This window comes from Zingiber officinale, unplaced genomic scaffold (assembly GCF_018446385.1).
Source record: "Zingiber officinale cultivar Zhangliang unplaced genomic scaffold, Zo_v1.1 ctg30, whole genome shotgun sequence".
In the NCBI taxonomy this organism is placed as follows: Eukaryota; Viridiplantae; Streptophyta; class Magnoliopsida; order Zingiberales; family Zingiberaceae; genus Zingiber; species Zingiber officinale.
Window position 1 is genome coordinate 425,474 of NW_024589931.1, and position 67,869 is coordinate 493,342.

At 38.8% G+C, this 67,869-nt stretch overlaps 10 protein-coding genes, 1 long non-coding RNA gene and 1 pseudogene across 19 annotated transcripts; 5 read left to right on the plus strand and 7 right to left on the minus strand.

Annotated features, from left to right (window-relative positions):
• Positions 1-4,370: 4,370 nt before the first annotated feature.
• On the plus strand, positions 4,371-7,373 carry LOC122037388. Of its 3 annotated transcripts, none has more exons than XR_006127642.1 (3): positions 4,371-4,945; positions 5,655-6,873; positions 6,966-7,373. It is a non-coding gene; the product is annotated as an uncharacterized LOC122037388 (long non-coding RNA). The 3 variants fall into 3 exon arrangements; XR_006127641.1 differs by having other exon boundaries at positions 5,655-5,815; positions 6,521-7,373; XR_006127640.1 differs by having other exon boundaries at positions 5,655-7,373.
• An 8,609-nt stretch (positions 7,374-15,982) lies between these two features.
• Positions 15,983-19,157, plus strand: LOC122037384 (UDP-arabinopyranose mutase 1-like). Its single transcript, XM_042596839.1, has 4 exons — positions 15,983-16,404; positions 18,005-18,255; positions 18,337-18,505; positions 18,663-19,157. Exons 1-4 carry the CDS (start codon positions 16,072-16,074, stop codon positions 18,969-18,971), a joined length of 1,062 nt encoding a protein of 353 aa, XP_042452773.1. The 5' UTR covers positions 15,983-16,071; the 3' UTR covers positions 18,972-19,157.
• A 9-nt stretch (positions 19,158-19,166) lies between these two features.
• On the minus strand, positions 19,167-19,911 carry LOC122037386. Its single transcript, XM_042596845.1, has one exon. The coding sequence runs from the start codon at positions 19,879-19,881 to the stop codon at positions 19,348-19,350; it is 534 nt and encodes a 177-aa protein (XP_042452779.1). The 5' UTR covers positions 19,882-19,911; the 3' UTR covers positions 19,167-19,347.
• A 527-nt stretch (positions 19,912-20,438) lies between these two features.
• LOC122037387 lies at positions 20,439-22,981 on the minus strand. Its single transcript, XM_042596846.1, has 4 exons — positions 22,772-22,981; positions 22,552-22,656; positions 20,953-21,050; positions 20,439-20,835 (listed from the first exon to the last, which is right to left on the minus strand). The coding sequence occupies exons 2-4, from the start codon at positions 22,601-22,603 to the stop codon at positions 20,668-20,670; spliced, it is 318 nt and encodes a 105-aa protein (XP_042452780.1). The 5' UTR covers positions 22,604-22,656; positions 22,772-22,981; the 3' UTR covers positions 20,439-20,667.
• Positions 22,982-23,880: 899 nt separating this feature from the next.
• On the plus strand, positions 23,881-27,484 carry LOC122037385 (7-methyl-GTP pyrophosphatase-like). 4 transcript variants are annotated; one of them, XM_042596840.1, is made up of 9 exons: positions 23,881-24,077; positions 24,151-24,222; positions 24,296-24,375; positions 24,454-24,537; positions 26,217-26,286; positions 26,367-26,458; positions 26,751-26,792; positions 26,894-26,974; positions 27,108-27,484. In XM_042596840.1, exons 1-9 carry the CDS (start codon positions 23,906-23,908, stop codon positions 27,189-27,191), a joined length of 777 nt encoding a protein of 258 aa, XP_042452774.1. In that variant the 5' UTR covers positions 23,881-23,905; the 3' UTR covers positions 27,192-27,484. The 4 variants fall into 4 exon arrangements, with proteins under 4 accessions (XP_042452774.1, XP_042452775.1, XP_042452776.1 ...); XM_042596841.1 differs by having other exon boundaries at positions 23,914-24,063; positions 24,301-24,375; XM_042596842.1 differs by having other exon boundaries at positions 23,958-24,077; positions 24,301-24,375.
• Positions 27,485-33,237: 5,753 nt separating this feature from the next.
• On the plus strand, positions 33,238-34,469 carry LOC122037376 (calcium uniporter protein 2, mitochondrial-like). The gene is made up of 2 exons (XM_042596827.1): positions 33,238-33,870; positions 33,949-34,469. Exons 1-2 carry the CDS (start codon positions 33,301-33,303, stop codon positions 34,396-34,398), a joined length of 1,020 nt encoding a protein of 339 aa, XP_042452761.1. The 5' UTR covers positions 33,238-33,300; the 3' UTR covers positions 34,399-34,469.
• On the minus strand, positions 34,385-37,045 carry LOC122037377 (universal stress protein PHOS34-like). Of its 2 annotated transcripts, none has more exons than XM_042596829.1 (4): positions 36,788-37,045; positions 36,594-36,688; positions 36,283-36,404; positions 34,385-34,519 (listed from the first exon to the last, which is right to left on the minus strand). In XM_042596829.1, the coding sequence occupies exons 1-4, from the start codon at positions 37,002-37,004 to the stop codon at positions 34,495-34,497; spliced, it is 459 nt and encodes a 152-aa protein (XP_042452763.1). In that variant the 5' UTR covers positions 37,005-37,045; the 3' UTR covers positions 34,385-34,494. The 2 variants fall into 2 exon arrangements, with proteins under 2 accessions (XP_042452763.1, XP_042452762.1); XM_042596828.1 differs by lacking the exon at positions 34,385-34,519 and adding an exon at positions 35,937-36,140.
• Positions 34,663-35,819, plus strand: LOC122037378 (late embryogenesis abundant protein Lea5-like). Its single transcript, XM_042596830.1, has 2 exons — positions 34,663-35,352; positions 35,453-35,819. The coding sequence occupies exons 1-2, from the start codon at positions 35,174-35,176 to the stop codon at positions 35,694-35,696; spliced, it is 423 nt and encodes a 140-aa protein (XP_042452764.1). The 5' UTR covers positions 34,663-35,173; the 3' UTR covers positions 35,697-35,819.
• Positions 37,046-37,290: 245 nt separating the features above from the next.
• On the minus strand, positions 37,291-39,461 carry LOC122037362 (annotated as a pseudogene).
• Positions 39,462-39,501: 40 nt separating this feature from the next.
• LOC122037363 lies at positions 39,502-41,612 on the minus strand. The gene is made up of 5 exons (XM_042596805.1): positions 41,295-41,612; positions 40,643-41,193; positions 39,726-39,796; positions 39,575-39,646; positions 39,502-39,523 (listed from the first exon to the last, which is right to left on the minus strand). Exons 2-5 carry the CDS (start codon positions 40,865-40,867, stop codon positions 39,502-39,504), a joined length of 390 nt encoding a protein of 129 aa, XP_042452739.1. The 5' UTR covers positions 40,868-41,193; positions 41,295-41,612.
• Positions 41,613-41,751: 139 nt separating this feature from the next.
• Positions 41,752-43,897, minus strand: LOC122037365. The gene is made up of 4 exons (XM_042596810.1): positions 43,641-43,897; positions 43,447-43,541; positions 43,135-43,256; positions 41,752-42,925 (listed from the first exon to the last, which is right to left on the minus strand). Exons 1-4 carry the CDS (start codon positions 43,852-43,854, stop codon positions 41,860-41,862), a joined length of 1,497 nt encoding a protein of 498 aa, XP_042452744.1. The 5' UTR covers positions 43,855-43,897; the 3' UTR covers positions 41,752-41,859.
• Positions 43,898-45,498: 1,601 nt separating this feature from the next.
• LOC122037364 (probable protein S-acyltransferase 19) lies at positions 45,499-49,277 on the minus strand. 3 transcript variants are annotated; one of them, XM_042596806.1, is made up of 10 exons: positions 48,798-49,273; positions 48,543-48,656; positions 48,345-48,459; positions 48,099-48,277; positions 47,728-47,796; positions 47,578-47,649; positions 47,364-47,492; positions 46,943-47,023; positions 46,681-46,869; positions 45,499-46,615 (listed from the first exon to the last, which is right to left on the minus strand). In XM_042596806.1, exons 1-10 carry the CDS (start codon positions 48,840-48,842, stop codon positions 45,785-45,787), a joined length of 1,824 nt encoding a protein of 607 aa, XP_042452740.1. In that variant the 5' UTR covers positions 48,843-49,273; the 3' UTR covers positions 45,499-45,784. The 3 variants fall into 3 exon arrangements, with proteins under 3 accessions (XP_042452740.1, XP_042452741.1, XP_042452743.1); XM_042596807.1 differs by having other exon boundaries at positions 48,099-48,259; positions 48,798-49,266; XM_042596809.1 differs by lacking the exon at positions 46,943-47,023 and having other exon boundaries at positions 48,798-49,277.
• Between the last annotated feature and the right edge of the window lie 18,592 nt (positions 49,278-67,869).

Consider the following 67,869-nt stretch of genomic DNA (forward strand, 5'->3'; position numbering starts at 1 on the left):
CTAGCTTCACTCACTAGGGTTTTCACCTGGTTTCACTCACCAGGACTTTCACCTAGCTTCACTCACTAGGACTTTCACCTAGCTTCACTCACTAGGGTTTTCCTTCTGCCTGGCTTCACTCACCAGGACTTCCTTGTCAAGTATCCGGTCAACTTTGACCTACTTGACTCTTCTTCAATCAATTTCTTATTGTCAAACATCTAAACTCAAACCAAGACTCAGCTTGGTCACCCAGGTCAACCTTGACCTGAAGGATGTTGCACCAACAATCTCCCCCTTTTTGATGTTTGACAATACCACAATAACACTTACAATACCACATGTAATTTAGGCTAATCCTATAGCCTCAATCTTCATGCCACTAGGTAATGAACATATAAATTAAGCTCTTCATTCTCCCCCAACGAGGGCACACTCCCTCTAGGTAATGAAAGCCTAACTTACACCCATTCATAGGTCCTTTCATTCTCCCCCTATTGGCACACATCAACCCATCTTTGGGCACACATCAACCCATGCCCCAATTTTGGGTACACATCAACAAATCCATTTGTTGACGACTCTCCCCCTGAAGAGTTACTCATCATTGTTCACAACATCACTCGTTGTGATCAACACGATAATGAAGGTCCCATACCCTTCATTTATCCTTAACTTTTCCCTCAATGTAGACAAATACCCAACCTTGAGCATTATCTAACCACTTGAGTTTCCACTTGAAATAATGAGGATATTCACTCCCCATTTCAAGTTCAAAAGCTCATATATGAGCATTTTCTTTAAAGAAGGTTAACCACCTTCCAAGGTTCATGAAAAGTAATTTTTCATGTCTTTAAAGAGTCCCTCCCCCTAAAGACATGGTGGTGACTTCTGTCATTGCACCAACAATGACTTGGAATCCCTAAACCTTTAGGAAACCCAAATTTAGAAGTTTTGAGGTTCAAATACTCAAAATTTGAAACAAACCTCAACCTAAACTTCAATGAAGCCTTCCTTAACCAATCCATCCTTGTTTTCACATGAAAAGACCCTTTGAATGTATACAAATGTATTTTAGGGGTTTGGAATGGTTACCTAGACTCAAAGAGGTTCAAAGATGCTGAAATCAAGCCTTCCCAGCCAAAATCAGCAACTTGGATCGATTGGAGTTGGGTTCCAATCGATTGAACCTTTCTGAATCGATCCACTGATCGATTCAGACTCCCTGGATCGATCGGCTGATCGATCCAGCGAGCTTCTGCTCGCGGGAATTGCCGTTTGAATCGATCCATGGATCGATTCAGGAACTCCAATCGATCCATGGATCGATCGGAGCTCTGATAGTTGCTGAAATTCCATTTCAGTCAACTTCAGAAACCCCTAGAAAATTCTACAAAAATTCAAAAATCATGAAATTTCGTGTAGACATTATTTAGGGCATATACTATCAAAGAAAAATAGTTTTCTATGAAAATACATCATATTTTCAAAGATTGACACAAATTTGAAAACTTGCAAAAACTTTAGTATTTTTCTTCAAGTTTGTGTTTAACTATTCAATGGTGATTACTATCAAAAGATAGCCTTCACCAAGGTTTTCCAAAAACATTTTAAAAACATTTTCAAAACCAATATCCCATCATGTTCGTTGGGTATAATGCACATGACTTGTACATTAGCTTTCCCAATGATGGGAAAACACATAACTATGTGTTTTGATGAACCTAAAACTCAAAAGAATGCACTAAATCAACATCTTGAGTTTTGTTCATCTTCCTAACATCTCACTTGTATCTAATGTACACTAAAACACGGACAAGTCACCTTATAGTCCTTGTGAGATGTGGGATTTTGATTTTTCCCTAATCTAGGGATTGTGCATATCTATCTAGGCATTCTAGAGATATTAGACATCCACCTAGGATGTCACTTGTCAATAAGTGTCGTTAAATGTCATTCGTCCTTAATTACAAGGAATTAAACTTAATGCATGATTATGTTATGGCATACATCAAAAGAAAATAATTTTCAAAAGAAAATATCCTATTACTACATGATGTATGAATGTCATGACATGGTATTTTTGGATTTTTCATAATAAAACATGAATGCAAAACTAGACATGATGTCATGGCATATGATGGGCAAACAATCATGGCAAGATTTAGCATAAATAAAATATACCTAGATTAACTATCTAAGTATCCTTAAAGTCTTAGCTAAACTTACACCTTAAACCTAGATTGCCCTAAAGTGCTACAAGAGAATGCCAAAGCCTAAATTGGCATTTCTAATTTCCTTGATTTAATGTATGCCAATTGAAAATAAACATGTCCTCAAATGTTGGCATATTCCATTTTTCCTCAAGAGTGATTACTTTTAAATTAAGGCCCGGATTGCCTTAAATTGCCTAAGAACATACCAAAATCCCAACTTGATAGTTCTTATGAATTTCCCAATATGTGTCATTTAAGATTAAAATCAATTTTTCACCATTAGACACATTTTACTCTTTCAAGGAGTAATCAATAATTCCATTTCATTTTCAAAGGTTAACTAAAACCTTGAAAATGCTCCTTGAGTGTCAATTTCCTCAAAGTTGGGTTAACTACCCTTCTAATCGGAGTTGACACTCTCTAACCCATCTATGGGGTAGAGAAGATGCTCCTAGGAACCCAACACCTATTGGTGCTCCTTGGATGCTCTAGGTACTCACTAGGGATAACTTCCCTAGATACCTTCCTAGTGACCTTGTTGGGCTTCTTAGAAGCCTTGGTCACAGTTTCTAGGTCAACTCTAGGGATAACCTCCCTTGTGACCTTGTTTGTGACTTTCTTAGACTTCTTAGAAGTCTTAGTCACATTTATTGCAAAAATACTCTTAGGGATGACTTCCCTAGTATTTTTGGCTTGACCACTAGACCTAGGGTTTGTTCCATAACTATATGGAACTCTATGGTAAGAGGGCACATCCTTCTTAGCCTTTGGTTTGTATCCCAAACCTCTATGGCCATTGGATGGCTTTTGTACCCCTAAACCTAGGTTATGCTCATTTTGCCCTAATAGGATATTTTCCATCTTTTTTAGGGTCTTTTCCATTTTATCAAGTCTTGACCTCAAGACTTGATTTTCTATCACTAAGTCCTTAGTTTTAGATTTTTCATTTGATTCATGAGCATATTTGTTTTTGGGCTTGTATCTAAAATCTGTAGAGTTATTGCCCAAGTGTCTATCTACCTTCCTAACCTTAGGTTGGGTAGTTTTGGCATGTAAGGCCACATGGTTTTCCTTAAAGCCCTCATGCTTTCTATTCTTATGGTAAATTGCATTAAAATGATAAAAGTTAGAACTATCATGCTTTTCACCATAATGTAAGGGGGTAGGCTCAATAAATGTTACCTTCTTCTTTACCTTGGAGGCTCCCCCTTGACGAATGCCTCCTTGAGCCTTGACCATCTTCTTCCCCTTGGGGCATTGACTTCGGTAATGCCCTTTTTGATTGCAAGAGAAGCACACAATGTGCTCCTTGCTCTTCTTTGTTCCGGGGATGGTCTCCTTGGGCTTCGCCTTGCCCCCCTTTTGTGCCACTTGGCCCTTCTTCTTGGCCAATTTAGGGCACTTGCTCTTGTAGTGCCCATGTTCCCTACACTCAAAGCATATAATATGATTTTTATTTTTAATTGAAATATTTATACCTTTGCTTGTAGGGGTGGCATCTTTCCCTTTGGATCCGGAGGTAGAAGCTTCCTCTTGATCCGATCTTGATTCTCCTCCATTTGATTTTTCTTGACTCGTGGAGGTAGAAGCTTCTTCAATCTCTTCATCTCTTGACCCGGATGTAGAAGCTTCTCCTTCTTCTTGATCCGGCGTCACCAAGGATTGCTCCCCCTCAATCCTAGAGGTGGAGGCTTCATCATCTTGAATATGAAACAAGGAGTATGCTCCCTCCTTGTTCCCTTCGTTGCATTCCCTTGAGGATGAAGCTTCTTGGATTTCTTCTTCTTCGGAGGTTGAGCATCTCTCAACCTTGGAGTCCTCCTCTTGATCTTCACTACAACAAATATGACTTTCCGCAGCACGTCATTAACGGCACACTTTTAGGGCACGCTGTTAATAATAATTTTTACGGCACACCCAATTAAGTACGCTGCAGATAGTATTATACTTATACAAATAACAGCGTGAAAAAAATGGTATGCTATTAAAATTAATATTAATAGCACACTTTTAACGCGCTGTTAAAAATATTATAAATTTTAAAAATTAAAATTTTAACGGCATATAAAATACACTGTTAAAAATATTATATAATTTTAAAAATTAAAATTTTAACGGCACACCGAAATACACTATTAAAAATCTTAGACATATTTTTTTATCTCACCCGCCCCGAATCATTCCCTGTAGCATCTCACCCGATCGAAAACCCTTCTCCATCGCCAAAACCCTCGCTGCCCCTCGTGAGCTCTCTCTCTTCCCTCTTTTTAGCTCATGGTTTCCACCTTCGTCATTGTCCTCCTCATTCTCTTCTCGTCCTCCGCCCTTGCTGTCATCTCCTCTGTTCCCTGTCAGGACGTCCTCACCCTCTCCAAGCAAGATAGGGTCGTCCTTGTCTGTATCGACGAGGAAGTGAGAATGCTCTACCTGGAGTGGAGGGCCAAGCATCGCCCTGTCGAAAATGACCAATATCTAGACGAATATCAACTCAAGGTCTTCAAGGAGAACCTCCGGATTGTCGAAGAGCACAATTCGATGGCTGACCACGGGGAGCACACCTACTGCCTCACGATGAACTAGTTCGCTGACCTCACCAACGAGGAGTACTTGTCAGGTTCCTCACGGACTTCAGATCCACCTCTCAGAACATCAGCAATTAGTACCGGCTGAGAGAAGGGGACGATCTGCCCGATTCCATCAATTAGAGGTAGAAGGCGCTGTCATTGCCATAAAGGATCATCTCAACTACGGTGACCTATTCCTTCCTTTATTGATTTCAGATTTGTGTGTGTGTGTGGTCAGTGATAGTAAAGTTAGATATCTTGCTTTTATTTGATGAACGTTTTTCCAGTAAGTGTAGCCTTCACCTCTCGTTTGACTTTGGACAAAAGAGGTGCTTTGGAGTAATTAGTATGGGGATTTGCTTCCACCATACATCTTATTTAGGCCCTAAGAATTTTGTTAGATCTATAAATTTATCTACCGCTAGCATCTAAATCTTGAAATCCTGATAGATCTATGTACTCACCAAATGGAGATTTTCACTTACTCGTGCTGTAATAGTAAGTCCTTAATTGCAGATGTATTTTACAGGCTATAGGTTAGAATCTTGATGAAGCTGTATAACTCTTCTATGTCAGCAATGAAAGTGGTGGGGTGGAGTCATCTTTCTTAACTTGAGGGATTAATGGAATTACTAGGTGGTCTTCGACTAAACCTATGAAAATTAGAGTGTATTTTTATTGGATATAGTTTGCGATGACTTTTTTTTCTTTGAAATTTCTATTTCTTCAATGAGGAAAATATTCTAAATTGCCTTAACATTTTCATAATTTCTGTACTTCTATTAACTTAATTTGCATAATTCTATCTATTGTTACGTACAAATACATTTCAAAGTTCAATTATTTGATGGTTCCTTTATTGCCAATGAATTTTATTTAATACAAAACACCACAGATCTCGACTCTTGACCAAGTTCAGATGTTCCCTTCGGCATATCAAGACATTTTGCTATTTGGGAATCAAGTGAGAGCACTGTGTCAACATTAAATTGTACCAATCTTGCTTCATTATATACTCCACCTTTTGCCTTGATATTCCAAGGGCACTTTGACCAGGTGCAATGATTATTCCAAGATATTTTGAATGGATTCATGAAAATGGTGTTACATTAATTTGAATGTCATTCACATTTTTTTAATATTTTTTACATTGTCTAATTATTGATGCCACATTAAATCTAATGAAGGTTTGTTTTTTTGTCTGTAAGAATATTTTCTTAATATTTTGTGTTAGAATGTCTTGGTAGTCGTTATATAATATTCAAGTTTGTACTTGACATAAAATATGTGGAGCATTTGATAGTTTCATCTTTCATTATCTTTTGTTGTGATATGTTTATCTGATGATGACTTTTCACATGAAGAGTTGAACCTATTTGATGCATCACAGGCAGATGCATCTTATGATGTGGTTCTTATTATAATGATTTGCTTCATGAAGTATTCTATCATATGCATATATTCTGTTTCTACTAATACTGATTGTAAAACATTTCATTTCTTTTGATGCATGGAACATAAAAACATAGATGCATGCTGGCATTAGAGATATTTGGAGTAATGGTGCACAGAGTCGGTCTCCTAATAGGAGAATAAAGTTTGTATTTGCAAAATCTTGATGCTTTATATAATCATAATTAAGGATTTATGTTTTCTATGTGGTCATCTTCAATTTGTATCCACTATTCGTTACCGACTAGTGTAAATCATGTTTCCTGCTACAAGATTTTGATGACATTTTGTTTGCATTATTATGTGCAGGTTGTCCTAGAAGTAAGCATAGTGATGCTTGTAATGGTTAATGAAGACAACGTTACTAGATGGATTGATTATGTTGTTTATGATAAAATATTCTTCGAAAGAATTGGGTATCCTTGGCTTTTGACTAAACCATGAATGGTATTAGCTATCTTGTTGAAAGCTTAATTTGCATTAAGAAATGCTCAAATTCTTAACGAATCAAATTTCTAATGTTGTATTAGCTTTGACATGATTTGGTTATAAAATTAGATTGCTAGTGGTGACATTTGTAGCAGTATTGGGAATGAATTTGGTAGCAATAGCGATATTAATATTGGTGCAAAAAAAGTGATGATTTTGGTCATATTTTTCAGGTGATTATCATAAAATTATGTATTTCTGAATCATAAAATTGTTACAAAAATATATATGATTGAATTAATAACTTTGTATTGTTTATTTACAGTCAAATTTGAGAAATGTGAGTCGTGGAGATATTTGTGCTAATACTAAATGTAAGCTGCTTCATTGGTCTGCTGATGAATTAGTTGTTGCAGAAGGTCGAATTGCATCCATAGATCCAAACACAAAAGTGCATCACGTTATTCTTGGTGGATCATGTTGGAAAGTTTGGGTTGATAAAGTTTTGGTGGAAAAGGTAGACCTAATTCGATCAAATGATGAAATGCAGTTTCTTGATGATGCAATAGGAAGCACGGTTGCATGGTTATCGAAATTTATAGTATTGTGTGATTGATACATAATATACTAATTTGTGTGGATTGTAAGTTTAATTGTTGTTATGTAATAACTAGTTTGATAGAGATTTTGTATCTTGTTTAAGATCTTTAAATTTTTTTGGTATAATGAAAAACTATGTCTTTTGTTAATTTTGTGGATTTATTTGCACTAAATTTGTTGTAAAATTTTGGTTTATTATTTTCATCAAATTAATATATTTTTTAATATAGTTAAGACTATTAACAGCATACATTTATAAGCTGCAGATTATTATCCTTAGCGCATAAAAATGCTTTTCGCGGTGCGCTTTGCGCGCTACGGATAATATTATCCGCAGCGCGCAAAGCATGTCGTGGAAACTATTATATATAGCATGCTTTGTGCGCTGCGGATAATGTTATCCGCAGCGCGCAAAGCATGCCACGGAAAGTATTATTCGCAGCGTGCTTTGCACGTCGCGGAAAGTATTACCCGCGACGCGCAAAGCACGTCGTGGATAATATTATCCGCAGCGCGCAAAGCACGCTGTCAATAATTTAGGACTTTTAATAGCTTTTAATTGTGCAGCACGCAATGCGCGCTGCGGAAAGCGAATTTGCGCGTTGCGAAAAGCTATTTTTGTTGTAGTGCTTGCTCCAAAGAGTCACCCTCTCCGAATTCTTCATGATCTTGTACAGTGGAGGGGATCTGTTCATGAAGCTTGGCCAATTTGCTCCATAGTTCCTTTGCATCTTCAAATTCTCCAATTTTGCAAAGGATGGTGCTTGGCAATAAGTTGACCAAAAGCTTGGTCACTTTGTCATTGACCTCGCACCTTTGGACTTGCTCTTGGCTCCACTTGCTCCTCTTGAGAACTTTGCCCTTTGAGTTTGTTGGAGTCTTGAAGCCTTCCATAAGAGCAAACCATTGCTCTATCTCCATCATAAGAAAATTTTCGATTCTTGATTTCCAAGAATCGAAGCTCGTGGAAGTGTATGGAGGAGCCACCCTCGTGTCGAATCCGAGCCCATCTCGGAATTCCATTGTAGAAGTTGAGCTTTTGAATTTCTTTGACTTTGACAACTTTGCTTCAACTTCTTCACCCTCTAGCTCTTCTTGTTATGCTTGACCCTTCCGGCGATGATTCCGGTGAAGAGCGGCCTCGCTCTGATACCACTTGTTAGGACCAAAAGTAGCTAGAGGGGGGGTGAATAGCTCGTCGCGTTCGCTCGGTGCTCGGCGTTGCTTGTTCCTTCAAAGATGTGCAGCGGAAATACAAAGAATAATCACACAACGCTAACACGGTTGGTTTACTTGGTATCCACCTCACAAGAGGTGACTAATCCAAGGATCCACACCAACACACACATCCTCCACTAAATAAAACTCTCCTTTATGGTAACTACCAAGGGCGGAGAAGCCCTACAAGACTCAATACAAGAAGAGAGGGAAAGGATACAAGAAATACAAGCTTACAAGCTTACAATGAGTATAAACCCTAACCCTAGCTTCTCTTCTTGGCTTTGATCCGCCTCTTGACTTGGAAAACTTCCAAGATCCTTCAAAACTGGCGATCTGAGCTTTGTGAGTGCTGTGGAGGAGCTGGCGAGAAATCTGGAGTGAATCGGAGAAGAGATGCCGAAGGAAATGAACGCCTGCGGCCTTTATCGACGCCAACGGTCGGATCCCGATCGATTCGAATATTCCCAATCGATCGGGGAGGCTTTGGATCGATCCACGGATCGATCCAGAGCGCCTCTGTGCTCTGGAAAAACGCCTGGATCGATCCACGGATCGATCCAGCGCTTATCACGCAAAGCAGCCGTGTCCCAATCGATCCACTGATCGATTGGAACATCTGGATCGATCCAGAGGCTCTCTGTTCGCTTAGGAGAAGCCTGGATCGATCCACTGATCGATCCAGCTCCTGGATCGATCCACTAATCGATCCAACACTTGGTTTTTGCCCAAAACCAAGTTCCAAGCCTCTCAAACCAACATCCGGTCAACCTTAACCTGTTGGTACATCATGTCTAGCATCTGGTCACTCCTTTGACCTGCTAGGACTTCCCACCAAGTGTCTGGTCAATCCCTTTGACCCACTTAGACTTTTATCCAGATATCCGGTCTCCCTTGACCTACTTGGACTTCCATCAGATGTCTGGTCAATCCCTTTGACCTATCTGTATTTCCTCGTGCCAAGTATCCAGTCAATCCTTTGACCTACTTGGACTTCCCAACACCAGATGTCCGATCATCCTTGATCCATCTGGATTTTCCCTTGCCTGGCTTCACTCACCAGGACTTTCACCTAGCTTCACTCACTAGGGTTTTCCATCTGCCTAGCTTCACTCACTAGGGCTTTCACCTGGCTTCACTCACCAGGACTTTCACCTAGCTTCACTCACTAGGGTTTTCCTTCTGCCTGGCTTCACTCACCAGGACTTTCACCTAGCTTCACTCACTAGGGTTTTCACCTGGTTTCACTCACCAGGACTTTCACCTAGCTTCACTCACTAGGACTTTCACCTAGCTTCACTCACTAGGGTTTTCCTTCTGCCTGGCTTCACTCACCAGGACTTCCTTGTCAAGTATCCGGTCAACCTTGACCTACTTGACTCTTCTTCAATCAATTTCTTATTGTCAAACATCTAAACTCAAACCAAGACTCAGCTTGGTCACCCAGGTCAACCTTGACCTGAGGGATGTTGCACCAACAAAAACTTTAGTGTTTTCTTCCAAGTTTGTGTCTAATTATTCAATAATGATTACTATCAAAAGATAGTCTTCACCAAGGTTTTCAAAAGCATTTTAAAAATATTTTAAAACTCAATATCCAACCATGTTTTTTGGGCTCAATGCACATGACTTGTACATTAGCTTTCCCAATGATTGAAAAACGCATAACTATGTGTTTTGATGAATCTAAAACTCAACAAGATGCACTAAATCAACATCTTGAGTTTTGTTCACCATCCTAACATCTCACTTGTATCTAATATATACTAAAACACATACAAGTCATCTTATGGTTCTTTGTGAGATGTATATTTGGTTTTTCCCTAAACTAAGAGATCATGCATAACTATCTAGGCATTATGAAACTTATGATCATCCACCTAGGATGTCACTTGGTGTCATCTCACTTGTTAAGATATTTATCATTCATGATAAATGTCTTTTGTCCTTAATTACAAGGAATTAAACATGATGCATGATATGTTATGGCATACATCAAAAAGAAATAATTTTCAAAAGAAAACTTCCTATAACTACATGATGTATGTATGACATGACATGGTATTTTTATATTTTTCATAATAATCATGAATGTAAAAATAAATATGATATCATAACATATGATAGGCAAACAAAGCATGACACATTAGCATAAATAAAATACCTAGATTACCTATCTAAGTGTCTTTAAACCTTATCTAATCTTAAAATTAAATCCTAGATTGCCCAATTTCATCAAAAAAGTGTCAAACCCCGACTTGGCATTTCTTTAATCTCTTGATTTATTTATGCCAATTAAAATTAAGCATATTCCTCAAATTTTGGCATATTTATCCTTCCAAAGGAGTAATCACCTTATATTTTAAGCCCGAATTTGCCCTTGACTCCCTAAGAACATATCAAAATCCCAACTTAATAGTTCATATGATTTTTCAAATTATGTCAATTTAATTCAACCATAATTCCTTAAGATTTGGCACATGTTGCTCTTTCCAAGAGTGACAATTTGGATTAAGGTTTACATTTCCCTTAATTCCATAAGAAAATGTCGAATTCCAAATTTGACATTACTTTTGCTTCTCTCAAGTGTGTCAATTTAAATTAGATTCAACTCCTCAAATTTTGACACATTTTACTCTTTCAAAGAGTAACACTAATAATCCTTTTTCATTTTCAAAGGTTAGTGAAACCTTGAAAATGCTCTCAAGTGTCAACTTTACCAAGGTTGGGTTAACTACATTTTCAATTGAAGTTGACACTCTCTAAACTCATCTAAGGTATAGAGAATATGCTCCTAGGAACCCAAAAAATATTTACATCAAGAAAATCATCCTTAAATGTCTAACCGCTAGTTACTAACTAACTACCAGAATATAGTAGTGTTCACTTGATGAGTCAAGTTAAGTAAGTGCATCTAGTTAGTGTTTGACTAAAAATGGATTACTTAACCTGATCACTGTAATATTTGGTATTTCACGCTCAGGCTTGTGTTGATGCACTGATATAAGCATCTTAAGTCCAGACAATCTGCTTATGCATCTCACACTGTTCTAGATTTTTTAATGCACAATCAAGGGAGACCTAGTGTGTTTGTGAGATACTCAAGTTCTAGATCTATAAGATAATACTTTCTATGGATTTGATCTAGTCTAAGGCTAAAATAATTTTGCAACACTAGAAATGAAAAATTTTAGAAAACACAAGTAAATAATTTTCCTATAAGTTATAAATTATTTTAAAAGACATTTTGATAGTAAGAATCCTAGTTTACTGTGTACATTCCCAGTTTTCTATGTAAATTACTGAACTCAGATTCTGATAGTGGTTTGGTGAAGATGTCAGCCAGATTTAACTTGGACTCAACATAGTTGAGTTTAATGTCTCCTCTAGTGGCGTGATCTCTAATGAAGCGATATTTGATCTCAATGTGCTTGGTTCTTGAATGATGTATTGGATTTTTAGTCAAGTTGATTGAACTGATGTTATCAATATGTATTTTTACATTTTTGTATTCTAAGTTAGGATCTTTTTTATTTTCAATTTGTTTACAAAAGTTGTTAAAGATTTCAAATATTTTATCTTTATTTTTTAAAAATTTTACCCAAGTGAATCTTAAGTAATCATCGATTATTACTAGACAGTATAAATTTTCATTAATAGATTTAACCCCGTGTGAGTCAAACAAATCTAAATGTAGTTTTTCAAGAATTAAATTAGTTTGAGTTTGATTGGTCGGTTTGTGGATTGACTTAGTTTTTTTTCTATGTTGACAAGCCTTACAAATTGTTGAGTTTAAGTTGGATAGTTTTGGTAGTCCTTTAACTAAGTCATTTAGTTTAGTGAGGTTTTTAAAGTTAGTGTGGGTGAGTCTTCTATGTCATAGCTAGATTTTCTCTTTTTGTGTCAAGTGATACTTGAGTGAGGAGCTGACTAGGTTGATTTGCATAAATGTTATTATTTCTTAGTCCTTTTAATTTTATTGTAGGATCTTTTATGTGCTTAATTATATATTTAGTGGATATAAACTTAACCTTATATTCAGAATCACACAGTTGACTAACACTGAGTAAATTGAATTTAAAATTTTCAATAAAGAGTATATTATGAATAATGAAGTTAGATTTTAATTCAATGTTACATATTCCAATTACCTTTTAAATTTAATTTAATTTAGTTTTAATTTAATTTTAAATTTTTAATTTAATTTGTTTTAATTTAATTTTAATTTAATTTAGTTTAATTTAGTTTTAATTTTTTATTTAATTTAATTTAGTTTAAAATAACTTGGCATACAAGAGACAATTTCCATGACTTTGTCGTCGGCTCCCTTGCGAGTTGCGTCGGATGGTGCTGCGGTGAAGTTTAGCTGGAGATCCTGCTGGCCGGCAAGAGCCGCTGGTCGGCAGGAGGTGGGCGGCGCAACGACATAACAGCAAAAAGGTGGTGGCAGAGGCGCATAGCGGTAGAAAATTGGCGGTTCACGGCTTCATAGTTCACACCTTTAGACTTTGCCGCTTTGGTCGACACTCGACAGAGAGAAAAAAAAAAAGCTAGGCTTTGCCGCTGGTCGACACTCGACAGAGAGAAAAAAAAGGACAAGATGTTTCGTGAGCGACAAAAAGCAAAAAAAAAGAGAAAAAAATAAATTTAATTTATATATGAAAATTTGGTTCAAAATTAAAAAAAAATGAATCCGTCTTCGACTCTTCGTTTTTTCCACTCGTTTATTTTCTCCAGCGGTTATGATTATCTGCGAAGTATTTCTTACAACTACAAAAAAAATTTTTGATTTCGTCAACAAGGGAGGCGACTGCTGAAGCCGCCCCCTAGTAGATCCGCCCCTTATAGAATATGAATATGAAATATCAAATAAAGATAATCTAAAGATCTTTAAGAAATAGAGAAATTATATAATATAATTGAGAAAGGATGTCGAAGAAAATCCATTCCAATAAAGGAAAAGAACAAAGAGCATCAAATCTTTCACACATGTGGCTTTGGGGTTGCGAGTAGGGCTGCAAACGAATTGAGCTGGCTCGAAAAATATTCGATTCGTATTTGAATTTTCGAATTCGAGTCGAACTCGAACATGTTCGAATTTTTTTCGAGCCGAACTCGAGCCCAAATTATATTGTTCGTGTCACTCGCAAGCCGCTCGTGAGCCTTAATATTTGTTAATATAAGTTAAATATATATTAAATAAATAAATTTCGAGCCTTTCGGATCTATTTTCGAACAATAATTCGAATAGTTCGCGAACATGTTCGAATATTTCGAGTGGAACTCGAACCCGATCCCTAATTCAAACCGAACTCGAATCAAATATTTTGAATTTTTCAAACTTCGAATCGAGCTCAAACTCAAATATACCTATTTCGAGCCGAATTCAAATCTTAATTTTTTTTATATATTCAATTTGATTTGATTCGATTGATTACTTTACCCCTTACTTGCGAGGAAGAACAAATAAGGCAGCGGTGCCGATTCCTCTCGTGGCGTGCGGCAGAAATGTTGCGTGGGTGAGAGGTAAAGCGCTACAAAATTTTTTGTTTAATTAAAGTTTAGGCTTGCAATTTTAATTTAATCAAATCTAATAAGAAAAAAATGTCGCTGGAATTTTAATAGGTAAGAAAATTAAAAGGAAATTAATATTACGGTGGAGCTAAATATCTTTTTTAGTTTTAATTTTTTTTTTTTTTTTGTTTAATGGAGGGAGCTGGAGCCCACCCTAGTCCAAGGGTGGCTCTGCCCCTGCATGTAGGCACCAACTCCATCAATCTATGAGGATCATGTTAATGTGATTCACTATTCCAAAGATTAGTAGCTATCCGTGATTTACCTTTCCTGTGTTGGCTCTGAGATGGGTTGACGGGGACGCTAGGATGAGCGTATTCGCATTTTGCCATCATGAAGGGAGTATGATATGATCTTGTTGCAAAGAGAGAAATATACGCTCACCTCCAACGCCCCCGTCAATCCGTACCAAGGTCAACACACATAAGGGAGACATTTATTTCGACTAAATATCTTTTCTAGTTTTAATTTTTTTTTTTTTAATGGATGGAGGTGGAGTCCACCCTAGTCCAAGGGTGGCTCTGCCCCTGCATGTAGGCACCAACTCCATTAATCTATGAGGATCATGTTAATATGATTCACTATTCGAAAGATTAGTAGCTGTCCGTGATTTACCTTCCCCGTGTTGGTCCTGAGATGGATTGGCGGGGACGCTAGGATGAGCGTATTCGCCTTTTGCCATCATGAAGGGAGTATGATATGATCTTGTTGCAAAGAGAGAAATATACGCTCACCTCCAACGCCCCTGTCAATTTGTACCAAGGTCAACACACATAAGGGAGACATTTACCTCGACTAAATATCTTTTTTAGTTTTAATTTTTTTTTAATGGATGGAGGTGGAGCCCACCCTAGTCCAAGGGTGGCTCGGCCCCTGTATGTAGGCACCAACTCCATCAATCTATGAGGATCATGTTAATGTGATTCACTATTCCAAAGATTAGTAGCTGCCCGTGATTTACCTTTCCCGTGTTGGCCCTGAGATGGGTTGGCGGGGACGCTAGGATGAGCGTATTCGCCTTTTGCCATCATGAAGGGAGTATGATATGATCTTGTTGCAAAGAGAGAAATATACGCTCACCTCCAACGCCCCCGTCAATCCGTACCAAGGTCAACACACATAAGGGAGACATTTACCTCGATTTTGCCAAGATTCGAACCTCAGATCTCATGATGGCAACACCTCATGCACTAGCCACTAGATTCATCCGAGGGGATATTTTTTATTGATTTCATCGAGATTCTACTCTTATTCTAAGTTATAAATCTGTCACATAATTACCAATTAGGCTACCACTCGCCCAAGCATGATGGGGTCTTGCGTCCCCTCGGATGGATCTAGTGGCTAGCGCATGACGTGTTGCCACAATGAGATCTGGAGTTCGAATCTCGGCAAAGCCGAGATAAATACTTCCCTTATATGTTAATCACTATTCCAAAGAGTAGTAGTCGCCCGTGATTTACCTCCTCCGTGTTAATCTTGGGACGGATTGGCGGGGGCACTGGAGGTAAGCATATTCGCTTTTTGTCACAATGATGGGGTCTTGCTTTCTCTCCTTAGGGTGGTATGGTGGTGAAGGCATAAGTGTTGTCACATGAAGTCTTGGGGTCAAAACTTAGAGTGTCCAAGCATGCCTCCCCCATGTCTTATCACTTATACTAATAACTAGTAATTACTCATGATTTATCTCCTTTGTATTGATCTATAGATAAATTAGTGGGAATGCTGGGATGAATAAATCGTCTTTTGCACTTGCTTTGCGAATCGCCTTATGCCAGGGTTTTGCTTTAGCGCTTGCTTGGTGAGGACACCAGTTCGAGCCCAAACGAGCTGCAAACCCAATTCTTGGCCAGCCCATCAACGAGGCCGACGTAGGCCCATTAACGATGCATGGAGGCACCACGGCGCTGCCGACGTCCACGTGCCAGTACGTAAGACTTACCTTCCCACCCTCCTTTTTCTCCAGTTCACCACTCGGATCTCGCGCCCTACACTCCGTCTGCGATCCAACACCGATCTCCGGTTTTCGGCATTCGCCCATGGCAGCCGGGTCCTCCTCGTCCGTGCCCAGCGATCCCCTGCTCAGGGACGAGCTCGACATCGTGATTCCGACGGCCCGGAACCTGGATTTCCTGGAGGCGTGGCGCCCCTTTTTCCAGCCCTACCACCTCATCATCGTTCAGGACGGCGACTCGAAGAATACGATCTCGGTGCCCGGCGGATTCGACTACGAGCTCTACGACCGAAATGACATCGACCGCATCCTCGGCCCTAGGGCAGCCCGGATCTCCTTCAAGGACTCTGCCTGTCGCTGCTTCGGCTACCTCGTTTCCAAGAAGAAGTACATCTTCACCGTCGATGACGACTGCTTTGTGTGTTCCCTTCTCTCTTTTTATTTATTTACCATGTTCTGGATGTCAGAATTCGATCATGCTCCGATGCTGGGGAACTTGGGGGAATCGTTTTTATGCCTTTGTTTCGCCTTGTTTTGATTGCTATTAAGTTTATAGATTTTAGTTTCTTTCGCCTTTTAACGTTGCCGGATTAGGATTGGATCTTTAAGGAAGATAAATCTTTCTTATCTTTTTTTGTGATTAGCTTGCCCAACTGTCAACTTTTTGTAAAATTGTTGCTCCTACAAATCTTCTTGTTTCCTACTGTTGTTCTTTTTGTCCCTCAATTTTAGAGAGGATGAAACTGTGGTTAGTTGTTGTTTAGACTCTACAATTATTAACAGATCCATCTTGTGGTGTTGACGGGAGGAGAATAAAGAGATGAAATGAGATTTGTAACTACATTCTTTCATTACTGAAACTTGGATCTGGCGCTTTAGATCCCTTGGCACCGTAACTCTCCAATTTTCCCTGAGATAATTTTATCCGTATATATGCATATCATTTAGATCTGGTTTTTTATCATGGAACATATCAAAGTAGATTTTCTTTTCTTATTGCGTTGTCTTGTCATGTTCTTTGAGAATTGTATAATGTTTCATTGGAAAGGATTTATGTGCAAATAGCATTTATGTGAATCCAAGTGTAAATAATCAAGAGGATATTAACTGATTTCTTCAGATAAAACATTCTATTCTAGCATAAATTGTCAAAAACCTCGTTGCATGGCTGATCCCCTCTAACATAAACACACCTTCCAACTCCTCTAATAGTTCAAGGCTAGCAAAAATACTTTTGATTCACTAGGTTTCTTGTTCAAAATTGAGTAACTAAAACATGGCTTGAATCCCCATTCTTATTGCAAATGATATGTGGACTTTAATTGTTTTCCTTTTCAAACTTTCGAAGAACCTTTGTTGAGTAATTGAAGGATTTCCATACACAAATATCAGAGGTATGTTTAATGCTACATTGTATAGTTCGTTGTGACCTATTCCAGGATCCTTGTTGTAAATGATGTTGGCCAGAACGTTAGTGCATAAAAAATTTTGTATTCTCATTTTTCACTTAATTGGAAGGTTCCATCTGCACTTCCATTTCCTTTTTCTCACTTGTATAGTTATTTTTGTATTGTATAATTACTTTGACGTAGTTCACTTATCATAATCTTCTTGCAGTTACTCATTCTTTTCCATGAATTCCATGACATGGCATGACCAATATTCTTTGTAAGTAAATTAGTCGCCAAAGCTGGATGTATAAATGTGGGGTAGTTGGATACCGTAACTTCACTTGGCTCAAGGACCGTCTGTAGTCAGGTTAAAGGGCATTAGAAATATTAGCATTTAACAATCCATTAAGCATAAGTCTGCAAGCTAGGTACGCTCTGTTTACATTATAGCATAATAGTGCCAAAATTGTATGATTGTTCAGAATATGGAGAGAACCTATTCTAACCTTTTGTCCTATGTTTTCTATGATGCTTCTCTTACTTACCAGTACTCTCTAGTAGAACTGAGCTCTTTTGAAAATGATTGTACTCCTTTTTTGCTGAAAAAGATTTCTTTTTGTTGAGTAGGTTGCCAAAGATCCCTCTGGCAAACAGATCAATGCGCTTGAGCAACACATCAGGAATCTCCTTACACCATCCACCCCATTTTTCTTCAACACCCTGTACGATCCTTACCGACTAGGTGCAGACTTTGTGCGGGGATACCCCTTCAGTCTACGGGAAGGTTCTCCAACTGCTGTATCTCATGGATTATGGCTCAACGTTCCAGACTATGATGCCCCCACCCAACTTGTCAAACCTAATGAAAGAAATACCAGGTGAAATATCCTTCTATGCAATGCTGGTGGATTTCAATGTTGAGAAGTATTTGAAATTATGAATTTTTGTATTGGACAAAGGTACGTTGATGCTGTACTAACAGTGCCAAAAGGTGCATTTTTCCCTATGTCTGGGATGAATCTGGCATTCAACCGGGAGCTCATTGGCCAGGCAATGTATTTTGGACTTACAGATGACAGCCAGCCAAATGTTCGATATGATGATATGTGGGCCGCATGGTGTGTCAAGGTGGGTATGCTACTTTTCTCATCCAATATCTTGCTCCTCAACATCTAGCGAAGCTCCCCTGAGATGCTTTCTTTATTTACCTTACTGACAAACAAGAAAACCAGTTCAAAACTTAAACTAGGAATTGATGTTGATAATGACCTGGATGTGTTTTTAGGTGATCTGCGATCACATGGGATTTGGCGTCAAGACTGGCTTGCCCTATATCTGGAATAGCAAGGCCAGAACCCCACTTGTGAACCTTAGAAAGGAGCATGAGGGCATCTACTGGCAAGAAGATATTGTTCGCTTCTTCCAATCTGTCACACTTTCAAAGACGTCCGTAACAGTTCAAGAATGCTACATTGAGCTCTCCCAGCAGGTCAGAGAGAAGCTCGGGAAGGTTGATGCTTACTTCATTAAGCTAGCTGATGCAATGATGACATGGATCGAGGCATGGAACGAACTGAATCCATCTGAAAACTAAAGACGCAGCCATTGCCTGAAAAACCATCTGTAAGGGCCCTCTTACTGCCTTTATTGTTAGCAGCGTTGTCCCAATTTTTTGTGACCTTGTCAAAGAACAACATTCAACTCGTCAGAGAGACCACATCATGTTTGAATAAATCATTATATCGCACAAATTATGAAATCATGCAATCTATTAATGAAACAACTCAAGTAGCCTGGCTTTGTATTTGTTCAAAGATAAATCATACATAATTCTGGTGTTCAAATTATAGTGGCATGAGATATTCAATGACAGTATTTCAATGAAGATGCGTAAGATCCACTACTACAGCAGTTTATTGTGCTTGTTGCAAGTGCCTAATGGTACACGTCCGTCCTGACTGTTTCCCAGTTTAAGGTCCCTGAGACAGGTTGGGTTTTGAGCTGTAAACCCCCATTGCATAGTTCCGGAGCTCAAACAAGTCGGAGCTGGAGTCACTTCCTCCATCATCCTCCTCTTCTGTTTTCCCATGCCACTCTCCTTTTGCTACCAAAGCTTCTCCCTTCTCATGGCAGCACTTGTTGGACTTAACCGATATCTCTCTCTGCGACAACAATGAAGTTGACTTCTGGTCCCTTTCTCTACTCTTCCTTTGCTTCTTTTTTCTCGAAATCACTAGGTTGAAGAATGATCGAATGAAGTTAGCCAACTTACCATGTTGCCTGTCTCCTCTGTTCTTGGGTTTGCTCTCTGACTTCGTGAGCCGATGGAAGATCGCCTCCATGGCTTCTCTGCTGGGCGGCGCATCCACGCTCCTCCTTTCTGCCACCCGCCGAGTTCTTTGAATACCAATCAGACTGGCCTCCTTGACCTCGCCGGAGAAGTATAATGCTGCCTCGAAGACGTCGAGCTCGCCTGAGCCATTTCGACGACAAGACTTGGACATCCCTGACGACGACGACGCATATGTAGGCGTTGGAACTGCTATGTTTATTTATATACACGCCATGCACATTAACGGCGAAAATCACAAGACTAACAACAATCGGAATGTGTTACGTGGAGTCTTGGGATAAAGCAGGCGGATCTCAATTCATGCGGCGTCAAGGGCTCAGTGCTCGACCGTGGCCTGGCGAGGAGCACAAAAGAAGTATTTGTCTAAGTGTTTGTGCAGGGATTCATCGCGACACCTGTCGTCTTATGCTCAGTTAAGAGTGCATTCGTTGGGTCTATAGATATTGGGATTGCTTATAAAGATGACTCTGTCTGCTCTTGATCTGTTAAAATATGCATATATAACTCTAAAATATGAAAGTTTCAAAACAAAAAACAAAATTGTGTTAGAAAGACTATTGTGTTAGGCGTCCAGACCGAAGACGGGACTAGATGGAGTTCCTATGCTGGAACTTCTGTGGTGGGGCAATTAGAATATGCAAAAATGCAAAGCGAAGCTTGCTCATCCATTTTTCCATAGAAATAGCACGTAAATATAGATATCAAGGATGAAAACCAAACAAAAGTTCTGCTTTTCAATTTAACAACCAAGATCCAGTGTCGACAATGACGATAAAAGCCCATGCAGCTAAACAGCAGGTGACCACTTAGGTGATGCAGTAGATGGTCTTAGAAAACCAGTCTAATAATAATAATAATAATGATGCTAATGCTTGTCAAACAGAGAATCATGGCAACGTGGATCTAACCAATTGGCACGTTGCCATTGTTGAAGTCTCTATCTTGTTTTCGTGCCGCGCCCTATTCCTGAATGCCACCTTTGGTCTGCTTCCCTCAGTTTATGTTTGGACCGCTGCTTATGGCCAGTTGCATTTGATTCTTGCTGTTTGGCTTGAGGAGGAGCACCATGAGGTCCCAAATAGATTTTCTCAGTTTCTTTGGTTGCCTGTTTAAACCATATTATTTGGCCTAATTTGAATTAGATAATAAATAGTATGATCTGCACCCTAAAGAAAACGCATAGAAGCTAGTAAAGTGATATAATAGGCATTTGTGCACTCACCGTCTCGTGAGGTATAGGTTCTGTTACTGCAGGCACATTTGTGTTTGCAAAATCTGAATCCTCGATAGTCAAGCTTGGGATAACAAATCCATCAGTATCTGTAACATAAATGCAACTAAAGTTGATTGAAATGTTGAAATGATGAATAAGAACTCAGCTCCTTCCTTTTTGACATCTAGTACTCTGTAAAACAAAGCAGAAAGAATATACAATACTACACTAATGTAATGTAGTAGTAGAAAAAGAGTGGAAAAAAGAAACATTGATACTTTTTTTTGGGTAGAAAATCAATAAGAGAGTTGTGTAGTAAAGTGATCACTAGATATAGAAGATGCTTAACTGAGCAAAATCTATGACGAAGACTTCCTCTGAGAACAACAGATATGGAGTCCAATACATGTTAAATATAACTGAAGAAAAAATAGATAAGTTCCAAATTGTCCAAGATTTCACTGTCATGAAATGTGAATCATAAATTACAAATAAGCATTCTTCCTAAAGGAGCCTTTACTGTAAAAGCCAACTGGCGAAAGCTTATAGATAATGATGAATTGAAAGTCAGTGCCACTTATCTAGATCCAAAAATACTAGGTTTTATCAAGAATGGAATGAAGCTTACATGATCAACTAGTGTCTACTACTAATTTGAAAATAGAAGAGAATACCCGTGTTGCCAATAAAGAATCCTGGAATGGATTCAGTTATTTATCGAAATGTTCAGGTGGTACATTTGTCGTCAGTCATCTTGATCATCAATTTGAATGCACTTATAATAATCTGTTTGTACTTCACAGAGACTATCTTCTTCATTACAACTTTTTGCCATCTTAACTGCCATAGACTCCGAAATATATCTGCAACCCCGCTGTTGCCTATTATTCTAAACAAGCAGCACTAATATTATGCTTGTGATATTTTGTTTGTTGCAGAATTGAACTACCAAGTAAAATCAACTCTTATCAAAAGATTATAAATGACAAAATCAAGCATCCTTAACCTTGCAGATTCTCATTTCAAAATGAAAAAAAAAATCCTTGTCACTTGAGACATTTTATTGGAGTGGTAGCATAGAGCTTAAGAATCCTTAACCTTATCCATCTTTATATTCCATCCACGGAATTTCAGTTGAAAGAAATGTCTAAGTTAATCAAATTCATCAACCATAGAGATGCAGGATGATATGAAAAATAAACCTTATTTTTTCGAATTTATCTTTAGAGTTCACTTCTTCCTGTCTGAGAATCCTTGGATACTCAGCATCATGCATATATCTATATTTTCAAAGTAAAACCAGTAACTATGCTACTTAAAATTTCACTAACGTAGCTCCAAATTCTGCATCTAATTTCCACTTAGAAACACAGCTGATCCACAAGATAAGTAAAATTGCATATAGATACAAGTATTATGGAAACGTCGCAATTTGTAGGAATTAAATCGGAAGCATCTACTCATACAAACAAAATAAAATAACAATCTTTTTAACATTTTACAAGGATAACAAATCTCAGGAGAATTCTAAAAACTTTACAGAGAAAGAGTAGTTAATCCACGGTAAAAAAACAAATCTTTAGCAAAGAAAACAGAGGTAAATCCTACCCCACTCATCTTCCTCGACCTCTGCTGCCGAACGATTCAAAGAGGGATCCATGGGTCGCAAACGAACATCGACTTCGGCGGCCGATAGGGCGCAAAAGCCCGCACCTTTTCAATTCAAGAACAAGAAACAAGAACAAGGGTCACTAAGCGAAAACACGAGATGCAATCCAAGAAGGAGGGGGAAAAAAATAGTAAAAGCGGCCCGAGAAAAATGCAAAACCTTCAGAGAGGACTGGAGGCGACGGTGCTCTCAAGGGTTTATGGCCACGCTCAGAAAAGGGAAAAACCCATCTGGTATTTTATTAGAAGGAAGAAATTTCTTTTCCCAAACTTGTCGGGTTATTGGGTTCGGATCCATCAATGCCCAATTAAAAAATAAAAATCACAGAGATGAACGCGTTTACTCCTCAGCGAATGCGGATCTAAATTGGACTTGAATCCGCTTCACCTCACCGAGCATAGCAATATGAAATATCGTTCTGGCTTCCGTCTCAAGAACGGAAACTAGCACTCGATTCTTTTCATGGTGCCAATTTTGATCTTGTTCTCTGAGAGAGAAGTAAACTCAGCAATCACGAGCGCAGATATTCTATCACAAAAACAAATATTCTTATTCTTGTTCTTTCATATATAAATATATATACACACGTCAAATTGATTAAGAAAAGTTAATAGCTTGATTATTAGAGCAATCACACAAGATGCTCAGATGCCAGGAATTGTTGTTAGGAATAATTAATCTTTAAATTAGTCGAGCTGCATCATCCATATTCGATTGCGCGAATCAATCAACAGCAAAGTTTGTACTTTTATTTAAATCTTGAGGAAGAAGAAGCCTCTCTGTCTAAATTGCTCAATAGCGCTCCGTGTTCTTCGCGGACGAAAAAACCTGAAAAATCTTGCAGATGTCGACATTTTGATCACCAAATGGAGGTGTTTTTTGTTAATAAGAGAAGGAAATGCTCTTCAATCTCCATACCTTGTCCTGCTTCTTGAGTTTGAGATAGTCTCCCATACCTCCAATTGTCTTCTTGAGACAAATCCTGTGCTGCTCCATGGAAGCGTTGGCGAACTGCTGCAAGTGGTCTTTGGTGTTGGCCAAGAAGCCGGTCTCCGTCTCCTTCCTCTTCTTCCAACAAGGCGAGTTCATCTCAGTCGGGCCCTTTCTCGATTCCATAACAAATGTCTAACTTTGATTGCTGATTTTCTTACGATTAGCAAAAAGCAGACGCTTTTACAGTTGTATTCGCCGAAAGCTTGAAGAGGAAGAAAGAACATATTCCTAGTCCTGGATTTCGTTTCCTCCGTTGGATCTCGTGGAGCGTATTCCAAATTCCTGATCTAAGTTTGGGCCATGCGAGATACGGGCCAAGATTCTGGAAGCTGTAAAGCCCAAGGCGCAATTTTCACAGCTTTTTCTCCCTCTCCAGCATTTTTGGGGCTTCCAACCGGCAGCAGTAGCTCCGCCTCGACTGGAGTCTGGAGATGTCTTCGACCAGTTCCTCCTTTAAGGTTATCTCTAACCGGTAGCAACTGATCTCTCTATTTTGTGTTGTTTACTTCCGGATTTATTGCCGATTGCTTTGTCTAATATGGCAGATAATCCTGGGTTCGTCCTCAAGGTCTCGCCGTCAGATACTGTCCGAGATGGGATACGATTTCACCATCATGGTATGCGATTCGCTTCCCATTCTCTCCCTTCGTCTACTTTGTTTCCCGCCACGTCACTATCTAGTGGCTTCAGGACAGAGTGCCGACATCGACGAGAAAGAGATCCGGATGGAGAAGCCGGAGGAGTTAGTGATGGCATTGGCTGAGGCTAAGGTTAGAAGACTATTTGATGCTTGGTAGTAAGTTAGATATTGAATTTTAAAAGGTGTGTTACTGTGGTTGGTTCTTCAGGCTGATGCCATTATATCAAAGCTGCGTAGCAATGGTTTTAATGAACAGGATGATGGGCCAACGCTCCTGATAACTGCTGACCAGGTTGAATCTTGTGCAAAGTCCCTTTTTTGACATAGGCAGTAGTGATTGATCGAGCTAAGACTAATGTTTGTTGTATGAATGGTGAATGTCTGCATCATTGTTTGTATTAGTTGTGATGTCAACTTGAGGTACGAAACCTTAACATAATAAAGTGCATCTTTTAGTATACAAGTCAAAGAAACAATATATAAGGGTTGAGGTTGATCTTCAGATTCAGATTTATGAACAGTGAGGTTAGAAAAATGTTATATTTAGCATGGATCCGTGTAAAAAAATTTACTGCATGGTGGGCCTAACCGAGAGCTAATGACCCACAAGAGCTAGGAGGGAGGGGACCGCACAAGGAGAGAGAGGGATGGTCAATGTTGGTGGTGCCTGAGCCAGGTGATGGTCACCAATTGCAAGACTATGGGGAGGGGTCCTTGCATGAGGTTATCAGTGGTGGACTAACCATTGTTGGTGTAAAAGGTTAGGGCTAAGAGAATCATCACTGTTTTTCATGTCATTGATGACAAATAGGAGGAGACGCCAGTTGCACAATCACAAAGTAGGGGAGCTACGGATGCATGAGGGAGTTTTAAAGAAATCCCTTTTTTAAAAAAAATGGTAATGCATTCCTTTTATTTAAAAGGGAAGGATGTGTGTCCCTACAGGCTATGGAGCCAGTGGGTGCTTCCACCTCCCATTCCCTTGAGAAGAACTGACAATAGGTATCATCGGTATAGGGATATAAATGCTTTGCTACTTTTTATTCACTTGTGGAATTTCAGTTTCTATCTTGATTATTTAAAATTGAGATGGTGTGAAGCTTTGTTTGGTTTCATTTCTTTATAGTTGGAGATTTGATATCTGTAGATATTTTTTTGCCAACTTTGTACACCGAACTGAGAAACAAGACATCTATTGTCAAATTGTTGTTACTTGAAAGTATATAACCAGAATACACATCAAGCAAGCTCTGAACAATTTCATTTTCATTTCAAGAAATCATGTCTATTTTCCAGCATGATGAGAAATTGAGGTGGTTGTTCTAAGAAAAACATGTGGCACCTCCTCGCATATCACTTCAAGTTGTCATCTTAACACATGGAACAAATTAGGATTCTCTTCATACAAACTAGGATACGGCATGATGAGAATTTGAGGTGATTGTTCTAAGAAGACCACATGGCACCAATACACATGTCATTTCTTCAAGTTGTCATTTAACACATGGAAAAGACATACAAACTAGGATACCAAATTTTTTTGTCACATATCTGAAGTTTTGACTTTATTTCATATTGCAGTCAAACTTTTGTATTGTTTTTGTTATTTGTCTCAGGTTGATAGATGCATCTAAAACCCAAGTCTGTTATCATAGGGTATTTTGTGACTTGCTCATGCTGTACTTTCCTTTGTTTTATGGTTGACTATCTCTTGACAACAAATGCATAACACTCACTAGTAGGAAATTCACCAATAATAATTGTACCATCTATCATGTTAATCATGAAGATAGTTCTCATGTTTGTACCAATGCAAAAGTGATTTCGGTTTAGCATGTATAAATGAAATTTTTTATCTTCCTCGTTTGCCACATAATGTTTTGCTAAAAGTATTTTATATATTTGATTTCTGAAGCAATGCTAGTTACTCTCAAACTAATGCTATCCGCCATTATTATTTCTTTTATTAAGGTTGTGGTTCATGGTGGAATGATAAGAGAAAAGCCAAGCAGCCCAGAGGAAGCACACGAGTTTATTAAAGGTTTTCTTGGACTGGCCTTCATGTTTCTTTTGAAGATTGATCCTTAGACTCCATGACATTATTTGTGAAAATTCTTTCAGGCTATTCCCAGGGTCATGCATCAACAGTGGGGTCAGTTCTTGTTACCAATTTAAAAACTGGGGTTAGAAAAGGAGGATGTGATAAAAGTGAGGTATTGCTTTGTTATAGTAGTAATATTCCAAATTCTGTAATTCATCCAACACAAGAGTTTAAGTAATATTATAAAACAATTAAAAGATGTTTATCTTTTATCATTCTGTTTCCATATTATGACCACTCAACATTTCATATGAATGCCCTTACAAATAAATGCCAAAAACTAATCAAGTTGCGTGAAAAAATGAAGACTAGACAATGCTAGCAAATAGTGTCATGTAATGCGATTTCAGTTGGACAAGTTTCCGATTGCTGATAGCTTGTGCATTTCTCTTCCTAATATGCAGATTTACTTTCACAAGATACCAGACAATGTGATAGCTAACTTGGTAATTGCATAGTTTTCTTCTTTGTTATACACAAGTTTCATTTATTTTACTTAATATGTAACTTTTATGATAACTACCTTTACTGATAATATTTTATTCAGATAGAGGAGGGAGATGTACTATATGTTGCTGGTGGCCTGATGGTCGAACATCCATTAACTTCACCATTTGTGGAGGCTATAGTGAGTATTTGTTAGGATTCTGTTGGACAATGTACTAAAAGCTAGCCAGCATGGAAATACATTGCTAGTCTTTATTGTTGCTTAGTTTTGGTGTCGCCATTTCAGTGTCACCTACAGCGGTATGGTTTTGCAGGTTGGAACGATTGATAGCGTCATGGGCCTTCCAAAAGCTCTCACGAAGAAGCTCATTGATGAGGCCATTGAGCAAGAATACTGAGAAGTGTCTCTTAGCTAGTCTAAATGATAATTCTCAACTCCCAATATGTAGTGGTCAGTACTAGTTGACTATGTAGACTAGAGCAACACTGAGACAGCTTTGTACGGCATAACAAGGAATGTGATTTCTGAATTGAAGCCTGATCCAACTTGTTATGACCATAACAATTCATGTTTTTTATTGATAACTGCTAGTATGAGTATATTAGCTGCTCCTTCATCAGTTGTATGATACAGTTGCCATGCCACAGCTTGTGCCACTTGATATCAAAATGGTTTAATATTTGACCTCAATTTAAATTGATAATGAAAAATCAGACTTCTTGTAAGCATGCAAATTAATGTGTGGGTCATGATCCCCCTATTAGTATTATAGGTTTGCAATTGCCTCTGTTGCACTCACTATGGAATTTGTCTGACTTAAGCATCAGAGTGCAATTTTGTCATCATCAACTTGTATTCAAGTGGTTAGGCACCAGAGAAAATATCGTGTCACAGAATCGTTCTCCCATATTGACAGGGAAAAGAGGCAATTTTGCTTGGACAACATTCATTGTTGCACAGTTGGAGCTACATGTATCCCTCTTCTTAAAGCAAGGACCCAAGTGATCACCAGAGCCTTCACCTTCATCAATACACGAAGAAAATAGTTCAATTTTTTATGAATTAGATAAAAAAAAAAGGACAACCCGGTGCACAAAGCTCCCGTCATGCGGGGTCCTAGGGAAGGATCTATTGTACGCAGCCTTATCCTGCTTTTTGCAAGAGGTTGTTTCTAGGATTCGAACTCGTGACCTTTTGATCACATTGCAACAACTTGCGTCAAGGCTCCTCTTCTTTTTATAAATTAGATATTATTAATTTTTTGCTTTTGGCTTTCTTGGTGTACAACAAACACCCTACAATAATTCTGAGTTATGCTACAATAAACATAACATCGGTAATGGATAAAATTTGATTAGGATGAAGAGATCTTAATGGTGGCATCTCTCTGTTGTTCCCTTTGCTTGCAGGGTGCTGGTAACACAACCTCTGAGTAGAAGTTTTAGGAATGGTGGCATTTAATATTGAATAATTACATGAACCAGAGTACAGAGTTGAAGGACGATCATCATGGTCATATTGTTCATATTCATGAAGTCAATAGTAGGTTCGGCTTAGCTAGAGTTGGGCCTAGCCGGCCAGAGAGTAGCATCTAAAATTGTAACTTAAGGTTTTACTGCTATTCTTTTATAATATTGTCACAGTTAGAATTCATAATGTCAGTGAACTTCTCATTTGTGGAGCATTCCCCAGCCTAGAAGATATTCGAAGTGCATCTGGAGGCTATGAAAAAATAAGTTAGTTTGTAGAGATCAGAATTTTCTTATTGGAGAAACCATTTTGGTATCAGAGGTGACTATTTCTATTTCTTTTCATCCGTGTGATGAGTAGGGAGGGAAGTGGGGAAGGATTGAGATGTCACTTCTAAAAGGTATGGCCAAAAATTTTTTATTATTTCTTTAATCTCATATTTTATAAATTTAGATATGTTTTTTCCATATACATAGATTTACACTGAGTTATATCAGTTACTCTTGTCTTTCTTTTTGTATTTATCTTATTCTACATTGTCACTCTAAAGACACTAGATTTTTTTTACAAATGCATGATGAGAAGCAGTACGATGTAGCAAACAATGTTAGTTTGTATCTGTCCTTATCCAACAATAGAAGTTATTTGTAATTCCAACAGTCAAGATGGTAGTTCTTTCAGCATTTGTTAGTGCATTTGTTGTTGCAGATAAGGGAGAATATATGCAGCTCCATGGCTTCAGTCTAGGCCATATAATATAACTTGAAAGGCTTGCATAATTAAATGATCGTATCTGATTCTAATTATGCTAGAAATGGTTCTCTTCTTTAGTGCCAGTAGTTTGAGTTGTAGCTGACATAGAAACAAGCTCCAAACTGTATGGAAATCTATATCTCACAAAATTTAGATAAGAGAGTAAACAATATACGTATCCAATATTAAACTTTGATGTGACAGAAGAAACCACAGAGAATTATATTCCTTGAAAGTGTTATGAAATATACCTCCTCTCTCCATCCAATTCCAAGAATTTATGTAGCCTTCATGGAAGAATTTTGGGACCAGGCCATTTATTCATATTCCACATCAACTGTTCATTAGAGTTACTAGAATTTGTAGGGGCCCCTCAACACCGAGGTGGTAGTCACTAGAATGTCTAATAAGAATGCACTTGCAGAAATCTATTCAGAATCCAAATTGCTGAAAAAATCTTTCCTCTTTATTCTTGTGATATTTTATTATTGTGATCCATAGTCCTGGTAACTCACCTGCATATTCGTATATAACACATCTGTTTTTTTTCTTTTTTTCATTTTGGAGAAAAATAGCAGGGAGAGAGGACACAAAAACCTGCAGCACAAATATTAAACCTCAAGCATAGAAGAAATTGAAGAAATGAACCAGTCTCAAGAGTCTGTATCAGTTAGCCACCCACTTTGCATGCATGCCCACCAATCAATATTCCGACGACACATGGAAGCCTTGAGAATTTGCATCAACATGCTAGAAACAAATCTTGCATAATTAATGTGATGCTGCTTTCCTTTCCTTTACTCAACAACAGTATTCTGCTTTATCTGAGTGCATATATAAAGCCTAACTGATATAGTCTACAGTAGCACAAGGAAGTATACAAAAATGATGTCACGAATCCAGTGGATTGGTGCTTGTCAGTGTTGTCTAGGATCTATACTTTTCCCTTGTTTAGGGTTTATGGAAGAGGCCTCATCATGGAACCCACTCGGATCAACTAGTGACTGGTGACATTAGATTTCTTTAATTTGTGACCTTGCATACTCAGAAACCATTTCTCTGCCCAAAACTTTATGCTCTTAATTTGCTTCCGACAGGCAAAAAGATTGAACAAGCTTAATTAGCTTGCTGAGAGAGGTTGGTTAAGCTTGGTGAACCTTAAGAAATATATTAAGAAATACAGTATCTAAAGTAAATCTATTTTGTGAGCATTGCACAATTCCATCTGCTCTGTGACATTGAACTTCACAAATGTCAGTAATTTAGCAGTGCAAAAGCAGAAGCATTAAGTTAAGCAGGAGATGGTCAGCAGGCACCCTCCATTAATGCTATGCAAGTGCTCGACAAAGGTTGGAGCTGACTGGAATCTGCTTTTGGTGAGAGGAGAACGAGATCCCTCAACACTTGGGGAATTTATGTAATCCAGTTGCGTCCTTGTAGATCTCTTGATTCAAGGTGGAATCGGCCATGGAATCCAACGTTAATTGGAATGGCAGTTGATTGATCACTTTCAGTGACTCCACACGGCTTACGACTTCACTTTCAGTAATCTTAATGTACTTTGAAAATTTTAAAATTCTAAAAAAAAAGGAAAAACAAAGGAATTTAAGTGGCAAAATGATTTTTTTTTCTTTTATTTTAAGTTGAAAGGGAGTGTTGGTGCAATGATAAAATTGTTATAATATGATTAAAATATCACGGGTTCGAATCTTGAAAATAATCTCTTATAAAAAATATGATAAAATTGTATACAATAGATGATAAATCCTTTATCAAGACCTCACATGCTGAGAACTTTGTACACTTAATTACTTTTTTTTTCTATTTTTTAAATTGATATTAGATAAATGTTTGGCTCGACTAATCTAGAGATGGCTGATCCGTTCCCAGAAAATTTTCATGAAAGTGCACAGCAGTTGCCAAAACGTGTGGCAAATCTTGTCTGAATTTGTTGATTTTTTAGCCATCGTAATCTAAGGACAAATTTTTCCAAAGAGTAATAAATGATGGTCAAATTTGGAAAAAGACATTGTCAAACGTGAAAAATGGGAATCTAATATATTCTTTTTATTGAATGAATCGCCATTAAATCGATTTATACAAACATTAAGGCAACAAATAAACAAACTCAATAGTAGTAAATTATTTATATTACGCAAAACACAGTTTGATACTCTAAAGTGCACACTATAATCATTTTTTTAAAATCCAAAATGTATCCTATTGTGAAATTTGCATGTGGAAACGAATTCCATTGGTTTGCTAAAATGAAATTTTCAGACATCTTTAGAATAACATAAAAAAGGCTTGTAAAAGTTGATATTATTAGTTTTATAAAATACAGGGTGAGATTTGATTAAAAAATTAATATAAGAATATATTTTTGATAAATCCAGAATGAGAGCTATTTTTCCCACCCCCCTTTTACCCCCCAATCTCCTCTCTCTCTCTCTCTCCCTGCCAAAAGACGCATGTAGCCTTCTCTTTATTTTTTTAAATTTTTTTTATTTCATTTAATTCTCATTTAATTTTAATTTTTTAATTAATTTTATTTAAAAATAACTCTCATATAATTTTATTTTTAATTTTATTTTTTTAATTAATTTAATTTTTTATTTTTTATCAATACTTTATTTTTCAATTTTATATAAATTTTATTTAGTTTTTTATTTTTTAATTAATTTAATTTATTATTTTTTTCATAATACTTATATTTTTCAATTGATTTTTTAAAATTTTAGTTTTTTATTAATTTTTTAATCAATTTTACATGTTTATAATCTTTTATTTATTTTTAGTTTATATTTAAAATTAAAAAAAATACTACCAATTAATAATGAATACATTCATAACTTAGAAATAAACATATTTTTTTTCAAATGAAGAGTAAATGTAATAATAAAAAAAACATAAAAACATATAAAAATAGAAAACTTAAAAATTGATTAAAGAAATAAGACTAAATAAATATTAAAAAAATAAATAAATAATAAATAAAATTAATTAAAAATAAAACTAAATAAAAATTAAAAAAATATAAGTATTAATGAAAAAATAATAAACAAAATTTATTAAAAAATAAAATTAAATAAAATTAAAAATATATATAAGTATTAATGACAAATAATAAATAAAATTGATTAAAAATTTAAACTAAATAAAAATTTTAAAATATATAAACTAAATAAAATTTTCAAAATATATAAGTATGAATGAAAAAAATTAAAAATAAAACTAAATAAAATAAAACTAAATAAAAATTAAAAAATATATAAGTATGAATAAAAAATTTTAAAATTAAAAATAATTAAAAAAAATTAAAAATTAAAAATTAAAAATTAAAAATATATAAGTATGAATTAAAAAAATTAAAAATAAAATTAAAAAACAAAAAAGATAGAGGGTAGAATGGTCTTTTGGCAGGGAGAGGGGGGGAGTCATTTGCATCCAGAATACGAGGGTGTTGTTTGCGTTGGGCCGAACAAATCTATCTTTTGCTGACCTATAAACAGGAGATAAAATCTCCTGAATTATATTTTGTGGTTCAGGAGATGTATCATTTATATTTACGATCGGATTATAGTCACGATCTGGTCGTAAATAATTATGATCATTTCTTGGGTTCACCATCATCATCAGATTATAATTTTTGTTCGGAGCGAGTGGTCGGAGGCCGCTCGGAGGACACCCTCGCTCAGCGCTCAGTAACCTAACCACTTGTCCACCACCGGAGATCTCCGGATGGTCTCCAATCATCTACTTCGAATAAAAATTATAACCTAATAGAAATGATGAACTTAAAAATGGATCATAATAATTTATGATCAAATCATGACCACTATCTAATCATAAATATGAGTTGCACATCCTTTGTATCATTAAAAAAAAAAAAAAAATTCAAGAGATCGCTCATAAAACCGATGGCCCACATGGTATGGAATATATATGTGGGGCCGTTCAGGGTGCTAAGATGACGATTTTACCCTCTTTTCAACAATGAAATGTCAAACCGACGACCCGGCAACGCCGTGGACGGCGCAGCTCTTACAGACGATCTCTCGAGGAAATGGGATTCATTCTCAGCCGCCAAAGTTAGAAAGAATCTAGTTAAGATACTAAACTTTTTTTGGTACGTCTGTCAGCACGAATCTTAAACTAGATCTGAGCAGTTCAATTATTAATTCCCTTTTCTTTCTTCGTTGCGAGTTGGAAGCTATAAATAAGAGGTTTCTCCATTGGAAGTTGAGAGCAGAGTAAAAGGCAAGAAGAAGAAGAGATTCGTAATGGCGCTGCGGAAGACCCTCGGTCGCCGCTTCTCCAACGTCGCCGCCAAGCTCTCCTCCCCGGACGCCCTTCCCCGTCCTCCTCGGTCCGCCCCCTCGCTCATCCAAAGGCTTCTCCCTGTCCCGCGCTCCCACGAGCCAGGCCTCCTCGGCCGGTTCTTCCATCGCACGCCATTCCTCCAATCCGCTTCCCCGCCGCCACCTCTTTCCCGGCTCGCGCTTCCGGTGGGGGACGGCCTCTTGGAGAGGATCCGGGAGATGAACACTTCCAGGATTCGGCTCGAAGGGCTCCTTCCCCCACCGCCCCTGTCGTCGACGACGACGACGAATACAGAGGAGGCGATGTTATCCGCAGCAGAGGCGAGGAAGGTGGTGCGGGCGGCGCGGGTGGAGGCGGCCCGCACTCGGCTGCGGGAAACCGGCCAGAGCTGCGTCTCCTACTCTGAATTCGCGCGGGTGTGCCGAGAGGCGGCCGGAGGGACGGAGGAGGGTGCGCGTCTGGGAGCGGCGCTGGACGAATCCGCCTCCGTCATCGTCTTGGGCGACGTCGTCCTCATCCGCCCCGAAATGGTGAGTACAACTCCGCCCCTGTTTCCTCTGCTTCTAAATTTGAAGGCACGCCCTGAAGTTGTTCGAATGAATGTGTAGGTGACGGCATTGATCCAGAGCATGATCCGGCCGCCAGCGTCGTCGCGGCAGGAGCGGGAGTTGAAGGAGATGGAGGCGGCGAGGTCGGAGATCGAGGCGTCTGCGGAGACGGAGGTGAGACGGGAGCTATGGGCCGGGCTGGCGTTGCTGGCGGCGCAGACGGCGGGGTTCATGCGGCTTACGTTCTGGGAGCTCTCGTGGGACGTGATGGAGCCCGTCTGCTTCTACGTGACCTCCCTCTACTTCATGCTGGGCTACGCCTTCTTCCTCCGCACCTCCAGAGACCCTTCCTTCGAGGGCTTCTTCCAGAGCCGCCTCGACGCCAAGCGGAACCGACTCATGAAGAAGCGCAACTTCGACGTTGGCCGATTCAATGAGCTCAAGAGGCAAATCGGAGGCACCTTCTCTGCTTCTTCTCAATCTCGGTCATCCTCCTTCTCATCGCTTTAATGCAACTGCCGTGACAGGAGCTGCATATTGTACCATATCGAAAGCAGAGTATTCTGTAGAACTGTTCCTCATCCTTCGTCCCGCAGCTGGTGATTATTAACTTGGACAAATTTCCGGACAGCTGAAAACAGAGAAATCAGATTAATGAAACTTACTAACCAAAAGAACCGTAAGCCGCTGAGAACTTTTCACGTATTATTCCAGAAACCAGCAACACATAAAACACTGACGGAATTACCAGTTTCACAGGGGAATTTTGTCCGAGCAAAGCATTGAGATACAGAGTATCTAGAGCCGCTGGAGTGTATACACTTCATGGATGCCGCCAACTGTAACAGGTTCTTGCCGGCTCCATATTAAAGATCGGTTCAGAGATGAATCGTAGAACTCGGGTGGGTATCTGAGAAGCTAGAACGGGTAGTGTAGATCCGAGAGAGTTAAGTCAACTAGGGTGAAGGAGTTAAGATCCTCTTTTTGTACATGATATCTCATGCATATCGAGTATAGATTAGGAGGCAATTTGATTGAAATATTTTTATTATTATTCATGTATTAACATGTATTTTTATTTAGTTTAACGCGCTGTCTTTATTTAATCCTCTTCTTTATGGAGAGAGTTTGCTCCATCATTCAACTCAAGTAGGTTGGGAGAAAGGAATATCTATGGTGGAGATGAATACGTGTGAGAGATCCTCGTATTGCAGCCACATAAATAAAGTCTGGAAGATCTGCCAAAGAAGAACAAGTAAACAGTGTCGGCAAAATAAAATTTTTAATGTTATCTTCTGCTATAAATTACACCACAAGTCTCTCCGTTATTCGCCACAGAACCAAAAGAAGAAAGGGAGGAGCTCACGAGCAGGAAGAAGAAGAACGAGAGCAGATGGCGGCTCGCTCTTTCGTCGGCGTCGCTGCGTCTCTCAAGAACAACATTACTACTCGCTTTGCTAGCAGGTTATGAATTCATTATGACTTACGTAATTTATACATAAGAGCGCGATGAGTCAGTCGCATAGGATTGCCTACGTATTGATGTGTTGCTTACTTCGTACAGGATGGGATATGCTGCGACGGCGACAGCGGCCACGGTAGAAATCTGTGGGGAGAAGACGGCGGCGGTGGGGCAGGTGGTGTTGAACTCCACCACAGCCGCCGCCGACGCCTCCTATCTCTCAGCATCGACCTCTTCTTGGATGCCAGATCCGGTGACGGGATACTACCGGCCGGGAAACCGCCGGAAGGAGGCGGAGACTGTGGAGCTGCGCGAGACGTGTCGCTCCCACGAGCAATCCAATTAAACTAGGCGTCATTATGTGAAGGGAGATAATCATAGGATCAACCTATAGAGGAGATTGTTTCTCCCGAAAATAAGATTGGAATCTAAATAAAACACAAGGATGACGTGATGATTGGTTAATTTATATGACCTCATCTTGTTTTCAATGCATTAGGAAAACATTGAGATAGTTCCAAAACAATGCGAAATTTTGATGAAAAAATAAATTAAAAGAATCCAAACATGCCTCAGGATCGAGGGGAAAAGGAAATCAGTGTTGATACTTGATTTATTACAGTTGTCCAAAGCATAATGTTGATCTGATAGCCAACAAATTAACGATTAATGAATGCACTTAGAAAAGAAAAACTAGTATTGTTAGTTCTTGTGCTTGGGCTTTTTCACTATCATCACATTGCAATCCGCATGGTGAGCACAGTAATCGCTGACACTACCTAGAACAGCCCTACAGAAACGGAGATTGCAACTATCAAATCTTGTTGTTCCTTGTTCTAAAAGACACTTCGATGTTTTTCTTCTGTTTTTTTTGTTTTGTTGTTTCTCTGAACAGGCAATTAATTAACTACGCTGGATGAAGAAGCTCGTACCTTTTGATTGCTCCATATCCATGGCTTCCCACCACCAATATTTCCGCATGATGCTTCTCCACTGCTTGGCATAGAACGATTCTGGGATCTCCCTCGTGCACTTCACACTCAACATCCCGGACCTGAAATTGTCAGAAATGACCGAAACCCTAATGAATCCAAGAACTCAAATTAAACGCTTGAGGAATCTTGGCCACGAAACCACATTGGTATCATCGATCAAGTAGTAGGGAAAATTTGGGAAAGTAACAGGGCGTCGATGCAACAAGAACTCGCAAAAACCGTGAGCTTCGACTAGGGATCGGTGTTACCGAATGGGCAAGGCACGTCTCCTTGGCTTTATCGATAACCTTCGACGAGATCTTGGTCAGATCGGCCTTCACGACTGACAGCATGTCCGGCGCTCCTGCGATCAATCGACGAGGCTAAGGCCCCAAATCAAAGCTGAGTTGAAAGAAACCCTAGCATTCGCCGACGAAGAGTGAGACGAGGGAGGGAATGTTACCGGTTGCGGAGGGGCTGATGATGGAGGTCGGCGTGGGCCTGGCGTGGACGACCACTAGCTTGAAGGGCAAGGTGGAGCCGGCGGCGCCAGACGAGGAGAAGAAACGGAGGAGCGTCCACCGGAGCGCGTGGAAGCTGCGCTCGCTGTCATCGACCGCCACCGCAATCACCGGCTTACCCAATGCCACCGCTCCTCCATCGACCTTCGTAGTAGCCATGCGTCGCTCCCTCTGCAATCGGAGAAGAGGAAGCACCGCAGAGGGTTAAAATGATGTACGATTGGAAAACTTTCCGTTTGATACCCCGAAATTATTCAATTTTTCAAAAAATCCCCAGAGTTTTCAAATTAGATTAGACGTGAAACGACAAGTTTGAAGAATTCTCATTCGTGATTAAAAAAACTCTGGGAGGCAGTATGGCATTTTCCCCATACGAATTCGATATAGATCCGAAGAAAACGAGGGACCTATAACGTAACATTCTACACGTCCAATACCTGTTTTTTTATTGGACCATTTCCTTGTGTGGAGCCCATTTTTCATCAAATCATCGATCGGGTAAAGAAAAACTCTTCCATTTCTGCCCAAATTGAAATCGTCGAATCTTAACGGTTTACTGAACTCGACGGCTGAGATGCGAGGATCATGTCCATGTTGTCGTAGCGATTTGGATCGTTGATTACAAAGATGAATGAATAAGAGATGTTCTTGTGTAATGCAGTTCCATGAAGTCTATAGATTAGTTGGTATTGATATGAGTTGAATTGAGTAAAGAGAACACTGTTCAGATGCCAAGTTAAACATTCTTTTGGAATGGAAGTGGTTGTGCACATCAGATTGAAGATCTCCGATAACCCAACTGTTTCAGAATAGAAATGAATTGATGTAGTAGACTGAAAGCTGAACGCTTGATGTTAGATCTAGAGTTCTTCTGTTAGTGCCCTCTTACTTCAATTACTTGCATTTTGTTACCTCTTAGTGTCTGAACTATTTTCATTCCTCAGAGTTTCTCTACCAGGAACATTTATAAGAGGTCCACCGAAAAAGATAGATCGTTCGGAGCAATTCAATCTCTCTTGCTGCAATGGAGGCAACGACGATGAAGAAATTTGTTGAGCAGGCCTACTGTCGAAAGCACTAGCTTCTGCAGAACGATTTGCCATGGGAATCCTAGAGGTTCTAGCATGGACGTCGACACCCAGGCTTCCTGCTGATGCGGGCAGAGACAAACCTGCCGGCTTCTTGATCCCAAACTATGCATGTTCTCTTGTGATCCCTAGCAACCAAAGGAGCAGATTGGAACATTGGAATCGTAAGTTGGGTAGATGGAGGAATCCTTCGAGCAATCTGAGATGGTCAGTCGGGAAGTGGTGGTCGAAAATTCTGTATGTCAGGAGCAGCGTACTCGTAAACACGAATAGGACTGCTTAGGCTGCTGCCACTTTGTGTACTGGTCTCGAAATCCTCCCTGCTGGCCACACGTTGCATTGCTAGAGTTTCTTAGAGGGGGTATTTTCGCCTCGCTCCTGGATTCTCTGGTCACACTGAAGTCAACACTCACGCTGCTCCACACACTTGCCTTTCCGCTCAAACTATATTCAGCATCAAGCATGTGATGAGCTTCTATTGTCTGCAGGACTGAGGACGATGCCCTGGGTTTCGCTGCAGCTCTCCTTGCTTCATTAGAGTACAATTTTGTGAGCTTCCAAGCACTAATCTTAACATTTTTCTTCGACTTGTTAGCTCTTTCTACATACTCAGCTGCATCAGGATCAATAGTGGAGGGCACCATGCCAGATTCCAAATGAAAGATAACCTCAACCTGTTTAAAAGAAAAAACTGAACAAAATAGTTATGGGTGATTTTAACTACATAATTATCCTTCATGGCCTCCAACTATAGCCCAAATATTGACTAAATACAACAACGGAGTCGCCAAGCCTCACCTGTGGATCAACAAATACCCGAGGTGTGCACCATATGCCTTTGTATTGAAGGTTGAAGGTTAAGAGAACTTCCAATGCTTAATCCAGTTGTTGCTGAATTAGTAGGGGAGTAAACATGGTTTTGTTCCTCTTACTCTCCTGGTGCCTCGCTCATTGCTCTCGTTGCAACGACATATTCCGTAGGTTATGTCAGTAACGAAACTGCAGTACAAATGGCCTACGGAAGCAGGGAATCTCAAATGTCAGGATCCATCCAGTTAACTATGGCATGAACATGCAATTAGCAAACTGAGTCTGAAAATGTAAGTTCTAGATGTAACTTAAAATATCAAAGAAAAAGGGAGAGGCAGCCATGCAAACATGATTTATATAGTTTCAAATATATAAAATCGAACAATATAAATTCTTGTGTTTGTTGTAGTTGTGCTATTTTTCTCTGTTGTGATCTTCATTGGATTTTGGTTTTCCTAACAAGACATAAAGCACAATACAAAATAGCAACTATCTCCTATTTTAGCATAAGAAGCTTTTACTACCTTGCTATCACCTAATATCCTTATCGGATATCTATAACTACAGAATATGTTAAATAATTCAAATATTTAAATAAGAAATCAAAATATAGAACATTGACAATAGGACACCCATGATTGACCAAACTTACCACAACAACCGCAAAAGGAGCACGCGAGAACCCATTTCCAATCTTTTCCTTGATAATGGTTTCCATCCCCTTCTTATCGACAAAGCAAAGACAAGTACAGTGATACCTAGTCCACATTCAATTGCAAGCTGAAAATGGTAAAATACAGAGAATTAGGTTTTACTGAATATTCTACGTACCCAAATGAGACTAGTAGCCATGAGAGCAATGAAGCTATTATAATTTTTCCTCCCCACTCAATTGTTATGCCACTGTCAACAGTTGTGTAACAGGAAACATATTCTTACTGTCCAGCTTATGATGAAGGAGATGCTTATTATAAAATTTTACCTGGCAATGGTGATCAAACCCATCAACACATTTGTCACAGCTTCTGCAATGTTTACTAAATTTACATATACCTGCAGGTCCAAAGATCAAAATATGATTTGATAAACCAAATACATAAGCAATAAGATAAGATAATCTGAGGCAATATCCGACAAGATTACATTGACATCTAAGGAACAGGCTTGCATTATCCATAGAAGGAATAAAACCGATCTTGAAGTTTGAAGCTTGAATAGATAACAAGAGAATCTTAAAGTGTCAAAAATCTCCTCATTGTTTTTCCATATATTTTAGCTGTTGACAAAACATAACATAAACAGCCAAAGTCAAAAGTCCCAAATACTTGAGGTTGCTTACATGCGCTTATGAAAAAAAAAACAAAAAGAAATACAAACTATCATGCACTAACCAGAAAAAAAGGTTCAAAAGACGTACAAAGATGCCAAACCAATGAGTCAGGAGTTAGCTTAAAAATCGTTAATGCATGACCCAAATTCAAAGGAAGAGACTAGACAGATTTTTACTAGTACTCTACTACTCTCTGATGTATAAGCAAGGGAGACTACAGTGCAATCGTAAGCTTTTTTGAGTGTTAGGAACAAAAAAAATGTTCAAGAAACATCTACAAACATAGAATCTAAACATTAATGATCGTTTAAATAAGCATGAGATGTAGGCACTTGAGAAGCATGCTTGACAGAAACATCAAGTACCATATAACCTTTATGTAATTTTGAAAATCTGATAATTTGAAGATATATTTACATAAGTAATAGCAGACTAGACTAAATTTCATAAAGTTGCCATCATCATAGAAGAATTAATGGCAAACAAAACTTTTCAATGTTTAAAATAAAGAACGAGAATAAATGGATTGGAGAATTCAAAGAAAGAATTCGCCAATTTAGAACACACACCTCAGTGTCGCACAAGGTGCAGAACAAAGCATCTTCTCCACCAAGTTCAATTCCTTCATGCCTGTGACAATTTTCCTTAGCAAATAATGCACATACAAGCCTACCAGAACTGCAGTAACCAGAAGTCCTTCGTGTCCCTATTGTAGAATTTGCTTTGGGATCTCCTGAAGAAGAGGTCAGAACTCGCCTCCCAAAGATATAACCCATGTTATGAAAAAGTTCCATAAAATCGATTCCAAATTGCAGTATTTCAAGTTTTGAACGCACACCTACATCTTGCTTAATTAGTGTGCATCACACAAACAAAATAAAAACAGCTAAAGCCTGAAAAAAGCAATAAGATATGGAAGAAAAATCCCAAAAGTGAAATTTTTCACACAAGGATAACGGACACATTTCTATTTCATAGTTGCATTATTGGAAGAGTCTACATACCAGGGGAGTGTAAATGGCAACAAAGGCATATTCAAGGGATATCTTTGCCCAGAAAAGAGGTGACAAAGGCATAGTATGCAACAACCAGAAGGAAGAACACTGTTATAGTAAATAACCTACAAAAGATACAATAGATCCACAGTCATCAACAAGATCCAAGGTAATGAAAGCAAAAAATAGGCAATTAACAATTAATGATCCAAGGGAGTCTACATACCAGGGGAGTGAAGCTGGATTATTTATTTGTTCAAGGGATCGACTATGCGAAGGAATAACCCTCTTTGCATCCGGAATCAATGTTAGAGTATGTCATCAGGATATACCGGCTCATCAGAGAAGTAATCACTGAAAATACATGTGTCTGACTTCATGATCCCGGCTCAAATACCTTCTCTATTTTCTGCCGGAAAAACTTTGTGCTCTTTGACGTAGCATTTGTCGCTGCGGAGCATTATTTGTTTATCTATATCCTCTGCATCTTTTACCAATTCATTTCTCCAGAATCAATAAATAATGGTTCTTTTAGATCCAGATTTTCAGACATTTGGAATAAATTAAGATATTTGTGGTTAAGAAAACAATGTTTGTAGAATAGAGGATTCTAGTTTCCTTACTTGTAACCAGCTAGTTTGTAATAACTATATTGTAACGGATACTTTTTAACGGCTAATTTATTAAATCCATATAATTGCTAGTGTGACATTAATAATTAAAAAGTATATTACATAAATGTTGGAGTACATCAAATAAAAGACAGAAATTATAACAATAATAAAGACAATTTAAACACATCTACATCGAGCCAAGTCATATCTCTGATTAATTTTTTCAACTATTTTCTCATGTAAACGTAGCTGTCCGGGTGTCATCTCACTAGTATCCTTCATAAGAATTTCATAATCCTTATGAAGGACCTCGGCTTCCTGCAAAACTAATTTTTGCATTTGATATCCTTTAATATCTTGCCAATTTGTGTTGATGCTTTGTTCCATTTTGTCGCTCTCTCTTACTTTGGATTTGCCCTTCTTCTTTGCCGCCTTTTGCTCTATTGGACGAATGCAGACTTCACAGTCGTCCACATCAACACACATATCCAGATTTGATGTGGAAGTGTGCCCCCTTGATTCGGATGTCCTTGCCTTCTTGCTAGAATGATGACTAACTGGTTGTGGAGCATATTTCTCATACTCTCTAAGAACTCGCCACACATGCATATACTTGAAGTCCTTGTTATTATTTTTGGCTTTCCACATATTCAATGCGTTCTCTAACACATTCTCGTTACTCCAACTGCTTTGACGATCAGTAGAAAAATTATTGTAGATTACAGAAAATTCATTCACCATCGGCATGAACTTATAGTAATGTGATTTTAGTCGTTTCCAAATTCTCGGCACAGTTCCAGCAGGCCGATGTTTGTTGTAGTAATTAGTGATACGTTTCCAAAAAGCTTGATCCTTCTGATCATTATCAATCACTGCATCGGTGCTGATAGTGGCCCATGACTTCGCAAGGATCACATCTTCATCGGAAGACCAAACTGTTCGTTTTGAGTCATCTCTCACTGGTTCGTATTCGTGCTCTATGTGTGATGAGTGTGATGGCCACTGAGTTCCTAGAATAGATGATGGTGTTACGGGTTCTTTGTTGCATACAGATGCATCGACACTAGCCCTTCTTGATTCATTCAAAGGCATGACCAATGGTTGAGGAGAAAATACGTACGGCAAAGTTGACATCCCAAATTGTTTGCCCATGGGCAAACAATCTTGCTTGGGCATTTTCACTATCATCACATTGCAATCCGCATGGTGAGCACAGTAATCGCTGACGCTACCTAGAACAGCCCTGCAGAAACGGAGATTACATTAATCCATTTGTGGTCGAAATGTGCAGAGCTAAAGGAGTATCAACTATCAAATCTTGTCCTTGTTCTAAAAGACACTTCAATGTTTTCTTCTTCTTCTTTTTTTTTTTTTTTGTTGTTTCTCTGAAAGCATGTGATCTCTGAACTTATAAACAAGTAATTAACTACACCAGATGAAAAAGCTTCGTACCTTTTGATTGCTCCATATCCATGGCTTCCCATAACCAATATTTCTGCATGATGCTTCTCCACTGCTTGGCATAGAACGATTCTGGCATCTCCCTCGAGCACTTCACACTCAACATCCCGGACCTGAAATTGTCAGAAATGACTGAAACCCTAATGAATCCAAGAACTCAAATTAAACGCTTGAGGAATCTTGGCCACAAAACCACATTGGTGTCATCAATCAAATAGTAGGGCAAATTTGGGAAAGTAACAGGGCGACGATGCAAAAAAGAACTCGCTAAAACCGTGAGCTTGGACTAGGGATCGGTGTTACCGAATGGGCAAGGCACATCTCCTTGGCTTTAGCGATCACCTGCAACGAGATCTTGGTCAGATCGGCCTTCACGACTGACAGCATGTCCGGCGCTCCTGCGATCAATCAACAAGGCTAAAGCTCCAAATCAAAGCTGAGTTGAAAGAAACCCTAGCTTTCACCGATGAAGAGTGAAACAAGGGAGGGAATGTTACCGGTTGCAGAGAGGCTGATGATGGAGGTCGGCGCGGGCCTGGCGTGGACGACCACTAGCTTGAAGGGCAATGTGGAGCCAGCGGCAGCCGAGGAGAAGAAACGGAGGAGCGTCCACCGGAGCGCGTGGAAGCTGTACTCGCTGTCGTCGACCGCCACCACAATCACCGGCTTACCCACTGCCGCCGCTCCTCCATCGACCTTCGTAGAAGCCATTCTTCGCGGCGCGCTCGCTGCAATCGCAGTAGAGGAAGCATCGTAGAGGGATAAAATGACGTACGATTGGACAATATCCGTTTCGCACCCCGGAAATTATTAAATTTTTTAACATATCCCAAGAGTTTTCAAATTAGCACTTTCATTTTTTTTACGGAAAGACGTTGCAATGAACCAAGGAGATTAACGATTAGCATTATAAATGAACTATGCATTCATCAATAAATTTGATGTTCAATTTAATAAAAATTTATTTATATTAATTTAATATAAATAAAATTAATTAAATAAATAAGTTTTAAAAACTCGTTAAATTAAATAAATAAATTTGAGCATATATGCATTCAAGCTTATTAACGTTCATGAATAAATAAATATTCACGAACAACATTCATAATCAATATTCACGAACCATATTCATTAATAAAATTCTTTTCAATATGCTAAATAAATAATAAAATAAAATAAATTAATTTATTAAAATTATTAAGCTCAATAACCAATCAAACAACTAAAAAGTTCAAACAATCAAATAAGTTTGAATTGAGAGTTCGATAATATCTAAACGAAACAAACTCAAATCAAGCTCAAACCAAACTCAAGTCAATCTTGAATTGAGAGTTCGATTATATCTAAACAAGCCAAGCTCCAAGCAAACTCAAGCTTATAAAAAATAAACCAAGCTTAAATATCCCAAAGCTCAGCTCGGCTCAACTTATTTACAGCCCTATTAACTATTAAAATGACAAGTTTGAGGAAGTCTTATTCATGATTTAGAAAAACTCTTGGGGGGCAATATGACAATTTTCCATACCAATTCGATATCGGATCCAAAAGGCCAGATCCTTTGGTCCGCTTTTTGCGGACCAGGAGAGGACCACTTACATAGTGGCAAAAGGTAAATACGCTCGCCTCTGATGCCCCCATCAACCTGCCTCAGGACCAATACAAAGGAGGTAAATTACAAATTGCTATTAGCCTTTGGAATAGTAACTAATACACTGAGACAATAAATCACGGGAGGACCACTTACATGCATTGGTGGAGAGTCATGATCCCCACCTATTTTACATGTGGGGCCATGATTCCTTACCAATGCATACAGGTGATTGTTTTTTTGGTCATAAAAAATGAACCAGAGGATCTAAGTTGTGGATGAGGCCAGATCCTCTGGTCTATTTTTTGCGAACTAGGAGAAGACCACTTACGTGCATTGGTGAGGAGTCATGATCCCCATCTATTTTATATGTGGGGGCCATAATTCCCTACCAATAGATACAAGTGATTATTTCTCTAGTCCGTAAAAAATAGATAAGAGGATCTGAGCTACGGATCCAAAGAAAAGATAACATAAGATTCTACCCGTTTCAATACCTTTTTGTTATTGGACCACTTCCGGGTGCGGAGCCTATTTTTCATCAAATCTTCAATCAGGCAAGGCCTCTTCCGTAGACGGACTGATGGAAACGAGTCAGCGAATCACCTTTTATCACTATAATAAATAATCGAGTTGACCCAAATTAAAATCGTCAAATCTAGACGGTTTACTGAACTCAACGGCTTAGATGCGATCTTTGGAAGAAGGGAATATTTCGAGGATCATGTCCATGTTGTCGTAGTGGTTTGGATCGTTGATTACAAAGATTGAATGAATAAGAGACGTTCTTGTGCAATGCAGTTCCATGAAGTCTATAGAATAGTTCGTATTGACATGAGTTGAATTGACTCAATTGAGTAAAGAGAATCACTGTTCAGATGCCAACTTGAACATTCTTTGGAATGGAAGTGGTTGTGAATCTCAGATCTCCGATAACCCAACTGTTTCAGAATAGAAATGAATTGATGTCGAACAAGTAGACTGAAAGTTGAACACTTGATGTTAGATCTAGAGTTCTGTTAGTGCCCTCTTACTTCAATTACCTGCATTTTGTTACCTCTTATTGCCTGAAGTGTTTTCATTCCTCACGGTGTCTCTACCAGGAACATTTATAAGAGGTCCACCGAAAAAGATAGATCGTTCAGAGTAGTTCAATCTCTCATGCTGCGAAGAAGGAGCAGGCCTACTGTCGAAAGTACTAGTTTCTGCAAAACGATTTGCCATGGGAATCCTAGAGGTTCTAGCATGGACGTCGACACCCAGGCTTACTGCTGATGCAGGCACTGAGACAAACCTGCCGGCATCTTGATCCCAAACTACGCATGTTCTCTTGTGATCCCTAGCAGCCAAAGGAGCAGATTGGAACATTGGATTCGTGAGTTGGGTAGATGGAGGAATCCTTGGAGCAATCTGAGCTGGTCGGCTGGGAAGTGGCTGTTGAAAATTTGGTATGTCAGGAGCAGCCGACTCGTAAACTCGAATTGGACTGCCTAGGCTGCTGCCACTTTGTGTACTGGTCTCAAAATCTTCCCTGCTGGCCACACTTTGCAAGCTAGAGTTTCTCAGAGGGGATTGTTTTGCGTCGCTCCTGGATTCTCTGGTCACACTGCAGTCAACACTCAAGCTGCTCCGCACGCTTGCCTTTCCGCTCGAACTATATTCAGCATCAAGCACGCGATGAGGATCTATTGGACGCAGGACTGAGGACGATGCCCTGGCTTTGGCTGCAGCTCTCATTGCTTCATTAGAGTCCAATTTTGCGAGCTTCCAAGCACTAATCTTAACATTTTTCTTCGACTTGTTAGCTCTTTCTACAAACCCAGCTGCATCGGGATCAATAGTGGAGGGCACCATGCCAGGTTCCAAATGAGAGATAACCTCATCCTGTTAAAATTAAAAATGAACAAAATATAGCCCAAATATTGAACAACAGAGTCTCCGAGCTTCACCTGTCGATCGACAAATACCCGAGGAGGTGTGCACCATATGCCTTTGTATTGAAGGTTAAGAGAGCTTCCAATGCTTAATCCAGTTGTTGCTGAATTAGTAGGGGAGTAAACAGGATTTGGTTCCTCTTCATTTCCTGGTGCCTCGCTCATTGCTCTCATTGCAACGACATATTCATAGGTAGTAATTCCCTGGAATCGGGAGGGGGAACAAACCATTGGTCTTTCGAGCTAGAAATTCTATTGAATTGAGTATTGAGACAACCTTCTTTATCAAAATCATATGGAAAAAGAACAGTTCTCCCAGAGGTACACATGCCAGTAATGAAACTGCAGTACAAATGGCCTACCAAAGCAGGGAAACTCAAATGTCAGGATCCATCCAGTTGACTATGGTATGAACTCACATGATTTATATAGTTTCAAATATATAAAGTCGAACAATGTAAATTCTTGTGTTTATTATACTCGTGCTATTTTTCTCTGTTTGTGATCTTCATTGGAATCTCCTATTTTAGCATAAGAAGCATTGACTACCTTGCTATTGCAACTGATATCCCTATTGGATATCTTTAACTACTGAATATGTTAACTAATTCAAATATTTAAAAAAGAAATCGATATAAGGAACATCGACAACTACCCGTGAAATTGCAAATAGGACACTCATGATCGACCAAACTTACCACAACAACGGCAAAAGGAGCACGTGAGAACCCGTTTCCGAGCTTTTCCTTGATGATGGTCTCCATGCCCTTCTTATCAACAAAGCACAAGACAAGTACAGTGATGCCTACCCCACATTCAATTGCAAGCTGAAAATGGTAAAATACAGAGAATTAGGTTTTACAGATCACTATGAAGTCAGTCAAATCGCGAGTAAAAAAGTATTCTACGTACCCAAATGAGACTAGTAGCCATGAGAGCAATGAAGCTATTATAATTTTTCCTCCCCACACAATTGTTAAGCCACTGCAAGAGTTATGTAACAGGAAACATATTCTTACTGTCGAGCTAACGGTGAAGGAGATGCTTATTATAAAATTTTACCCGGCAATGGTGATCAAACCCATCGACACATTTGTCACAGCTTCTGCAATGTTTACTAAATTTACATACCTGCAGATCCAAAGATCAAAATATGATTTGACAAACCAAATAAGATAATCTCCAGCATTATCCAACAAGATTACATTGACATCTACAAACATAGTATCTAAACATTAATGATCGTTTAAATAAGCATGAGATGTAGGTACTTGAGGAGCATGCTTGACAGAAACATCAAGGTGCCATGACCTTAATGTAATTTTGACAATCTGATCATTCAAAGATATACTTACATAAGTAATAGCAGACTAACCATCATCATAGAAGAATTAATTAATGGCAAACAAAACTTTTCAATGTAGAACACACACCTCAGCATTGCACAAGGTGCAGAACAAAGCATCTTCTCCACCAGGTTCAATTTCTTCGTGCCTGCGACAATCTTCTTTAGCAAATAATGCACATACAACCCTACAAGAACCGCAGCAACCAGAAGTCCTTTGTGTCCTTGTTGTAGAATTTGCTTTGGGATCTGCCGAAGAAGAATCCTCTGAATCAGAACACACCTCCATAAAATCGATTCCAAATTGCAATATTTGCAAGTTTTGAATACATACCTACATCTTGCAAATCTGGGCTATCCTCTACTCCATCGTCAAACTTTGACATAACTCCAGGATCAGCTGGGTTAATTCGTGTGCATCGCACATACAAAATAAAAACAGCTAAAGCCTGAAAAAAGAAGTAAGATCTTCACACGAGGATAACGGGAGCATTTCTATTTGATAGTTGCATTACTGGAAGAGTCTACATACCAGGGGAGTGTAAACGGCAACGAAGGCATATTCAAGGATATCTTTGCCCAGAAAAGGGGCGAAGAAGGCATAGTATGCAACGACCAGAAGGAAGAACACTGTTATAGCAATAACCTACAGAAGATGCAATAGATCCACAGTCATCTACGAGATCCAAGGGATTAAGAGCAAAACAAGAGTCGCCATTTAGCACGCTTAGGGTTTACTCCAGAGATTGCGCAGCAAGTAATCTTAAAACCGAGAAGGAAGCGATACCTGGAAGTTATGTGCAGGAAGCTGCCAGCCATGGCGCCTCGCCATTATTGCGGGGAGGGGGACTCTCACCAGCCCTTGGAATCACATAGAGAGAAGGCGAAAATGAAGATTCTCGAGCCCTGAAGAAGGATGGACAAGAGGAAACCAACAAAAAAGGGACCTCCTTTCAGGTCCCAGCAGCGCAAAACTAAGAGGATTTGGTACCCAACTTGCTCAGTGGTTGAAAGGACCAGCTCTGCGACAGACGTTGGAGGGCAATGGTCGCTGAGAAGAGCCTCCCTGTCGCTCTCCTCCAAATACGGCGCTGTGTGCCGTGCCGGTGCGCACCACCTCCTCTGCGAGAGGCAACGGGGAAGGAGAATAATTCGCACTGCTCCTCTCTCCCTCCTCCTCCTCTCTCTCTCTCTCTCCACAGTGCACGTGGTGGAAGTAGGCTTGCAGCATGGATGGTTCCCAAAACTCTACCACTTAATTTACCATTTTTGTCACAGTTTTACTTGCACACTGTTTTGGATTCAAAACTGAAGGCATCCGCCATTGTTGCCGTCCTCGATCTGTTAATAATCTGACAGGAAACGATAAATAATTGATTCTTCCCCTCGATTTCACTGTTTACAGATTGACTTAAACACACAGGCCAGACAAAGTTTGCAGCCAGTTGTTGAAGAATCGCTTCCTTCTTTATTAAATGCTACAAGTGCGTAGTACATGCCCCCATTTAATCCAAGCTTGGGGAAGTTGCCATCTCTGTTCTTCCGGTTTTAAATTTTAATTCAAGCTTTCTTGAGAGCACAAACAAGATTTTTAAACTAGAGCTGAAAATATGACAGTAGATAATTAAGGACGTAATGTTCAGAATAAACAAATTTAAGCCAGCTATCATCAATTAAAGAAGTCCCACATGAGCACCTAATCGATGGAGCAGAACGTGCAATAGCATTCTACTACGTACAGAATCATACACAGTCTACGTATAAAAGTAGAATAATATACGATCAAATTCATTTCAGACGTATAATATTCAACCTTTCCAACGAATTCCATTATTATGGAACAGACTGCCATGTGGAGATCACTAACAACTAGCAATTATTTTAAAATTAAAAAGAAAAGTAGTAATTGTTATTCGACGACGTGGAGGTATTCATGCATGCACGGTCTTCAACTGCTCGTGTCTTCTCTTGAATTTTTGATTCGATAATTTTTTTTTAATAACGTTAATAATGGGCTTCTTCATGGGCCGACAGAGTAGCGCCTCCACCGCTGCCGCTGACCACAGACCCACCGACGATGACGGCTGTACGTGATCCCGCCGACGAGTAAGCTGTCCGTCGGAAGGAGAATCGTCCGATCCCGCCGATTTTATACGATTACATCGATTTTTTTCAGACTCCACTATAAAATCAATTCTTAACCGATCTGGATCCGGATCTGGATCGATGTCTTACCTCTGAATCGTAAGATCGTACGATCCGATCACGATTTTACAAACGTGATATTGAGCTTTGCAAATGTTGTTGTTTTGCATGCACGTCACAACGCCATGCATTGTTGCTTTGTCGCATTTGTTGTTTTGTCATATTTGTTGCTTTGCATGCATGCGAATGGTGAAAAATGAACCGAATGAGGAAAACTTCTTGGTACCTAAAGGAAAAGCAAGAGAGCCAAGGAAAGAAGGAAAGGGAGAGCTAATCTCCTTTAATTTCTTCGTTTCTTTCTCTTTCATTGTGTCGTGCGATTTTTTACTTGACAGATATTTGCGTACGTATTCAGGAATAAATTCAGGTTATCAAGGTTGACCTGTGCTTGGTTGTATATGTTCATGATTTTGTAATTTTATATTAGGAAATAGACGGTTTGAGCATGGCTTTTTAAATTGTTAGAGGGGACGAATCTATTTAAGAAGATTGTGTCATTGCAAGACTCGACATCTTTATTCCTCGAATGACGCACCTCACGCAATCCACTTAGACTCAGGCTAGTTATTTGTTTGGTGTCCACCTCGAGCTTTCAGCATCAAAGTACTCATCGACTCAACAACTTGATGGGTCGACAAAATCCTCTCTCACTTGGACTTGGGCAGCTCAAGATGAAATTGGCAAATAGGCTACTTAGCTAGGCTGACAATTTGATATATCAGCTCAAGTCATTTTAATAGCTAAGTAATCCATGCCCTTCCAACATATTGCGCGATAGAGATCCAACAATTTTAAAATAGATTTATATTCTATTTAGATGAAGACAGAAGATGTTGAGAAGTAACAGGCTCAACATGTGCCGACCTCCTTCGACCTGATTGAAAAATGTTCTAATCAATTGTGGGGAAAAGCTAGAGAAATTCATTAGGTTAAACTTCAAGCAATGGTCGCAGAAAAGGTTCTTCTACCTGACCATGTTGAACCGAACACATATCTTGACCGAGAAACCTCTCAAATTTATTGAGGGTGTACGGCGGTGAAGCACTAGTCCCGGTGGAAGTCGGAGTGGAGTCCGATGGGGTGCGACACTACAACGAGAACAACAAACGGAGATTGATGGAGCTACACTTGGTCGACAAAGCATGCGACAAGGCTGCCATTCTACTGATGGCATACTGACGGCGAATGAAGCAGAGCTACAACCGGAGGGTTATCCCATGGTCCTTCCTGATCGGCGATCTAGTATGGAAGAGGATAAAGTCGGTCGGCGACATCACCAAACTCGAAGCTCCATAGGTTGTGCAAAAACCCCACTCGGGAGCATATTATTTGGAAGACAGACGAAAGATGGCTGGAACAACCGTGGAGTGTGAATCAACAGAAATAAAAGTCGACGGAAAAACAACGAAAAAAATTGATTGGAAGAGAGGACACTAAGAACAATGAACATATTCGATTAAAAGGAGACAAAAGCTTACTAGAGAGATCGCTGAGATTGCCGAAAAAGGCAAAGAACGTAGTGTCACTGAGATGCTCATCGACGAAGATGAAAACACAACGTGAGGAAGACGGCGAAGCACGCAAGGTTTATAAACCTCGCGGTCGATCGACCTCAGCCGTCCGATTCAAGGTTACGTGAACCTAAAAGCAGATCCAACTGTTGATTTTGAAAAGGCGCGCGTCTCATCACAAGCGAATGTCTGCTTGTCACATCGAGCGTGCGACGACAGTAAGGGGCACGTGTCCTGCGGTCACTAGATAGAATTTAATGAACTTAATTAAAAGGGTATGGCCGCATGCTCGGTCATAAATAGCAGGGATTTGCATGGTCTTCAAGAAATTTGGATGACGTCAACCACGACACTCCCCCTAGGAAACACAACGGAAGACAATTTGCCAAGTGTTGCTGCTCATCTTCCTGATCGGTGCAAGGAACGAGCTACAGGATTGAACCCGACAATGGTAAAACGTAGCTGGGCGGCCTTGGCTTGTGGGCCAACCAGTGACTACAAATCGAGCACAGTCCGATCGGACACTATAGCATTTGGGTCGAACGGGCTTTAGAGCCGTCGAAGACATCTGATCCAGTCAGTTGGACTTGCAGCCTCCTTCAACTATACTTAAAGGGGAGGCTTGTGATGCGGCGATAAGGAAGAACCTACCTAGCACGAGTCAATTGTCACGGTGTAAGTCAAAGTCAAGGTGGTCAACACCAGGACTTAAGCAAGGCTCGGCTGCACCTGAGCAAGAAGCGATTTATCGGTCGATCGAAGGGATCCTTGTCCGATCGACCATCTGAGTAAATAAGTATAGTTAACAAGCTAAGTAGGTCGGGAGCCCGAGCCGAGTGGGACACCCGTCTGGTTCCGAGAATGGCATTGGCATTATACACATAATGAATCGATAAAATGATAAAAGAGGAAAAGATGGATAATTAATAACGGAAAGATAAAACCAAATAGAACACTTCATCTATCATTAAAAGAGAAGAAGACAAGACAAAGATATCCTCTATCAGTAATCAATATCATGAAACAGGGGAAGACAGAAGATCACCAGAAAAGGTATAAAGGGGGCATGCTGGGTATGAAAAAAGGCAAGAAAAAAATCTTTATCCTTAGTACTCTCACTTTTTTCCTCTCCTGTTTCTAAATTGAGCGTCGGAGGACCAACGCCAAGGACCCCTTCCCTAGTTTTGGTTTTTATTTTGTGGAAAGGAGCGAGGTCTTCATCCCATCAGTGGAACTACCATCTCCTCGGCTTTCCAGCTTCGCACCTTCGGATAGGATCAATATATATCCAAGCATGACTCATTGTACTGTCTAATTCTGCTATGAGATTTTGAAGGTTGATTCATCGGTGCGCTGACAAAGGAGTAAACTATTACTCTAATGAAGAGTAGATAGTAGAATTTTTTCCTCTTTTCCAAGGAAGAAGAATACAAGAAAATTCTAGCTACCTTTGATTTTTCTATTACTATCTTTTACACTTCTCTCTCATTTGAGGGTGTATTCACTACAAAGGGTAATGAATAAATTATTGGTTCATTAATCACAAGAGAACTTTTATCTTCTTTCAAACTGTTATTGAGACTATAATTGACGAGGACATAATAAATCTATCTAATTAACAATTTGATTCCTTTCCTTGTTCCCCTTTCTCATGTATCTATAAGTTCATAATGAATATTAAAAATAAGCGGCGTTAGACATTTAATATAGACCTCAATGATGTATTGAGTTAATATAGCCATTATACCGAGTGGTGTCTCGATAGTTTGCCTCTTGAGATTGGCAGGATACCATGCCTCCCGATTTGGCAAGATGCCTGAGCCTCCCGAGCTAGCAAGCACTACAACAAATATAATTTTCAACAACACGCAAATATACTATTCGCAGCGCACATTGCACGCTACACAATTGAAAGTTGTTAAAAGTCATAAAATTTCAACAGCGTGCGTCGCATGCTGCGATTAAGAGCATTCACAGCACGCGTCGCGCACTGCGATTATGAGCATTCGCAACACATGTCGCGCGCTACAGTTAAGAGCAACCGACAGTATTCGCAGCGTGTGTAACACGTTGCGGTTAAGAGCATTCGCAGTGCACGACGCATGCTACGGTTAAAAGCAATCGACAGCATTCACAACGCGTGTTGCACGCTGCAATTACTATCATTCAAATACCACATACAGATACTGCACACAAATTATAATATTACATACATATATCACAGACATATACCATATACACACAATTATACAATCAAAACTCAAATAATTATAATATCACATTTAACCATAAATATCACTTAAGTAAAACAATCCAAACTAGTAATAAAAAAAAATCACTTAGTAACATAATTTCTTTCTTACAAAAGAGTATATGACTTTAAAATAATTAGAATCTATATCAGTCATATAAAACTATAAACTTAAATAACCATGCAACTATACTTTCTATCACATCCTCGAGAAAATAGACATCATCCAACTTCCACTAATGGTGATGAACCGTGTGAGTTGGTTTCGTGAGTAGTCTATATGACTGAACTATATGTTCCCCTATTTCATCTTCCGAGGCATGTCCATTCTCCATGAGCAGTAATAGGAGAGATTTAGAGGTTGATGGATCAGAGGACATGTTGCTGAAGTACTTTGCACTATGCGACAATGGCATCAGTGCAAATATTCCCTCAGGGCAGGTTTGCTTGGGCATGGGGCATTATGATCTATCATGATCTGCAAAATAAGCATGCATGAACAAGAATAAGAAATACCCCATTAATTCTCCATAGAGCCAAAAGAAAATCATTACAAGAAGAAATAAAATTTATAAAAAAAAAAAGCAATCTAACTAAATGTAGACGATGAAGTGCTGGTCTACGGAAGCATCATGATTATCAAAATATAGCTCACTATAGAGAAACAAAGAAATAAGATGAATTCCTAATGAGAGCATCTAACTTTTACTATTTTTTACAAATCACACACCATACTTAATTTTTTCCCCGAAATCATGGTGTGGTATCTCATAATTTACCTCACCAAAGAAAAATCAACAGCAGAAAAAAAACCAAAGGTAACAAGGAAATACTTGAGCATTCGCCAGGTGTTTGTGGCATTGACAAGCTTACCATTGTTGATCACTTCTTTGATCTCTCGAGCCATACTGACAGAGTTATTAAGCATGCAGATTAGATGAGGAGGCAGCGAGAGTCGAGCATAATTAAAGAAAGACATCTCTACTTGTTTGATTTTTCTGCATCGTTTGCGTCGAGCCTCGACATGTCTCGGAGCAGAGGCCCCCATCAGAGCTGCATGGCGATTTGAGGTTACTTTCACTGCTCAGTTGAAAGAAAATAACTCGATCGAGAATACGAGATACTCACCACGTAGTCCTCAGGTGGCATCCAGCTATTCTCAAGTGCAACACCTACTCAATCGCATGTAAGAAATCTGCTGAATCGTTGCGATCTTTTTGTACAATGTGACACGAAGCAGATGAAGAACAATTTTGATTCTACCTCTAAGCTTGAGCTTCAGTTTTCTAGCTCTGATGGCGTGGAGAACTGACAAGGCCGTCGTCACCGTAAGACTCTGCCACGACGAAGAGGGGGCTGTTCTTCTGCTGCGTGGCTACGTTTCCGTTGTAGAGTTTCTTCAGAAGCGCAGTCAAGTCTGCCGCCGCCTCCCAGTGGCACTTCGCCTGTAGGCTCTCCTCCTCCACGAAGCTGAACCCTATGTCCCCTGGATTCTCCTGAGTAACTCCATTTCATCAATAATGGAGGAGGAGCAAGTAGTCGATGGAGGTGGTGCTGCGGAGGGATCGCGGAGGAGAAGCACAATGGAGGTCGGCGGAGGTTGTTGTTTGACTGGTTGAGATGGGAAGGTGTCGGCCGGCGGAGGTTGTTTTTTACATGCTGTCAATAATATAATATAAGTACAATAATATTAGTAGTGCACTTTACACGCGGTTAATATTAAATTTTAACAGTATATTTTGTACATAGTAAAATATTTATTGGTAATATTTTTTTTTTGTACATCGTTATTTGTATAAATATTATATTATCCGTAACACAATAATTAAGTGTATCATAAAAATTATTATTAACGATGTGCTTTAACTACGTATCATTAATGATATATTACGTAAAGTCATATTTGTTGTAATGAAGATACCTAATTATGACATAATTTCTCAAAATATAAAAAGAATATCGAAGCGTTGCATTAGCTTCATCAACTCAGTATTCAGTGACTCGACAATTTGATGAATCGATGACTTGGCAAAGTCTCTCTCTCACTCAGACTTGACAGCTCCAAACAAAGTTGACGATAGACCTATTTAGTTAGCTAGCTAAGCCAACAGTTTAAGATAATCAACCCAAGTCATTAAACAGATTACTAACAGCTAAGTAATCTCTATCTCTTGGACAGAATATGGTAAGAGATCCAACGTATCCATATTCTATCAAAGTCGTCGTCATCATACATATTGAAATCCTATCCAAATTCCCCTTTTCATAATTAAATACTCATAACTCTCCCTATCAGTTCCAAAAGCCATCACTGTCGATGTTCTTGTGTGATTAATTAAATAACTTGTCCTACATATAATTATATCTACTAAGCATCTTAGTCAAACTTAAGTACCATAATTTGCGCGTCTAACTTGTGCACAAATATAACCCTCAATTTGTACTATTTACGGGAAAAATTAAATGACACGTAGTTAATAGTCCTCACTTTGTTTTCATGTAAGCAATTTCCACGTATCATAATAAACTCCATAAACGAGCCATAATGTGCATCTCCAATAGTGAGTTTTCTTTTTTCCTTCATTATGCCATTTCAATATCACATAAAAAAATATAAAATCTATTATTCTCCGCTATAAAAAGAATTCTCTCTAATTTATGGACCATATATTATCAATTTTTATGTATATCATTAATTATTGATCTCATTCTTATTAAATTTTGAGATGAACTAATAGATTTAAACTTTTACTTGCTCTAATTAAACTATAAATCTCAAATTTTACTTTCATGATAATTAGATTTTTTTTTTCATTTCATAATCCTCTTCCTTTAAAAAATGGGTGTAAAAATAATCACATTTTAGATATGTCTTTAAGAACATCTGCATTGCCATTAATATGTTCATGCGTTGATGACCACATGTTACCTTTTTTTAATTTTTTTTTCAATTGTACTCATTAATGCGTTCAAATAACTGAACGTACGTGTTAATACTATAGTAACAAAAAAAAAAAAAACATATCACGTTAGTATTAATGGTTCAGATACCAATGATATTATGGATGTTCTAAGAAATTACTTAAAGGGAGCTAGAGAAATTTTAATATTATATTTTGTCCAATTATGATGGGCCAGCTCCACATGTCTTTTTCTCCACCAGATAATCTTTTGTGCAGGGGTAGATCCAAAGGGGACGGCATCGGCGATCGTCTTCCTTATTGGCGGTACAATCCTTAAGATACGTTTGGTTCAAATCATCATGTATAACTTTGGTTATGTGATTACCAGATAATCACATAACCAAAATTATAGGAAATAAAACATAACCAAATGTTGTTTGGTTCAACTTAGGTAATGCAACAAAAACTTGTTTGTTTGAAGGTTTTTAATGAATACCTTAGTTTAATATTTTACCGTATTATCCTCAGTTACAAAACCAACTATACATAATAATAATAATAATATTATTATTATTATTATTATTATTATTATTATTTATCTTTTAATATTTTTTTACTTTTCTTTTTTCTGTATATTTTTTTACTTTTTTTATGTGTTTTTTTATTTTTTAATGTTTTTATATTTTTATATTATTTATATTTATATTTTTTTTTACATTTTTTAATTTTTATTTATTTATTTTATTTTAATTTTTTTAAAAAAATTTATAAATTTTTTAAAATTTTATAAATTTTTTAAAATTTTCTAATTTTTAAAAAATTTTAAATTTTTAAAAATTTTTATAAATTTTAAAATTTTTAAATTTTTTAAAATTTTTAAATTTTTTAACATTTTTATTTTTTATTTTTTATTTTTTTTTAAATAAATTTTTAAATTTTTTAAAACATTTTTTTTTTTTTACATTTTTTAATATTTTTTTACATTTTTTCTCTTTTTTTCATATTTTTTCTTATCGGAGGGTATTTTTGGTAAAAAAAATTCGTTAACCTCGGAATCAACAAAAACCTTAGTTTTCTGAGGTTTTCCGATTCCGGGCTGCATGACCCTTTTGCTGACGTGTCGGACATGGAACATTACTTGGGAATCATCGAATATCTAAATCAAACAAGGTTTTTGTTGATAACTGTTGGTGCAACATCCCTCAGGTCAAGGTTGACCTGGTTGACCAAGCTTGGTCTTGGTTTGGGTTTCGATGTTTGACAATGCAAGGTTGAATGAAGAAGAGTCAAGTAGGTCAAAGACGACCGGATACTTGACTGGGAAGTCCTAACTGGGATGTTAGGCAGAAGGAAAGACCTAGTGAGTGAAGTTAGGTAATTGGGAAGTCCTAGTGAGTGAAGCTAGGCAGAATGGAAATCCCGGTGAGTGAAGTCAGGTGAAAGTCCTAGTGAGTGAAGCTAGGCAGATGGAAATCCTGGTGAGTGAAGCCAGGTGAAAGTCCTAGTGAGTGAAGCTAGGCAGTATGAAAATCCTGGTGAGTGAAGTCAGGTGAAATACCTAGTGAGTGAAGCTAGGTGAAAGTCCAAGTAGGTCAAGAGAGTGACCGGATACTTGCCATGAAAGAAAAGTCCAAGTGGGTCAAAGGGATTGACCGGACACTTGGTGAGGGAGTCCTAGCAGGTCAAGGGAGTGACTAGATGCTAGGCATGACGTACCAACAGGTTAAGTTTGACCGGATATTGGTTTGGGAGGTTTGGGACTTGGTTTTGGGCAAAAACCAAGCTCTGGATCGATCAGTGGATCAATCCAGACCTTTCCCAGCGAACAGAAAGCCTCTGGATCGATCAGTGGATCGATCCAGAGGTCCCAATCGATCAGTGGATCGATTGGGACGCTGCTGCTTCGCGCGATAAGCGCTGGATCGATCCGTGGATCGATCCAGACATTTTTCCAGAGCACAGAGGCGCTCTGGATCGATCCGTGGATCGATCCAAAGCCTCCCCGATCGATTGGGAATAATCGAATCGATTGGGATCCGACCGTTGCGTCGTATTTGAGCCGCAGGCGAGCGTTGTCTTCGGTATCTCTTTACAGATTCATTTCAGATCTTCACCAGCTCCTCCACAACTCTTCTCAAGCTCGAGATCGCCAGTTCTTGAAGGTTCTTGGAGGCTCTTCCAAGTCAAGAGGCGGATCAAAGCAAGAAGAAGAAACTAGGGTTAGGGTTTGTGCACTCATTGTAAGCTTGTAAGCTTGTATTTCTTTACTACCCTTTCTTCTTCTCGTATTGAGTCTTGTAGGGCTTCTCCGCCCTTGGTAGTTACCATAAAGGAAAGTTTCATTAGTGGAGGGTGCGTGCATTGTGTGGATCCTTGGATTAGTCACCTCCCTTGGAGGTGGATACCAAGTAAAATCCAAGTGTTAGCGTGTTTGTATTTGTTTCTTTGTATTTCCGCTGCGCATCCTTGAAGAAACAAGCAACGCCGAGCAACGAGCACGCGAAGAGCTATTCACCCCCCCCTCCTCTAGCTACTTTTCGGTCCTAACAAGTGGTATCAGAGCGAGGCCGCTCTTCACAGGAATCATCGCCGGAAGGGTCAAGCATAACAAGAAGAGCTAGAGGGTGAAGAAGTTGAAGCAAAATTGTCAAAGTCAAAGAAATTCAAAAGCTCAACTTCTATAATGGAATTCCGAGATGGGCTCGGATTCGACACAAGGGTGGCTCCACCATACACTTCCACGAGCTTCGATTCTTGGAAATCAAGAATCGAAAATTTTCTTATGATGGAGATAGAGCAATGGTTTGCTCTTATGGAAGGCTTCAAGACTCCAACAAACTCAAAGGGCAAAGTTCTCAAGAGGAGCAAGTGGAGCCAAGAGCAAGTTCAAAGGTGCGAGGCCAATGACAAAGTGACCAAGCTTTTGGTCAATTTATTGTCAAGCACCATCCTTTGCAAAATTGGAGAATTTGAAGATGCAAAGGAATTATAGAGTAAATTGGCCAAGCTTCATGAAGAGATCCCCTCCACTGTACAAGAGCAAGAAGAATCTAGAGAGGGGTGACTCCTTGGAGCAAGACCAAGAGGAGGACTCCGAGGTTGAGAGATGCTCAACCTCCGAAGAAGAAGTCCAAGAAGAAGCTTCATCTTCGAGGGAGTGCAATGAAGAGAACAAGGAGGGAGCATACTCCTTGTTCAATGTACAAGATGATGAAGCCTCCACCTCTAGGATTGAAGAGGAGTGTAGATCAATGAACCCGGAGCAAGAAGAGGCCTCCACATCCGGGTCAAGAGAAGAAGAAGAAGATGGTGCCACCTCCAAAATTCAAGAAATATCAAATGGAGGAGCAAGTGTTATCCCTACACAAGAAGGTAAAAATGTTTCAATTAAAAATAAAAATCATATAATATGTTTTGAGTGTAGGGAAAGTGGGCACTACAAGAGCAAGTGTCCCAACTTGGCCAAGAAGAAGGGTCAAGTGACACAAAAGGGCAAGGAGAAGCCCAAGGAGACCACCCCCGGGACAAAGAAGAGCAAGGAGCACATTGTGTGCTTCTTGTGTCAACAAAAAGGGCATTACCGAAGTCAATGCCCCAAGGGGAAGAAGATGGTCAAGGCTCAAGGAGACACTAGTCAAGGAGGAGCCTCCAAGGTAAAGAAGAAGGTAATATTTATTGAGCCTACCCCTTTACGTTATGGTAAAAAGCATGATAGTTCTAATTTTTATCATTTTAATGCAATTTACCATAAGAATAGAAAGCATGAGGGCATTAAGGAAAAGCATGTGGCCCTACATGCCAAGACTACCCAACCTAAGGTTAGGAAGGTAGATAGACACTTGGGCGGGAACACTAAGGATAATAGATACATGCCCAAGAACAAAAATGCTCATGGACCAAAACCTAAGGATTTAATGATAGAAAATCAAGTCTTGAGGTCGAGACTTGATAAAATGGAAAAGACCCTAAAGAGGATGGAAAATATCCTACAAGGGCAAAATGAGAAATACCTAGGGCTAGGAAAATCAAAGCCATACAATGGCCATAGAGGGTTGGGATACAAACCAAAGGCTAAGAAGGATGTGCCCTCGTACCATAGAGTTCCATAAAGTTATGGAACAAACCTTAGGTCCAGTGGTCAAGCCAAGAATACTAGGGAAGTTATCCCTAAGAATATTTTTGCGAAAAATATGACTAAGACTTCTAAGAAGTCTAAGAAAGTCACTAACAAGGTCACAAGAGAGGCTATCCCTAGAGTTGACCTAGAAAATGTGACCAAGGCTTCTAAGAAGCCCAACAAGGTCATTAGGAAGGTATCTAGGGAAGTTATCCCTAGTGAGTACCTAGAGCATCCAAGGAGCACCAATAGGTGTTGGGTTCCTAGGAGCATCTTTTCTACCCCATAGATGGGTTAGAGAGTGTCAACTCTAAGAAGAAGGGTAGTTAACCTAACTTTGAAAGAATTGACACTCAAGGAGCATTTTCAAGGTTTTTGTTAACTTTTGAAAATGAAATGGAATTATCATTTACTCTTTGGAAGAGTAAAATGTGCCTAATGGTGGAAAAATTGATTTTATCTTAAATTGCATAAATTGAGAGAACCTAGAGAAATACCAAGTTGGGATTTTGGTATTCTCTTAGAAATTTAAGGCAATCCGGGCCTTGATTTACGTTTTTACTCTTGAGGAAAAATGGAATATGCCAACATTTGAGGATATGCTTAATTTTTAAGTGGCATAAACAAATCAAGAGATTAAAGAAATGTTAAGTTGGGTTTTGGCATTTTCTTAAGGAAATTGGGCGATCTAGGGTTTATGTTTTTTTTTGCTAAGTGGTTAAGGATACTTAGATAGGTAATCTAGGTATATTTTATTTATGCTAAATCTTGCCATGTTTAGTTGCCCATTATATGCCATGACATCATGTTTTATTTGTGCATTCATGACTTATTATGAAAAACTCAAAACTACCATGTCATGACATACATACATCATGTAGTTATAGGAAATTTTCTTCTGAAAATTATTTCTTTTTGATGTATGCCATAACATTATCATGCATTATGTTATTTCTTTAAAATTAAGGACAAATGGCAGTTATCATCAAGTGGCATACCAAATGACATCCTAGGTGGATGTCTGATATCTCTAAAATACCTAGATAGATATGCATGATCCCTAGAATAGGGCAAAACCAAAATCTCACATCTCACAAGGACGATAAGGTGACTTGTATGTGTTTTAGTGCACATTAAATACAAGTGAGACGTTAGGATGATGAACAAAACTCAAGATGTTGATTTAGTGCATTCGTTTGAGTTTTTAAGTTCATCAAAACACATAGTTATGTGTTTTCCCATCATTGGGAAAGCTAATGTACAAGTCATGTGCATTAAGCCCAAGGAACATGGTGGGATATTGGTTTGAAAATGTTTTCAAAATGATTTTGGAAAATCTTGGTGAAGGCTATCTTTTGATAGTAATCACCATTGAATAGTTAAACACAATCTTGAAGAAAACACTAAAGTTTTTGCAAGTTTTCAAGTTTGTGTCAATCTTTGAAAATATGAAGTATTTTCATAGAAAACTATTTTTCCTTGATAGTATATGCCCTAAATAATGCCTACACAAATTTTTACGATTTTTGGAATTTTGTAGAATTTTCTAGGGGTTTCTGAAATTGAATTTCAGCAATTTCAGGCCTCCAATCGATCAGTGGATCGATTGGAGTGCCTCAATCGATCAACCGATCGATTGAGAAGGCATTTCTCGCAAGCAGAAGCTCGCTGGATCGATCAGCCGATCGATCCAAGAAGATTGAATCGATTAGTGGATCGATTCAGCAGGGTTCAATCGATTGGAACCCCAACTCCAATCGATTGAAGATGCTGATTTTGGCTGGGTAAGCTTATTTTCAGCATTTTGAACCTATTTTAGTCTAGGTAATCATTCCAAACCCCTGAAAATACATTTGTATACATAAAAAGGATGTTTTCGTGTGGAAAACAAGGATGGATTGGTTAAGGAAGGCTAAGTTGAAGATTAGGTTGAGGTTTGTTTCAAATTTTGAATATTTGAACCTCAAAACTTCTAAAATTGGGTTTCCTAAAGTTTTGGGGATTCCAAGTCATTGTTGGTGTAATGACAGAAGTTACCACCATGTCTTTAGGGGGAGGGACTCTTTAAAGACATGCAAATTATTTTTTTTCATGAACCTTGGAAGGTGGTTAACCTTCCGTTAAGAACATGCTCAAGGTTGAGCGTTTGAATCTTAATGGGGAGTGGATATCCTCAGTGTTTAAGTGGTTTCAAGTGGATAATGCTCAAGGATGGGTATTTGCCTACATTGGGGGAGAATGTAGGGTTAAGGATAATGAAGGGTATGTGACCTTCATTATCGTGTTAATCACAACGAGTGAAGTTGTGGACAACGATGAGCAACTCTTCAGGGGGAGAGTTTTCAACAAGTGAATTTGTTGATGTGTGCCCAAAAATGGGGCATGGTTTGATGTGTGCCAATAGGAGGAGAATGAAAGGGAGTAAGTTAGGCTTTCATTACCTAGAGGGAGTTTGCCCTCTTAGGGGGAGAATGAAGGGTTTAACTTATGTATTCATTACCTAGTGGCATGAAGAAGGTTTAGGCTATGAGATTAGCCTAACTTACATGTGGTATTGTAAGTGATAGTGTTGGTATTGTCAAACATCAAAAAGGGGGAGATTGTTGGTGCAACATCCCTCAGGTCAAGGTTGACCTGGTTGACCAAACTTGGTCTTGGTTTGGGTTTCGATGTTTGACAATGCAAGGTTGAATGAAGAAGAGTCAAGTAGGTCAAATACGATCGGATACTTGACTGGGAAGTCCTAACTGGGATGTTAGGCAGAAGGAAAGACCTAGTGAGTGAAGCTAGGTAATTGAGAAGTCCTAGTGAGTGAAGCTAGGCAGAATGGAAATCCCGGTGAGTGAAGCCAGGTGAAAGTCCTAGTGAGTGAAGCTAGGCAGATGGAAATCCTGGTGAGTGAAGCTAGGCAGTATGAAAATCCTGGTGAGTGAAGCCAGGTGAAAGACCTAGTGAGTGAAGCTAGGTGAAAGTCCAAGTAGGTCAAGAGAGTGACCGGATACTTGGCATGAAAGAAAAGTCCAAGTGGGTCAAAGGAATTGACCGGACACTTGGTGAGGGAGTCCTAGCAGGTCAAGGGAGTGACTAGATGCTAGGCATGACGTACCAACAGGTTAAGTTTGACCGGATGTTGGTTTGGGAGGTTTGGGACTTGGTTTTGGACAAAAACCAAGCTCTGGATCGATCAGTGGATCGATCCAGACCTTTCCCAGCGAACAGAAAAGCCTCTGGATCGATCAGTGGATCGATCCAGAGGTCCCAATCAATCAGTGGATCGATTGGGACGCTGCTGCTTCGCACGATAAGCGCTGGATCGATCCGTGGATCGATCTAGGCATTTTTCCAGAGCACAGAGGCGCTCTGGATCTATCCGTGGATCGATCCAAAGCCTCCCCGATCGATTGGGAATAATCGAATCGATTGGGATCCGACCGTTGCGTCGTATTTGAGCCGCAAGCGAGCGTTGTCTTCGGTATCTCTTTACAGATTCATTTCAGATCTTCACCAGCTCCTCCACAACTCTTCTCAAGCTCGAGATCGCCAGTTCTTGAAGGTTCTTGGAGGCTCTTCCAAGTCAAGAGGCGGATCAAAGCAAGAAGAAGAAACTAGGGTTAGGGTTTGTGCACTCATTGTAAGCTTGTAAGCTTGTATTTCTTTACTACCCTTTCTTCTTCTTGTATTGAGTCTTGTAGGGCTTCTGCGCCCTTGGTAGTTACCATAAAGGAGAGTTTCATTAGTGGAGGGTGCGTGCGTTGTGTGGATCCTTGGATTAGTCACCTCCCTTGGAGGTGGATACCAAGTAAAATCCAAGTGTTAGCGTGTTTGTATTTATTTCTTTGTATTTCCGCTGCGCATCCTTGAAGAAACAAGCAACGCCGAGCAACGAGCACGCGAAGAGCTATTCACCCCCCCCCCTCCCTCCCCCCCCCCTCTAGCTACTTTTCGGTCCTAACAATAACCTTGGATGGATAACCAAGGTTATCAAGAATAACCCTGAACCAAACGTACCCTTAATATTATGGGATTCCACTAGTAAAAATAGAGGATACCACCCCTTATTCCACGTAAATCGTCCCTCTATATTTAAATTTCTGGATTGATCGCTCATTTTTAGAGCTTCAAAATAATAACAAAAAATAGATATAATTAATTAATTAGCATATGCTTTTGGTATATTCTTCACTCACCCTCCTGAAATTGATTATTTATGCAGTAAACAATTACTCAATCTAAATTCTGCATTTCTTCCCTGTTTTTTACTTTTTTTCATTCCAGCTAAAAATATATATAGTATATAGAATTATTAATTCCTCTCTCTATTTTGTTATCAATTTTAGAAAACCGTACTATTAACTATTTTTAGCATTTATATTGCCACATTCTTTCTTATTTATTTATTTATTTATTTATAAAAATAAATAATTTCTTTTTCATATCGACCTAAAAGAAATTAATACTGCATTATCCTGATACATACATATCTTATCCAACCAGTCAATTATTAATAATAATACTGCTGGGCATGGCCATCCACTCATGCAAATTTTAATCATTCATGGTTTTTTTTTATCATCCAAATGATTATTCTCTCAATTATGGAGCTGTTTTTTTCTTTCTAGTTCAATCGATACATTTACCGCCTCTAAAAAAACCTCAAAGGGATTCACAAATCAAACGACGCGCGCATTAAATTGACATGCTAACAACTATCAACTTAGCGCTGTTTGGGAGCAAATCAGATCCTCTGCCGTCAAATTCTCGTGTCTCTATATCCTTTTATCGAACGGACGATCATGATATTCACGTAATGTGCACTGCATTCTTGAGATATGATCTAACCTATTCGATCAACGAGGGGACACAGGGACACCAAAATCTTAGGACAGAAGATCTGATCTCATTTGGGAGAAGATGAGATAAGGAAAAAAAAGAAAGAAAATAGAAGAAGAAGAAGAAGAAGAAAGGAAATTTGAAATTATGTATGGCAGGAAGTAAGCTACCGGAAAGAAAAGTATGGAAAGATAAATTTTAACTCTTTTATCCATGAAATTAAATGGAATGTGTTCTATAGACACTGACTTAGTTTCATCTCAATTCATCCTCATGAGATAATACTATGATTGAGACATAGAGTGTTGTCATATGAAATATTAGAATCTAAACTCGACTTTGATCACTTGGATCTTAATTTAAAATATGAAATATGAAATATTGGAATGCGTCTTAATATGTCCTTTTTATACTTTGATCATTTAGACTAATAATTAATAGTTATCTATAATCTATTTTCTTTATATTAATAAATTCATAAAAATTATGATGAACAAATCACCTTTTATAACATTAGTGCCATCTCAATTCGTCACGGAGATGAAATAGCCACCTGGGTGTTTTCCAAAGTGGTTTTCACTATTTAAAAAGGTAGTAAATCGCAGAAGTTTCATCCCGTAACAACAGTGCAGGTAGAGAAAGGTTGAGATAACTAGTATATTTCATTTCCGCCCACTAAAAATCGAACCTCTGCGTCGCCGTCAATTCCTAAAAGTTATTTTCAATAAGAATCAAAAAGACCACTACCTTCTCCATATTAAAAAAAAAATACAAGTATTAGTATAAAAATTAATAAACTTAAATTAAAAAAAAATGAAAATCATAGAATCGAGCAAGGAGGGATTGATGTTGGAAACTGCATTCATCTCTTCATTCGTCAGAGAGTTTGGGCAAAAGGTTGATCCCGATAAATTAGAAAAGTGGGCAAGTGACTATATGAGAAGATATTTCTATTAATTCATCAAAAATTAATAATTAATATTAGACAATTCTATCATATGAGACCAATTCAATTAAACTCTGGGCATCACCGAAAGAGAAGAATACCTTGTGAGACCGTCCTTTAGAAGACCATGAAACATGTGGTAGTCGGACCATGAAATTTTTTTACTTTTTATTTTTTTTAATGACAAAGATGATTTATTTATCAACATTTCAAACCATCGACCCCATAATAAGATGAATAGAATAAATCACGATGACTTAGCCGTCTTTTTTATATAAGAGAAATTTTATTTCCTAAGGAGTATTTTTCTGAATATTAAATTCTTATTTTCATGTGATAATCTGTCATTTAAGTATTAACTTGGTTATGCTCATGATTTTTTTTATTTAGTGACTCGTGTATTTATAATCTGTATAATCATGAAGACTTATTCAATCTTAATCCAGCGGCCGTCTTTCTAAATAGGGATACAAACTAACTTGGATAAATATTTATCCATATCAAAAATTGAAGGAAAAAATTATCTATGTGACCCTTAAACTCTTTCAATCGCCTATTGGTCATCCAACTTTTTTTCTGAACAAAATAGTCATTCAACTTTTTTAACTAGTCACTTATGCCTCTCCATCAAATTTTTCTTAAAAGATTTAGGGAAATTATCGTAGAAGGTCACTGCCCCACCACGACTACCTCCTCTTTAGTGCCTGGTGGTAATGACAACCTCCTTAGTGGTGAATCAACCGCATCCGCTCCCTGTGGTGGTAGTCCAACCGGGTCCAGTGGAGGCGCGACGACTGAATGCTGCTATGACGCTCTAGCAAACGACCTCTCTGGCAAAGATCTCCCTAGGAAGCAGCATCTTGGGATTTTGGTTGAACACCGTGTGGGTGATGGACGGCTTTTACCCCTCTAAAAGGCACGCAAGAGTAGGGGTGTAATCGAGACAAGCCGAGCCGAACTCTTGAATGTTTGAGTTTAGCTCGTTTATAATCGAGCCGAGCTCGAGCTTTATTTAATGAATATATTCATTGCTCACGAGCTTATTTGAGTTTTGATCGAGCGTAAACACGTTTAATAATATAAATTATAAATTTAA

What these genes read in the sequence shown, in the direction of transcription:
- LOC122037384 (XM_042596839.1), top strand. Translation starts at nt 16,072, where the DNA reads ATGGCAGCCGGGTCCTCCTCGTCCGTGCCCAGCGATCCCCTGCTCAGG. An exon ending in CCTAATGAAAGAAATACCAG is followed by an intron (nt 18,256 to 18,336) that starts GTGAAATATCCT and finishes TATTGGACAAAG; the next exon opens with GTACGTTGATGCTGTACTAA. An exon ending in GGGCCGCATGGTGTGTCAAG is followed by an intron (nt 18,506 to 18,662) that starts GTGGGTATGCTA and finishes ATGTGTTTTTAG; the next exon opens with GTGATCTGCGATCACATGGG.
- LOC122037386 (XM_042596845.1), bottom strand. Translation starts at nt 19,881, where the DNA reads ATGTCCAAGTCTTGTCGTCGAAATGGCTCAGGCGAGCTCGACGTCTTC.
- LOC122037387 (XM_042596846.1), bottom strand. Translation starts at nt 22,603, where the DNA reads ATGGATCCCTCTTTGAATCGTTCGGCAGCAGAGGTCGAGGAAGATGAG. An exon ending in GGTCGAGGAAGATGAGTGGG is followed by an intron (nt 21,051 to 22,551) that starts GTAGGATTTACC and finishes TTTATGTTACAG; the next exon opens with ATACTGATGGATTTGTTATC. An exon ending in AACCTATACCTCACGAGACG is followed by an intron (nt 20,836 to 20,952) that starts GTGAGTGCACAA and finishes TGGTTTAAACAG; the next exon opens with GCAACCAAAGAAACTGAGAA.
- LOC122037385 (XM_042596840.1), top strand. Translation starts at nt 23,906, where the DNA reads ATGCGAGATACGGGCCAAGATTCTGGAAGCTGTAAAGCCCAAGGCGCA. An exon ending in GAGGATGTGATAAAAGTGAG is followed by an intron (nt 26,459 to 26,750) that starts GTATTGCTTTGT and finishes CCTAATATGCAG; the next exon opens with ATTTACTTTCACAAGATACC. An exon ending in CACCATTTGTGGAGGCTATA is followed by an intron (nt 26,975 to 27,107) that starts GTGAGTATTTGT and finishes ATGGTTTTGCAG; the next exon opens with GTTGGAACGATTGATAGCGT.
- LOC122037376 (XM_042596827.1), top strand. Translation starts at nt 33,301, where the DNA reads ATGGCGCTGCGGAAGACCCTCGGTCGCCGCTTCTCCAACGTCGCCGCC. An exon ending in TCCTCATCCGCCCCGAAATG is followed by an intron (nt 33,871 to 33,948) that starts GTGAGTACAACT and finishes ATGAATGTGTAG; the next exon opens with GTGACGGCATTGATCCAGAG.
- LOC122037378 (XM_042596830.1), top strand. Translation starts at nt 35,174, where the DNA reads ATGTTATCTTCTGCTATAAATTACACCACAAGTCTCTCCGTTATTCGC. An exon ending in ACTACTCGCTTTGCTAGCAG is followed by an intron (nt 35,353 to 35,452) that starts GTTATGAATTCA and finishes TACTTCGTACAG; the next exon opens with GATGGGATATGCTGCGACGG.
- LOC122037377 (XM_042596828.1), bottom strand. Translation starts at nt 37,004, where the DNA reads ATGGCTACTACGAAGGTCGATGGAGGAGCGGTGGCATTGGGTAAGCCG. An exon ending in CATCAGCCCCTCCGCAACCG is followed by an intron (nt 36,689 to 36,787) that starts GTAACATTCCCT and finishes GATTGATCGCAG; the next exon opens with GAGCGCCGGACATGCTGTCA. An exon ending in AGACGTGCCTTGCCCATTCG is followed by an intron (nt 36,405 to 36,593) that starts GTAACACCGATC and finishes TGACAATTTCAG; the next exon opens with GTCCGGGATGTTGAGTGTGA.
- LOC122037363 (XM_042596805.1), bottom strand. Translation starts at nt 40,867, where the DNA reads ATGGAACTTTTTCATAACATGGGTTATATCTTTGGGAGGCGAGTTCTG. An exon ending in GGTTTGATCACCATTGCCAG is followed by an intron (nt 39,647 to 39,725) that starts GTAAAATTTTAT and finishes AACTGTTGACAG; the next exon opens with TGGCATAACAATTGAGTGGG. An exon ending in TGGCTACTAGTCTCATTTGG is followed by an intron (nt 39,524 to 39,574) that starts GTACGTAGAATA and finishes TACCATTTTCAG; the next exon opens with CTTGCAATTGAATGTGGACT.
- LOC122037365 (XM_042596810.1), bottom strand. Translation starts at nt 43,854, where the DNA reads ATGGCTTCTACGAAGGTCGATGGAGGAGCGGCGGCAGTGGGTAAGCCG. An exon ending in CATCAGCCTCTCTGCAACCG is followed by an intron (nt 43,542 to 43,640) that starts GTAACATTCCCT and finishes GATTGATCGCAG; the next exon opens with GAGCGCCGGACATGCTGTCA. An exon ending in AGATGTGCCTTGCCCATTCG is followed by an intron (nt 43,257 to 43,446) that starts GTAACACCGATC and finishes TGACAATTTCAG; the next exon opens with GTCCGGGATGTTGAGTGTGA.
- LOC122037364 (XM_042596806.1), bottom strand. Translation starts at nt 48,842, where the DNA reads ATGGCGAGGCGCCATGGCTGGCAGCTTCCTGCACATAACTTCCAG. An exon ending in TTGCCGTTTACACTCCCCTG is followed by an intron (nt 48,460 to 48,542) that starts GTATGTAGACTC and finishes TTCTTTTTTCAG; the next exon opens with GCTTTAGCTGTTTTTATTTT. An exon ending in GGGTATTTGTCGATCGACAG is followed by an intron (nt 46,616 to 46,680) that starts GTGAAGCTCGGA and finishes TAATTTTAACAG; the next exon opens with GATGAGGTTATCTCTCATTT.